The sequence below is a fragment of the Loxodonta africana genome, chromosome 3 (genome assembly GCF_030014295.1).
Source record: "Loxodonta africana isolate mLoxAfr1 chromosome 3, mLoxAfr1.hap2, whole genome shotgun sequence".
Taxonomy (NCBI): domain Eukaryota; kingdom Metazoa; phylum Chordata; class Mammalia; order Proboscidea; family Elephantidae; genus Loxodonta; species Loxodonta africana.
In genome coordinates, this window is record NC_087344.1 from 151,034,079 (window position 1) to 151,106,167 (window position 72,089).

The 72,089-nt window shown below is 43.7% G+C and overlaps 2 non-coding genes and 1 pseudogene across 2 annotated transcripts; 1 reads left to right on the forward strand and 2 right to left on the reverse strand.

Moving 5' to 3' along the window:
* The first annotated feature begins 6,579 nt into the window (after positions 1 to 6,579).
* Positions 6,580 to 10,210, forward strand: LOC100663498 (uncharacterized; annotated as a pseudogene).
* A 16,531-nt stretch (positions 10,211 to 26,741) lies between these two features.
* On the reverse strand, positions 26,742 to 26,814 carry TRNAN-GUU (transfer RNA asparagine (anticodon GUU)). Its single transcript has one exon. It is a non-coding gene; the product is annotated as a tRNA-Asn (tRNA).
* A 16,163-nt stretch (positions 26,815 to 42,977) lies between these two features.
* Positions 42,978 to 43,051, reverse strand: TRNAK-CUU (transfer RNA lysine (anticodon CUU)). Its single transcript has one exon. It is a non-coding gene; the product is annotated as a tRNA-Lys (tRNA).
* Positions 43,052 to 72,089: the final 29,038 nt, after the last annotated feature.

Below are 72,089 nucleotides of genomic sequence, written 5' to 3' on the forward strand. Positions count from 1 at the left end.
TCCCATCCCCCCTCCAGTCAAGAGTTGCCAACACACTCTCCAGTATCCACCTGATTTAATTAGCTCTCTCTTCATCAGCATCTCTCTCCCCCCCGCTGACCAGTCCCTTTCATGTCTGATGAGTTGTCTTCGGTGATGGTTCCTGTCCTGTGCCAACAGAAGGTCTGGGGAGCATGGCCACCGGGATTCTTCTAGTCGTGGTCAGACCATTAGGTATGGTCTTTTTATGAGAATTTGGGGTCTGTATCCCACTGATCTCCTGCTCCCTCAGGGGTTCTTTGTTGTGCTCCCTGACAGGGCAGTCATCGATTGTGGCCGGGCACCAACTAGTTCTTCTGGTCTCAGGATGATGTAGGTCTCTGGTTCATGTGGCCCTTTCTGTCTCTTGGGTTCTTAGTTGTCGTGTGACCTTGGTGTTCTTCCTTTTCCTTTGCTCCAGGTGGGTTGAGACCAATTGATGCATCTTAGATGGCCGCTTGTTAGCATTTAGGACCCCAGACGCCACATTTCAAAGTGGGATGCAGAATGTTTTCATAATGGAATTATTTTGCCAATTGACTTAGAAGTCCCCTCAAACCATGTTCCCCAGACCCCAGCCCCTGGTCCGCTGACCTTTGAAGCATTCATTTTATCCTGGAAACCTCTTTGTTTTTAGTCCAGTCCAATTGGGCTGACCTTCCTTGTATTGAGTGTTGTCTTTCCCCTCACGCAAAGCAGTTCTTATTACCGACTGATCAATAAAAAACCCTCTCCGTCCCTCCCTTCCTCCCCCCCTCGTAACCACAAAAGTATGTGTTCTTCTCAGTTTTTTCTATTTCTCAAGATCTTATAATAGTGGTCTTATACAATATTTGTCCTTTTGCCTCTGACTCATTTCGCTCAGCATAATGCCTTCCAGATTCCTCCATGTTATGAAATGTTTCACACATTCGTCACTGTTCTTTATCGATGCGTAGTATTTCATTGTGTGAATATACCACAATTTATTTACCCATTCATCCGTTGACGGACACCTTGGTTGCTTCCAACATTTTGCTATTGTAAACAGAGCTGCAATAAACATGGGTGTGCATATATCTGTTTGTGTGAAGGCTCTTGTATCTCTGGAGTATATTCCGAGGAGTGGGATTTCTGGGTTGTATGGTAGTTCTATTTCTAACTGTTTAAGATAACGCCAGATGGATTTCCAAAGTGGTTGTACCATTTTACATTCCCACCAGCAGTGTATGAGAGTTCCAATCTCTCCACAGCCTCTCCAACATTTATTATTTTGTGTTTTTTGGATTAATGCCAGTCTAGTTGGTGTGAGATGGAATCTCATGGTAGTTTTAATTTGCATTTCTCTAATGGCTAATGATCGGGAGCATTTTCTCATGTATCTGTTGGCTGCCTGAATATCTTCTTTAGTGAAATGTGTGTTCATATCCTTTGCCCACTTCTTGATTGGGTTGTTTGTCTCTTTGTGGTTGAGTTTTGACAGAATCATGTAGATTTTAGAGATCAGGCGCTGGTCTGAGATGTCATAGCTGAATATTCTTTCCCAGTCTGTAGGTGGTCTTTTTACTCTTTTGGTGAAGTCTTTAGATGAGCATAGGTGTTTGATTTTTAGGAGCTCCCAGTTACTTGGTTTCTCTTCATCATTTTTGGTAATGTTTTGTATTCTGTTTATGCCCTGTATTAGGGCTCCTAGGGTTGTCCCTATTTTTTCTTCCATGATCTTTATCGTTTTAGTCTTTATGTTTAGGTCTTTGATCCACTTGGAGTTAGTTTTTGTGCATGGTGTGAGGTATAGGTCCTGTTTCATTCTTTTGCAAATGGATATCCAGGTACGCCAGCACCATTTGTTAAAAAGACTATCTTTTCCCCAATTTACTGACACTGGTCCTTTGTCAAATATCAGCTGCTCATACGTGGATGGATTTATATCTGGGTTCTCAATTCTGTTCCATTGGTCTATGTGCCTGTTGTTGTACCAGTACCAGGCTCTTTTGACTACTGTAGCTGTATAATAGGTTCTGAAATCAGGTAGAGTGAGGTCTCCCACTTTCTTCTTCTTTTTCAGTAATGCTTTGCTTATCCGGGGCTTCTTTCCCTTCCATATGAAATTGGTGATTTGTTTCTCTATCCCCTTAAAATATGACATTGGAATTTGGATCGGGAGTGCGTTATATGTATAGATGGCTTTTGGTAGAATAGACATTTTTACTATGTTAAGTCTTCCTATCCGAGAGCAAGGTATGTTCTTCCACTTAAGTATGTCCTTTTGAATTTCTTGTAGTAGAGCTTTGTAGTTTTCTTTGTATAGGTCTTTTACATCCTTGGTAAGATTTATTCCTAAGTATTTTATATTCTTGGGGGCTACTGTGAATGGTAGTGATTTGGTTATTTCCTCTTCGGTGTTCTTTTTGTTGATGTAGAGGAATCCAAGTGATTTTTGTATGTTTATTTTATAACCTGAGACTCTGCCAAACTCTTCTATTAGTTTCAGTAGTTTTCTGGAGGATTCCTTAGGGTTTTCTGTGTATAAGATCATGTCATCTGCAAATAGTGATAACTTTACTTCCTCCTTGCCAATCCGGATACCCTTTATTTCTTTGTCTAGCCTAATTGCCCTGGCTAGGACTTCAAGTACGATGTTGAATAAGAGCGGTGATAAAGGGCATCCTTGTCTGGTTCCCGTTCTCAAGGGAAATGCTTTCAGGTTCTCTCCATTTAGAGTGATATTGGCTGTTGGCTTTGCATAGATGCCCTTTATTATGTTGAGGAATTTTCCTTCAATTCCTATTTTGGTAAGAGTTTTTATCATAAATGGGTGTTGAACTTTGTCAAATGCCTTTTCTGCATCAATTGATAAGATCATGTGGGTTTTATCTTTTGTTTTGTTTATGTGATGGATTACATTAATGGTTTTTCTGATATTAAACCAGCCTTGCATACCTGGTATAAATCCCACTTGATCATGGTGAATTATTTTTTTGATGTGTTGTTGGATTCTATTGGCTAGAATTTTGTTGAGGATTTTTGCATCTATGTTCATGAGGGATATAGGTCTATAATTTTCTTTTTTTGTAACGTCTTTACCTGGTTTTGGTATCAGGGAGATGGTAGCTTCATAGAATGAGTTGGGTAGTATTCCGTCTTTTTCTATGCTTTGAAATACCTTCAGTAGTAGTGGTGTTAATTGTTCTCTGAAGGTTTGGTAGAACTCTGCAGTGAAGCCGTCTGGGCCAGGGCTTTTTTTTGTTGGAAGTTTTTTGATTACCGTTTCAATCTCTTTTTTTGTTATGCGTCTATTTAGTTGTTCTACTTCTGAATGTGTTAGTTTAGGTAGGTAGTGTTTTTCCAAGAATTTATCCATTTCTTCTAGGTTTTCAAGTTTTTTAGAGTACAATTTTTCGTAGTAATCTGAAATGATTCTTTTAATTTCATTTGGCTCTGTTGTGATGTGGTCCTTCTCGTTTCTTATTCGGGTTATTTGTTTCCTTTCCTGTTTTTCTTTAGTCAGTCTAGCTAATGGTTTATCAATTTTGTTAATTTTTTCAAAGAACCAGCTTTTGGCTTTGTTAATTCTTTCAATTGTTTTTCTGTTCTCTAATTCATTTAGTTCAGCTCTAATTTTTATTAATTGTTTTCTTCTGGTGCCTGATGGGTTCTTTTGTTGCTCACTTTCTATTTGTTCAAGTTGTCGGGACAGTTCTCTGCTTTTGGCTCTTTCTTCTTTTTGTATGTGTGCATTTATTGATATAAATTGGCCTCTGAGCACTGCTCTTGCTGTATCCCAGAGGTTTTGATAGGAAGTATTTTCATTCTTGTTGCTTTCTAAGAATTTCCTTATTCCCTCCTTGATGTCTTCTATGACCCAGTCTTTTTTCAGGAGGGTATTGTTCAGTTTCCAAGTATTTGATTTCTTTTCCCTAGTTTTTCTGTTATTGATTTCTAGTTTAATTGCCTTGTGGTCTGAGAAGATGCTTTGTAATATTTCGATGTTTTGGACTCTGCAAAGATTTGTTTTATGGCCTAATATGTGGTCTATTCTAGAGAATGTTCCATGTGCACTAGAAAAAAAAGTATATTTTGCAGCAGTTGGGTGGAGAGTTCTGTATAAGTCCATGAGGTCAAGTTGATTGTTTTAAGTAGGTCTTCCGTGTCTCTATTGAGCTTCTTACTGGATGTCCTGTCCTTCTCCGAAAGTGGTGCGTTGAAGTCTCCTACTATAAATGTGGAGGTGTCTATCTCACTTGTCAGTTCTGTTAAAATTTGATTTATGTATCTTGCAGCCCTGTCATTGGGTGCATAAATATTTAATATGGTTATGTCTTCCTGATCAATTGTCCCTTTTATCATTATATAGTGTCCTTCTTTATCCTTTGTGGTGGATTTAAGTCTAAAGTCTATTTTGTCAGAAATTAATATTGCTACACCTCTTCTTTTTTGCTTATTGTTTGCTTGATATATTTTTTTCCATCCTTTGAGTTTTAGTTTGTTTGTGTCTCTAAGTCTAAGGTGTGTCTCTTGTAGGCAGCATATAGATGGATCGTGTTTCTTTATCCAGTCCGTGACTCTCTGTCTCTTTATTGATGCATTTAGTCCATTTACATTCAGCGTAATTATAGACAAATAAGTTTTTAGTGCTGTCATTTTGATGCCTTTTCATGTGGGTTGTTGGCCATTTCATTTTTCCACATAGTTTTTTGTGCTGAGACGTTTTTCTTAGATTGTGAGATCCTCATTTTCATAATGTTTAACTTTCTGTTAGTTGAGTCGTTACATTTTTCTTGGCTTTTTTCTTGAGTTATGGAGTTGATATTCCTTTTTGTGGTTACCTTATTATTTACCCCTAGTTTTCTAAGTAAAAACCTAACTTGTATTGTTCTATATCGCCTTGTATCACTCTCCATCTGGCAGTTCAATGCCTCCTATATTTATTCCCTCTTTTTGATTATTGTGATCTTTTATCTATTGATTTCCATGATTCCCTGTTATGTGTATTATTTTGTTTATTTATTTATTTTTTAGAATTAATCTCAGTTTGTTTGTTTTTGTGCTTTCCCTATTTTAGTTGACATCAGGATGTTCTGTTTTGTGACCTTGTATTGTGCTGGTACCTGATATTATTGGTCATCTGACCAAACAATCTCCTTTAGCATTTCTTGTAGCCTTGGTTTGGTTTTTGCAAATTCTCTAAACTTGTGTTTATCTGTAAATATCTTAATTTCGCCTTCATATTTCAAAGAGAGTCTTGCTGGATATATGATCCTTGGTTGGCAGTTTTTCTCCTTCAGTGCTCTGTATACGTCGTCCCATTCCCTTCTTGCCTGCATGGTTTCTGCTGAGTAGTCTGAACTTATTCTTATTGATTCTCCCTTGAAGGAAACCTTTCTTTTCTCCCTGGCTGCTTTTAAAATTTTCTGTTTATCTTTGGTTTTGGCAAGTTTGATGATAATATGTCTTGGTGTTTTTCTTTTTGGATCAATCTTAAATGGGGTTCGATGAGCATCTTGGATAGATATCCTTTCGTCTTTCATGATGTCAGGGAAGTTTTGTGTCAGGAGTTCTTCAACTATTTTCTCTGTGTTTTCTGTCCCCCCTCCCTGTTCTGGGACTCCAAGCACCCGCAGGTTATCCTTCTTGATAGAGTCCCACATAATTCTTAGGGTTTCTTCATTTTTTTAAATTCTTTTATCTGATTTTTTTTCAGCTATGTTGGTGTCGATTCCCTGGTCCTCCAGATGTCCCAGTCTGCATTCTAATTGCTCGAGTCTGCTCCTCTGAGTTCCTAGTGAGTTGTCTAATTCTGTAATTTTATTGTTAATCTTTTGGATTTCTACATGCTGTCTCTCTATGGATTCTTGCAACTTATTAATTTTTCCACTATGTTCTTGAATAATCTTTTTGAGTTCTTCAACAGTTTTATCAGTGTGTTCCTTGGCTTTTTCTGCAGTTAGCCTAATTTCATTTGTGGCGTCTTTAAGCATTTTGTACATTAGTTTTTTATATTCTGTATCTGATAATTCCAGGATTGTATCTTCATTTGGGAAAGATTTTGATTCTTTTGTTTGGGGGGTTGGAGAAGCTGTCATGGTCTGCTTCTTTATGTGGTTTGATATGGACTGCTGTCTCTGAGCCATCACTGGGAAACTAGTTTTTCCAGAAAATCCGCTAAAAAAAAAATGCAGTCAGATCCCTATCAGAGTTCTCCCTCTGGCTCAGGCTTTTCAGATGTTAATGGAGCCGCCTGGGGAGGGTGGGGGAGGGATCAGAGAGCTAGGAGTGTAGCACCTCAGAATATAGCCAGAGTTGTTTGTGTTACTTGGAATGACTCTTATATCTGAGATTTCCGCGGGGCGCGTCGCCTGTATGTACTGGGTGTGTGGAGATTGCCCCCCGGGGGGGCTGGCCCGCTGGCCTCACGGTCAGATCCTCCGCTGTCAGCCCCACCCCCAAGGTTAAGGCTCCCCTACTGGGACGGTGCACTCCCATCTCCAAAATCCGTCGCTGCCTCCCGGGGGCTCCCCGTCCCTCCAGCAGCGTCGCGCGCCGCTCCCGGTGAACCAGGTGTGACTGCGCGTCCTGCCTGGGATGCCGCTCTCCCCGCTCCAAGACCAGTCACTTCCTCCCGGGGACTTCTCCCTCTGGCACGCCACGCTGCTCGCGCGGACTGGGTGGGCACCTCCCGCGCAAACGACTGGACCCCCCCAGGGTCAATTCAGGGAAATGTAGGTGGTCCTCGCGCTTGTGCCCCATCCGCTTCCCGTCAAACTCCCGGCAGGATGGCTCCCCGGCTGGAACGCTGCTCTCCCTGCGCCAAGAGCAGTCACTGCCTCCCGGGGACTTCTCCCACCGGCTGTGCCGCCATGCCGCCAGCGCCAACCGGCTGGGCTCGCTCCCGGGATGAGTTCGGGGGCTAGGGCTGGGCCCCTTGTCTGTGCCTTCTGCCCCCCTGGGCTCTGCCCCAACTCGGGCTCTGAAGGTCACCTGCCTAGTGCGCTAGCTCCTGGTTCTGAAAACAGTCGCTGTCTCCCCGTATTTGTTCGTTCTCCGTCTCTAAATCTGTGTTTGTTGTTCAGAGTTTGTAGATTGTTATGTATGTGATCCATTCACTTGTTTTTCCGAGTCTTTGTTGCAAGAGGGATCCGCGGTAGCGTCCACCTAGTCCGCCATCTTGCCACCTTTTTTTTTTTTTGCCCACCTACTCATCCAACACTGTGTCCAAAAAAACACCAATATCAAAAAAAATTAAAAAGGAGAATATTGCAGCATCTCTCCTCTTCCTCTCTTAGGCTCAAGTTTATCAATTGTTTCTTTTCCTTCCATGACTCCTCTTAATGTTCAAATGACAATAAGCAAGCACTTCCACTATCGCATACCCAGATGCCATTTAGCAGTAAACAGGGTAATTGCTGGTATCAAGGATGGTCAAGGTTAAGCAGACAAACACCACCATGCAGTAGGTGTTTGGTTGGCTCTGCAGTGGCTTGCTTGGCATGTGGTGTCTGCAAATACATTGTACCCTCCCACCATTGTGAACAGCTGGGCCTGAATTAAAAGGAAAGGCCTGCATTTTAATTTACTTTATGGTAAGACATCTCAGAAAATATCCCACATTGTATGCTCATCTCCTTCCTTTCTCCTCCCTTTCCTCCATTCCTTGCTGTCCTCAGTCTGAGCTGGGGTTGGGGGGAGGTGGAAAGAGCTGGCAGGAGGTGGGGGCGGGGGTGCGGGTGGACCGCCCGCCCACCCCTTCACCGCTATCAAGCCATTGACTTGCAGCCTGTGGCCCACTCAGGCCAGCAGCGCTAGTCAGAAGTACTACACCGCGATCAAGAGCTTGACGGTGCAGGACCCAGGCCATGGCAACCCCGCTTATATTCTGCATAGACCATGGGCGCTACGGGCTGGACTCACTCAAGGCCGAGGCCGGAGGACAGGTGGTGGCCTCACTGCCCAAACACGGAGTTCCTGATCATCTGGGCTGTGATCCTCAAACGGCGTTCTTGGTTCCTCCTAATATCAGTGTATTGCCCTGCTGCAGAGGGGAAATTGTACATTTAAAGAGAAAATACCATGGACTGCTTTCCACGATGCAGTTGCTGTAGTCATCTATAATAATAAAGCCAAAGAGGAGCCAGTCACCATGATTCATCCAGGCACTGGAGATTTTATTGCTGTCATGATTACAGAATTGAGGGATATGGATATTTTGAGTTATCTGGGAAAAAAATCTCTGTACAAATGACAACAGCTGTTGGAGCTCGTATGCCAACAAAGAACTTCAGCTGTAGCTCCCTAGTCTTCATGTCAATATCCTTTACTGTTTTGGTGATTATCTCTTCAGCATGGCTCACACTCTACTTCATTCAGAAGATCAGGTACACAAATGCAAGTGACAGGAACCAGCGTCGTCTAGGAAATGCAGCCCAGAAGGCCATCAGCAAATTGACAACCAGGACAGTAAAAAAGGTGATAAGGAAACATACCCTGACTTTGATCACTGCGCAATCTGCATAGAGAGCTATAAGCAGAATGATATTGTCCTAATTCTCCCCTGCAAGCATGTTTTCCACAAATCCTGCATAGATCCCTGGTTTAGTGAAAACTGTACCTGTCCTGTGTGCAAACTTAATATTTTGAAGGCTCTGGGAATTGTGCCAAATTTGCCATGTATTGATAACAGAACATTTGATATGGAAAGGCTCACCAGAACCCAAGCAGTTAACCAAAAATCAGCTCTTGGTGACGTTGCCAGCAACTGCTCCCTTGGCCTCGAGCCACTTTGAAGTTTGGGGATATCGCCTCTTCCTCAGAATGGGGAACGTACTCCTAGAACAGGCGAAATCCGAGGATCCAAGGTGGCAGCTCTAACTGCTGGGACCCTGCTGCTCCTGACAGGCATCCGGGCAGCATCTTGGGTCATTGTGACTGTTCTACTCAAGAGGAATCAGGAGCAGGTGTATCTGGTGCAGGTCAGCCCAGGGGACTCTCCACTCATGTTGTTTGATCACACAGGAGGGACATGGTGGCTGCTGTGCTCCTCGTGCTCCAATGCCAGGGTGGCCAGGCTCAGCTGTGAGGAAATGGCCTTCCTGAGGGCACTGGCCCACTCGGAGCTAGACGGGCAGATGGTACACTGGACTTCTGCGTTGATGACGGCAGGCTTTCCCATTGCTGGAGCTTGCTAGAGGTCATCTCTGTGTGTGACTGTCCCAGGGGTTATTTTTTGGCTACCATCTGCCAAGACTGTGGCTGCAGGAAACTGCCTGTAGATCGCATTGTGGGATGCCAGGACACCAGCCTGGGAAAGTGGCCATGGCAGGTCAGTCTTCTCTACGATGGGGCACACCTCTGTGGGGGGTCCCTACTGTCCAGAGATGGGGTGTTGACTGCTGCCCACTGCTTCCCTGAGCAGAACCAGGTTCTGTTCAGATGGTGGGTGTTTGCTGGTGCAGTGGCCCAGGCCTCGCCCTATGGCCTGCAGCTGGGAATACAGACAGTGGTCTACCATAGGGGCTGTCTTCCCTTCTGTGATTCCAACAGTGAGGAGAACAGCGATGACACTGCCGTTGTCCACATTTCCAGCCCCCTGCCCCTTACGGAGTACATCTAGCCTGTGTGCCTCCCGGCTGCTGGCCAGGCCCTGGTGGATGGCAAGCTGTGCACCATGACTGGCTGGGGTAACACGCATTTCTATGGGGAGTCGCTGCTCTCTGGTATGAAGGCACCAAAAGGGAGACTCTGACCTGGGGCTGCTCAAATGACTCCTGGGCCCTGGGGTGGAGGGACCCTGAAGGACCTGCGGTGGGCACCAGGAGGGAAAGGGGTTGTGCATGCTCCCATCTCTGGCCAGCCTTGCCTGCATGACCCTGGCCAACAGGCTGGGGTACTCCAGGATGCTTGAGTCCCCATAATCAGCAATAATGTCTGCAACAGCCCAGACTTCTATGGGAATCAGATGAAGCCCAAGATATTCTGTGCTGGCTACCTAGAAGGTAGCACTGATGCCTGCTAGGGTGACAGCAGCAACCCCTTCGTATATGAGGACAGCATCTCTCGGACCCCACGATGGCAGTTGTGTGGCATTGTCAGATGGGGCACTACCTGCACGTTGGCCCAGAAGCCAGGTGTCTACAACAAAGTCAGCTACTTCTGGGAGTAGATCTTCCAGGCCATAAAGAGTCACTCCAAAGACAATGGCATGGTGACCCAGATCTGACCTGAGACTTCCCAAGTGGAAACCACTCATCCCTGGTACCACCCAAGTCACACCCTCCTGATGCATATGTAAATATTTCCCCGCCCTACGTGGACCTGTATGGCTAGGCTAGGCTTAGGCTGGGTTTAGGATAAACCTTTAGGGAACGTATTACATTTTTACATTTCCCATTCTCTATAGTGGCATAAAAGGAGCCATGTAGGTGGAAATGGTTAAGCACCCAGTTCATAACCTGAAGGTTAGCGGTTCCAAACTTACCCAGTGGCTCCATGGGAGAAAGACCTCACCATTTGCTTCCGAAAAGATTACAGCCAAGAAAACTTCTTGGGGCAGTACCTTGGTGATATAGTGGTTAAGGGCTATGGCTGCTAACCAAGAGGTCAGCAGTTCGAATCAGCCAGGCGCTCCTTCCAAACTCTATCGGGAAGTTCTACTCTGTCCTATAGGGTCACTATGAGTCAGAATCAACTCGACGGCAGTCGGTTTGGGTGTTTTTGGTTTTTTTACTCTGTCACATGGAGTCAGTATAAGCTGAAATCCACTCAACGACACCTAACAACAAAACACAATGGCGTAAAGTACTTAAAAAACAAAAACTGTTCAGTGGTTTCTCAAAAAAAAAAAAAAAAGATCATAGAACTACCATATGACCCATCAGTCCCAATTCTAGGTATATACCCAGAAGAAGTGAAAGCAGGAATGCAAACTACAATGTGTAATCCAGCAGGGACTATCCAAGTACAGTTCCACCTTTTGCAGATGAAGAGACAGTGGTGGCAAGAGGGTGAAGATCAGGTAAACCTGCATGACCTGCAAATGACAAACTGGGACCAGAACCCAGGTCTTTGACCTTTTCCAGTGCATCTCAGAGTTTAGGGAAAGGGAGAGTAAAAGCTTCAGTCTGGTTAAAGCCAATGAGCACCAGAGGCTACTGGGTCATCTTGGTAAGGAAAGGAAAAAGGCTTTACAGAAGGGGCTTGCAAGCATTCTTCTAAAGAGATCAGGGAAAAAAGGAATCATCGGAGAGAGAAAAACGGGAATTAGCAGGTAAAGAACGAGGCACACCAATGTTCTTACAGCACTTCACAACAGCCAAAATGTTGCAACAACTGAAATGTCTGTCAGTGTGAATGGATACACAACATGGAATATTACTCAGCCATAAAGAGAAATGAAGTCATGATGCATGCCACAACATGGATGAACCTTGAAAACATTATGACGAGTGAAATAAGTCAGTCTCAAAAGGACAGCTACCATATGATCTCACTTAAACGAAATAATGAGATATGTGCTGTTGGTCGGTGCTGTCGAGTCACTTCCAATCATAGTGACCCTATGTACAACATAACGAAACACCACCTGCTCCTGCGCTATCCTCATAGTCATTGCTATATTCTAGCCCATTGTTGTGGCCACTGTGTCAGTCCATCTCATCAAGGGTCTTCCTCTTTTTCGCTAGCCCTCTGCTTTACAAAACGTGATGTATTTCTCCAGGGACTGGTCCCTCCTGATAACATGTCCAAAGTACGTGAGACGAAGTCTTGTCATCCTCGCTCCTAAGAAGCATTCTGGCAGTATATATTCTAAGACAAATTTGATCATTCTGGCAGTCCATGGAATATTCAATATTCTTCGCCAACACCATAATTCAAAGGCATCAAATTCTTCACTCTTCCTTATTCATTGCCCAGCTTTTGCATGCATGTGAGGCAACTGAAAATACCATGGCTTGGTCAGGTACACTTTAGTCCTCAAAATGATTTCTTTGCTTTTTAATGCTTTAAAGAGGTCTTTTGCAGCAGATTTGCTCAGTAGAATAAGTCCTTTGATTGCCTGACTGCTTCTTTCATGGACATTGATTGTGGATCCAAATAAAATGACATTCTTGACAACTTCAATCTTTTCTCTCTTTGTCATGATGTTGCTTATTGGTCCAGTTGTGAGAATTTTTGTTTTCTTTATGTTCAGATGTAATCTCTACTGAAGGCTGTATCTTTGATCTTCATCAGTAAGTGCTTCAAGTCCTCTTCAATTTCAGCAAGGAAGGTTGTGTCATCTGCATATGACAGGTTGTTAATGAGCCTTCCCCAATCCTGATGCTGCATTCTTCTTCATATAGTCCAGCTTCTCAGTTTATTTACTCAGCATACAGGTTGAATGTGTATGGTGAAAGGATACAACCCTGACACACACCTTTCCTGATTTTAAACCACACAGTATTCCCTTGTTCTGTTCGCATGACTGCCTCTTGATCTATGCACAGAGTCTGCATGACCACAATTACGTGTCCTGGAACTCCCATTCTTCGCAATATTATCCATAATCTTCTATGATCCACACAGTCAAATGCCTTTGCGTAGTCAATAAAACACAGGTAAATATCTTTCTGCTTTCAGCCAAGATCCTCTGATATCAGCAATGATATCCCTTGTTCCACTGACAGACTGACAGATAAGTCGGAAAAGGAAATATGTAGAAACCAAAAATTATTAGTTACCAAGGGTGGAAGGTAGGGGGAAATGGGGAGTTTTTTGCTTAGGAGACATTGAGTTTATGTTAGTGGTGGTGGAATAATTTGGAAAAGAATAGTGAGAATGGCTGCACAAGTGGAAAAATGTAATCAATGCCAATGATATATATGTAGAAATTAGGAAACTGGCATATGTTTAGTTGTGTATATTATCACCACAGCTTAAAAACAATTCTTTTCCCCTAAGAACTCATTTGAAATGTATCAGGTTACAGAGACCACGTAAAAACAAGAAATTAGTAGTTTTTCACTTTTCACTTCAAAATTTTGCTAATCTATTGAAAATATTCCTAGAAATTCCCCTAAGATACAACCTGAATGTGGAAGTAACTTTAGAGAATATTGGCCTCCACGGGGTGAAAATGGATTGGTCCAAGGTTAAAGCCTTGTTCTTTATCTGCTAATTCCCGTTTTTCTCTCTCCGATGATTCCTTTTTTCCCTGATCTCTTTAGAAGAACACTTGCAAGCCCCTTCTGTAAAGCCTTTTTCCTTTCCTTACCAAGATGACCCAGTAGCCTCTGGTGCTCATTGGCTTTAACCAGACTGAAGCTTTTACTCTCCCTTTCCCTAAACTCTGAGATGCACTGGAAAAGGTCAAAGACCTGGGTTCTGGTCCCAGCTTCTCATTTGCAGGGCATTCAGGTTTACCTGATCTTTACCCTCTTGCCTCCACTGTCTCCTCATCTGAAAAAGGTCGAACTGTACTTGGATAGTCCCTGGTGGATTACACATTCTAGGGATCTTCCCTTGGCACCACCCTCCTATTTACAAAGAATAGGGCATGAATTTGGGAGGCAGATTTTCCTGAAAACATTCTTCCCTATAACCAGCTGTTTCTGCAAGTGCATGTTTGAGGCTATGCACATCTCTTCTCAGGAAGTGTGAGAGGGCTTCATTTTCCTCCAGGGTAATACAATAGAGAGTAAACTGGCAGATGAGGAGGGATCTCACCAATCAACAAGCAGAATCTTTGAGCAGGGCTATCACCAGCACCGGGGGTAGGTCCTAAGTATATTTCAGACCACATTTCCTCTCCCCTGCTGTCATCACTAACTCCTTCCAGACTGTGGCTCATCCACTTAACTGCACTCAGTTTGCACCTGGCCTCCATCACCACTTAGTCCTCACTTTAGCCTCACTTAGCTATCAGCAGCACCTGGTAGAAGATTCTTATTTGGTTTTTTTCCTTTCTGTTTCAGGTAACAACTAATGCTGGAACTATGAAAAGAGCTTGTCTAATTTCAACAAAGCATAGTCACAAACTTCAGCTTAATTCTCAAATTGTTGACCAAAACTAATACGACAAAACAAGTGAAAGCCCAAATCTGAAAGCAAGATGAGAATTGGATGTCACTACCACTTAGGATTTTTACTCCAGACAGCTGGTTTCATGGCAGAAACTGCAACCCCTCAGCCTCCTAATGTGATAACTTCCTGAAGGGCACTGATGACTAGTTCCACGGATAATCATGAGAGAACCAGATCCTTTTCCCTCCTCAGCCCCATCCCGTAGATGACAGGAGTTAGCGACAGCTGGAAGAAAATCTTGAGGACTTGGGAATAATAATATCACTCTAGACTATTCGTCAGCTCTTCGGCACATGTCCATTTCCCTTGAAAGATGAGGGTTTTTAAATCTCTGAAAATGAACTATTTTATACACGTTCTGTAGCCTAAAATTTTCTTCGTAGATATCAAAATTATAAAGTTTTCTTTTCCAAGCTAATATAAGAAAATTCCATCATTATAACATCCACTACATTTATATCTCAGAGCAATAGCAACCCAGTGTAGGTACATCACTTCCTTCCAAAGTTAAAATGTTACTAAGCACCTGGTATTACTTAGAAAAACAATACTGCGTCTCACACCTGAGAACAGAGCTAACTCAGCCAACACCATCTATCCTTGTGGTGAGGTGCCTGTAATCAGGGCAGCAGACTCACATGTGTCCAAGATTGGGTTCTCAAAGAAAACAGCGATAGACCCTCTGCCAAAGAGGAATCCTGAGAGCTTGCCGTTCACACATGATAAAGAAAAACCTTCCTGTATAGTTCTAGCAGAAGTTCCATCCTAGAGGTCTCTGCTGAGGTCTCCCAGATGATGCTGGGAGGTTTCAAATAATTTTACTATCCTCTTGTTGTTGTTTGCTTGTTTTTCCCCAGGAAATAAATTTCTCATAAACATTGACTTGTCCTTTGAAATCCAGTGAAAAAGCAGGACATCTTATTCAGAAACTTTGAAACACACAAAGTAGTCTCAAACTTACCAGACTAGAATAGGCTAATTCAAGGAAGAAGGACAAAGGAGACACATCTCCCAAGTCCTGTGTGGCAGGAAGGGATCCCTTCAGAAGAGTTTGTACAGCAGATTAGTGATCTTTGTTAAACTGTAGCAGTGAGTGGTAGTGGGGACTGTCACATCCTCCAGCAAGGAGACCCATAGGAGTCAATTTTAATCCAGGATGCTGACAGCTCTCCACAGCCGACCTTATTTTACAATCATCCTGTCCCTACCCCCAGCAACGATTGGAAAATTTTTAAACCTAATAAAAATTGAAAGAGTAATACGATGATCGCCTCACATTGCTCTACTAAGTTCAGCAATTGATATTCATTTGCCTCTTTCTGTATTGACACACACCCACACAAACATACATATTTCTTTAGTAAATTCAGACAAAAAAAAAAAACTTCTAGATACTTCTCACTATCCTGAGATTAAGGGACAGTATTATATATCACCATAATATAATTCAATTATTAAACTTAAGAATATCAACATTAGTTCAATAAAACCTAACATAATGTCCAGGTAAAAATTTCCTCCATTATTTTACAGACGGACAGATATAAATATATCATGAGAGTGAGAGTGAGAGAGCTAGAGCCAGAAAGCCAGAGTGAGAGCAGATTGAGAGTTGTGGTGATGTTGTTTCTCCAACCTTCAATCAAGGCTCCTAAATGGCACTTGATTGTTACATCTCTTTATTCCTAATTACATTGAACTGTCTCCCTACCCCCTTTGTACTCCTTTGCTGGTGTGTTTTTTGATGATATCAAATTTTTGAAGAGGACAGAACCACTGTCTTGCCCTACATTCTGTTCAAGCTAAACACTTTGGTCAAGAACACTGCATATGTAATGCTGTGTGCTTTGAACAGCATCCCGTCAGGAAGGAAAGAGGGGTCAGTGTGTTCATCACTGTTACTTATCCTTAGCTTTCTCCCTCTGCCACATCTTTCTCCCACAGAGCGCCTGGTGTGTCTGTCCTCTCCACTGTAAAGATACATTTTTTCACTTTGTAATTTTTAGATGGTTTGTGGGATGATACTTAGAGAGTATGTAAATACACTGTATGCGAGCACATGTATATTGTTAGAAGTTTTAAGGTTTGTTGATGATCCCTGCCTGCATCAATTGTTATATTAGCACTTGAACATGGAGACTTCTATGTCTATCTACAGTTTTTAACCAAACATGTTGTAAGGTGCCATCGAGTGGATTTTGACTCATAGTGATCTCACTTGACGGAGTAGAGCTGCCCCATGAGGTTTCCTAGGCTCTAATCTTTACAGGAGCAGATTACCAGGTCTTTCTCCCTGTAGAGACAGGCTTCTTTCCTGCGCAAGAGTAACAGCTCTCTGGGGTAGAAAGCAACCTTGGAGGTCCCTCAAGTAGTTTTTTCAAAGAACTAGGGAAAAAGTAACAACTCATCAAGGCTAGGAAAAAACCTCTCAAGCTGTTTTTTCCGAAGATCCAAGGCAAAAGACCACATAAAGGAACTCATTGCACCACAGATGTATAAAAAAATTGTTGTGCTGGCATATGCACAAAGAAAAGGACTCATTGAGTTGGAAAAATTAATTGAAATACATATACATTTATACAACTATTGAGCTGAAATGAAGAACATTTAAACATATGCCTTCCACTTTTTGCAAACATGGACTAACCAAAACCAAACCCTTTGCCCTGGAGTAGATTCCGACTACTAGCGAACCTTTTATACAACTGTCCCAGAGGGCTTTCAATGCTGTGATCTTTACGGAAGCTGATTTCCACATCTTTCTCCCGCACAACGCCTGGCGGGTTCAAACTTCGGACTTTCGGTTAACAGGCGAGCGTGCTTAACCACTGCGGCAACGGGGCTCCTGAACAACAACAAAAAAAAAAGAGGAATTTTATGAAACACCGGTTTTCAAAACACTGGAAATCAGGCAACAAGGGTGAGCAACCCTTGAAAACCAGGAAACAAACAAGGTGAGCCCTACGATTGCCCCAGCATACTGCCTTTTCTGCCATTGCTCTTCCAGACTGTACCCTATAGAAATACTTGCACAAGTCGCCAAAGATATGTGTACAAGAATGAGGAAAGTGTTCAATAAATAACAGTACAAACAAACAACAGGAAAAGCTCGTTTAATGCTGATGATTTTATTCTTTCAAGCATTTCCGGATTCCCAGGCGCATTCCTAATTTGTTCTGAATGACTCTTCTGGGAGGCTCTGAGATGACAGGAGGGTAAGGGAGGTCTCCGCTTCCCGGGGTGGCCTGCGAACTAACAACCTTTCGGTTAACATTCGAATGCGCTAACAGGTTGGGCCACGGAGCCTTCAGTAGCCAGTGTTTCCGGTGTCGATAAACAGGGATTTCTAACTAACCACGATGTCTGCCGCACAATTGCGCAGGCTCCACAGCCTCGGAAAAACCGGAAGGGTTAGGGCGACGAATCGCGTTGGTCTGCACATTTGAAACCCGTGCTTCGGGTGAGTCCGAAGCTAGAAGGGCCGCCTTGGTCCTCTCCCGCCTCAGAAGCCAGCAACACCCGGAGACCCCTAGTGAGACCTCCGCCTAACCCGGGCGGGGCCCAGAACATGCTGAGCCCCAGGGGGCTTCGGGACGTCCCTTCGCATAGCATCTCCTGCTCCTCCTTCGCCCGCCCGCGCCGCTAGACTCCCCGGGCTCAACTTGGTTGTGGTCGGTGGGGAGGGAAATGGGAAAATAAGGGGGAAAGGGGAACCGTGAAGGGGAGCGAAGGAAAACAGGAAGGCGTGGGTGAGGACAAGAGCTCCAGGGGGCCCTGTGCAGAGACTCAGGAGGCATCCTGGCGAGGAGGGAATGGTCTTTCTGAGGAAGCGGGATGGGAGGCAGGCAAGGGTCGGAACCGAGAGAAGACTTGTGCTAATGAGTTGACTAGAGCTCCCAGATAATTCTGTGGTGCATCCCCTGAGCTTCTCTGAAGACCCTACCTGCTGAGGATTGAGGCTGTTTCCTGGGACCTCCATCTCAAGATTACTGGACTCTGTCTAAGAGGGGAATGCAGTCACCAAAAGATGGTGCAACATCCCAGCACTAGCAACAGTGAAGAGTCATTACCATCCCTAGACCTAGTGGGGCAAGGAGAGAGAGATATTTCTGGAACCTGGATGAAGTCATAGTTGTAGCTAAGCCTGCAGCTGTCACAGAGTGTCCCTGGACCATAGCTGTGGACTTCATGGACGGAACACAACATCTACCAGCCTGCAGGGAATAATTACCCCCCATGTCATATTCTTGCATCCCATTGGCTGTATCCACCAAGAATCAAGTGGGCAAGGGAAATCTTTTATGCAGGGGTCAGCTTCCTGAGACATAAAATGGAGTGGATAATGCTGAGAATGGATCTAGAGGGACAAATGCAGAATACCCAGCACACATGACTTTATCATTCTTAAGATTTTGTTGTGATTAATTTTGTCACTGGCAGAATTTGGGTGTCAAATAGGCTTTTTTTTTTTTTTTTTGAAAGTCTGTATTTCCTGATTTATATGAGAATGAGCTTGCTGTCTTTGGGCCTGTATCACATTTTGACTGGAAAGCTATCTCTCTGTATATACTCATTTTATTCACTCTTTCTTTCACTCAGATCATTATAAACACTGAGATAAATTTTTCCCCCAATCTAAACCAGAGACTACCACCCTGAGAACAGAAGAACTAGATGGTGCCTGGCTTACCACTAATAACTGCCCTAACAGGGAACACAACAGAGAGTCCTGGACAGAGCAGGAGAAAAGAGTGGAGCAGAACTCAAATTCACTTAAAAAGACCAGACTTAATGGTCTGACAAAGACTGGAGGAACCCCTGAAACTACGGCCCCTGGACACTCTGTTAACCCAGAACTAAAATCATTCCCGAAGCCTACTCCTCAGACAAAGATTAGGCAGGACTATAAAACAAAAAATAATACACATGAGGAACGTTCTTCTAGGTTAAATCAGATATACAAGATCAAAGGGGTGGCTCCTGTCCAGAGGCAGGATGAAAAGACAGGAAAGGACAGGACCTGGTTCAATGGACACAGGGAACCTGGGTGGAAAGGGGGAGTGTGCTGTCACATTGTGGGGATTGCAACTGATGTCACAAAACAATATGTGTATAAATTTTTGAATGAGGAATTAACTTGAACTGTAAACTTGCACCTAAAGCACAGTGAAAGTAAATGAATAAATTAGTAAATAAAGGAAAACAGCTAAACAACAAAATTTCCAAAAATCATGGTCAGAACCTTTACAGTTTTGTCAGAGGCTGCCTATTTCATTAAAATAAAGTTATGTTGCCAATGAATGTTTTGAATACCATAAGTGGATTTTCTTTTTCACAAAAAAGTAATAGTCATGTTTCTAGAAATTCAAAACAAAGGTTTTTTTTTTTTTTTTTTTTTTTTTATACCATCTGTTGGCTTCTAGCCCAGAGAAGACTGGAAAAACCATGGAAAGAAAATCCTGTGGAAACTTCTGCATTATGATGCATTAAGAAGTCCCTAAAGACTGCGACTTCCCTGAGCTCTCAGGGAAAGGCAATGATGGTGGGTTAATGGCCTGCCTTGTGGCTTCCGCAGCCTGTGGTCAACTTTGAGTCACAGCAGGTCAATATGGTCTGGTTTGTCTGAGGATTTTAATACATACTTTTAAAGTCGGTCATTTATTTGTTATAAAAGTAATAAAGTCATGCTTGGTGTAAAACAAACAAATCCATACACTACAAAGAAGAAATTAAATTTCCCGTTTCTCAATTCCAATCATAAGAGGTAATTCTCATTAATATTTTGCTATATGGCCTTTTAAAACAATAGTACAGGTGTACAACTTTATCAATTATATGGATGAAGTGGTAATTGGTTGAGATGCTAGTAGATGCTGTTTAACCAAGAGACGCAGGAAACCCTGACTCTTACCCTGACAATAATCTGTCTACCCTGATCAATGGAATAAGGAATGGTACCATTTTTTATAGGGCTTTTCATCCTACTCAGGGAATTCTTATAAACTGAGGGAGAACACGTGTCTTGGCTGAAGTCCTCATGTGTTCTTTCTTTCCTTCTCCTAAACCTAAACTGGGTATTATCTCATTATCTCAGATATACTTGGATGATAGGAGTCAACAAAAGGAGGTGGGAGGGAGAAAGTGAGAGGGGGTGGGGGACTCCTCCCATGCAAGAGTCAGCCTCACCAGTGATATATCATTTGTGAAATAGAGCCTCACCCCTGTGCTTTTGCTCCACACTCCTAAACACTTGTCGAACTTCAATACATAGTCTGTATTTGAAACAATGAGGTTAATATTTGTTCAGTCATTGGGAGCTAGCAGCTTAAGTAGAGAACTGAAAATGTCCTCACCACATCTGCCTTTCTGTATATTCCCTGGATTTTCTGTTGTCAGACAACCATATGCCTATCTCTCTGGGAGAAAAAGATCACAAAAGGACAAAAAAAAAAAAAAAAAAAAAGTCCTACACCCACCTCATGTGACTCTTCCTAAGAACTTGTAACCTGGTTACTATGGCAAGCACTTTAGACATTCAAGGGATGTCTCTTTAATGTTATCACCCAAACCTCTAAAAGAATCAAACTAGGGATTAATTCTAGGTAAAATTATGTGAGAATTCATCCTCTATTTCCTATGACAAGTTTTTGTTAGCTACTTGTCCACCCCAGCTCACCAGACAAGATTTTACAGCCAGCACTACATACCAGCACGGACCAAACAATTCCACAAGCACAACAGAACACCCTCTACTATTAAGTTCCCTGAAAATAAAGTCTCAAGGATGCAATCTCTCCCCTAGTTGCCACAGAAAATAAGAAAAAATCCATTATTTAAAGTTCTAATCTCATGGAAGATTAAACTTAAGAGTCTTCCCTTTCCAAAACACTTAGTAGACAATAGATAAGAGGTAACTTTGGTGAAGGGTAAGACAGAACACAATACTGGGGAAGCCAGCACAACCTGTACAAGGCAAGGTTGTGGAAGCTCCATAGACACATCCAAACTCCCTGAGGGAACGAATTGCTGGGATGAAGGCTGTGGGGACCATGGTCTCAGGGAACATCTAGATCAACTGGCATAACAGAGTTGATAAAGAAAATGTTCTACATTCTACTTTGGTGAGTAGCGTCTGGGGTCTGAAAAGCCTGTGAGGGGCCATCTAGGATGCTCCACTGGTCTCACCCCCTCAGGAGCAAGAAATACTGATGAAAACTAAAGACACAAGACAAAGGTCAGTCCAAAGGACTAATGGACTACATCTACCATGGCCACTACCAGACTGAGTCCAGTACGACTAGATGGTGCCCGGCTACTACCACTGACTGCTTTGACAGGGATGACAAAAAGGGTCCTGGACAGAGCTGGAGAAAAATATAGAATAAAATTCTAACTCAAAAAGAAAGGCCAGAATTGCTGGCCTGATGGAGACTGGAGAAACTCTGAGAGTATAGCCCCTGGACACCCTTTCAGCTCAGTAATGAGGCCACTCCTAAGGTTCACCCTTCAGCCAAAGATTGAACAGGCCCATGGACAAAAACAAGACTAAAGGGGCACACCAGCCCTAGGGCAGGGACTGGAAGGTAGGAGGAAACAGGAAAGTTGGTAATAGGGAAGCCAGGGTTGAGAAGGGAGAATGTTGACATGTCATGGGGCTGTTAACCAATGTCATACAACAGTGTATGTACTGTTTGATGAGAAACTAGTTTATTCTGTAAATCTTCATCTAAAATTAAATAAAGCACAGCAGAGGACCCCTGAGGGAGCAGGAGATCAGTGGGATACAGACCCCAAATTCTCATAAAAAGACCAAACTTAATGGTCTGACTGAGACTGGAGGAATCCCGGTAGCCGTGGTCCCCAGACCTTCTGTTGGCACAGGACAGGAACCATCCCCGAAGACAACTCATCAGACATGAAAGGGACTGGTCAGCGGGTGGGAGAGAGATGCTGATGAAGAGTGAGCTAATTATATCAGGTGGACACTTGAGATTGTGTTGGCAACTCTTGTCTGGAGGGGGGATGGGAGGATAGAGAGAGTGGGAAGCCGGCAAAATTGTCATGAAAGGAGAGACTGAAAGGGCTGACTCAATAGGGGAAGAGCAAGTGGGAGTAGGGAGTGAGATGTATGTAAACTTATATGTGACAGACTGATTGGATTTGTAAACGTTCACTTGAAGCTTAATAAAAGTTAATAAAAAAAAAAGTCTTCCCTTTTCCATTTTTATTTGGCTCAGGACCAGTCATGAAGGTCCCACTATGGACAGTGGGTGAGTTCTGGGTTCTTCAGAAGATGCAACTTGTACTCTCTGTCACAGGATCAAGGGGAACAGGGTTACCTCTGTCCACCCCTCTACAGCCAGGTCAATGCAATCTCAAGTCTCTCCTGGGAACCACTCTTCCAGAATCTCAGGGGTCAGGAGAATACAGAAGAACATCACAGAGCCAGCCTCTCATCCACAAAATTCATAGTGTGTGAAACCAGCAAGCAATAGCATTCTCCAAGTAAAAGTTATAGGCTTCAGCTGCTATTAAAATGCCAGATCCTCTGCTGCCCAGAAAAGAGCATTCTCTCAGAATGTGGGGATATGACTAGGTACAGCCCCTTTGGAGGGCAATTAGACACTAACTAGCAAAATTAGAAATGCACAAATACTTTGATCAGGCAACACCACATCCGGGAATGCATTTGAGAGAAATACTTGCACACCCAATTAAACATATCTGTATAAGCTGTCCTCTGAAGAATTATGACAATAAACATTAGAACCAATGTCATGTCCATCAATTAAGAAATGCTTAAATATACAATGGTCTACCTGTGCTGTGAAAGGATATGCAGTTGTGAAAAGGACAGGGTAGATAACAATGATGATGATGATGCCACTGAAAACAATTTTAACAGCTGATGTCAGTGAGCCTTTATTAAGTGCTAAAATGCTTTATGTGCCTCTCTTAAGATTTAGATTAACCCATGAGGGAAGTACTCCCATTTGCCCCTTTTTATACATGAAGAAACAGAGACACCCAAAAAATTCCATAACTTTTTCCAAGTCCCACCGTGGCCGAACCAAGATTTCCTCACAGATCTTGCAGCTGCACCACACATGTGGGGTTTTCATATTCTCCATTATCAGGACTCTTCAGGTTTCTGGGCTGCACAGTGTAAAACCTCAGCATCAGGAAGTGAGAGAATCCGTGCAGTGGCTCTGGAATAAGTAAACACTGAAGCTGCTTTCTCTGGCTTTTTGGAAATACACTTTTTGCAGAAAAAAAAAAATCCTTCCTTTAGTCACTTTTATGGGACTTGAATCTTTGTGCAGCAATTTTGGCGTCTGATTCAAAGTGAATAGAGATCCAGAGGACTCTGAGAATAAAAGTTGCTAACGGCCTAAAGCTTCTGTTGTTGCTGTTAGGTGCCATCGAGTCGGTTCTGACTCACAGCGACCCTATGCACAACAGAACGTAATACTGCCCGGTGCTGCGCCATCCTTACAATCGTTGTTATGCTTGAGCTCATTGTTGCAGCCACCATGTCAATCCACCTCCTTGAGGGTCTTCCTCTTTTCCGCTGACCCTGTACTCTGCCAAGCATGATGTCCTTCTCCATGGACTGATCCTTCCTGACAACATGTCCAAAGTATGTAAGACACAGTCTCGCCATCCTTGCTTCCAAGGAACATTCTGGTTGTACTTCTTCTAAGATAGGTTTGTTCGTTCTTTCTACAGTCCATGGTATATTCAATATTCTTCGCCAACACCACAATTCAAAGGCGTCAACTCTTCTTCTGTCTTCCTTATTCATTGTCCAGCTTTCACATGCATATGATGCGATTGGAAATACCATGGCTTGGGTCAGGTGCACCTTAGTCTTCAGGGTGACATCTTTGCTCTTCAACACTTTAAAGAGGTCCTTTGCAGCAGATGTACCCAATCAATGCAGCACGTCTTTTGATTTCTTGACTGCTGCTTCCATGGCTGTTGATTGTGGAGCCAAGTAAAATGAAATCCTTGACAACTTCAATCTTTTCTCCGTTTGTCATGATGTTGCTCATTGGTCCAGTTGTGAGGATTTTTGTTTTCTTTATGTTGAGGTGTAATCCATATTGAAGGCTGTGGTCTTTGATTTTTATTAGTAAGTGCTTCAAGTCCTCTTCACTTTCAGCAAGCAAAGTTGTGTCATCTGCATAACGCAGGTTGTTAATGAGTCTTCCTCCAATCTTGATGCCCCGTTCTCCTTCATATAGTCCAGCTTCTCGTATTATTCGTTCAGCATACAGATTAAATAGGTACGGTGAAAGAATACAACCCTGACACACACCTTTCCTGACTTTAAACCAATCAGTATCCCCTTGCTCTGTCCAAACAACTGCCTCTTGATCTATGTAAAGGTTCCTCACGAGCACAATTAAGTGTTCCGGAATTCCCATTTTTTGAAGTGTTATCCATAGTTTGTTATGATCCACACAGTGAAATGCCTTTGCATAATCAAGAAAACACAGGTAAACATCCTTCTGGTATTCTCTGCTTTCAGCCAGGATCCATCTGACATCAGCAGTGATATCCCTGGTTCCACGTCCTCTTCTGACACCGGCCTGAATTTCTGGCAGTTCCCTGTCAATATGCTGCTGCAGCCGTTTGTGAATGATCTTCAGCAGAATTTTGCTTGTGTGTGATATTAATGATATTGTTCTATAATTTCCACATTCGGTTGGATCACTTTTTGGGGGGAATAGGCATAAATATGGATCTTTTCCAATCAGTTGGCCAGGAAGCTGTCTCCCATATTTCTTGGCATAGACGAGTGAGCACCTCCAGCGCTGCATGTGTTTGTTGAAACATCTCAATTGATATTCCGTCAATTCCTGGAGCCTGGTTTTTCGCCAATGCCTTCAGAGCAGCTTGGACTTCTTCCTTCAGTACCATTGGTTCCTGATCATATGCCATCTCTTGAAATGATTGCATATCGACTAATTCTTTTTGGTATAATGACTCCGTGCATTCATTCCATCTTCTTTTGATGCTTCCTGCATCATTTAACATTTTCCCCATTGAATCCTTCACTATTGCAACTCGAGGCTTGAATTTTGTCTTCAATTCTTTCAGCTTGAGAAACGCCAAGTGTGTTCTTCCCTTTTGTTTTTCCATCTCCAGCTCTTTGTACATGTCATTATAATACTTTACCTTGTCTTCTCAAGAGGCGCTTTGAAATCTTCTGTTCAGTTCTTCTACTTCATCAATTCTTCCTTTTCCTTCAGCTGCTCGACACTCGAGCAAGTTTCACAGTCTCCTCTGACATCCACCTTGGTCTTTTCTTTCTTTCTGGTCTTTTCAGTGACCTCTTGCTTTCTTCATAGATGATGTCCTTGATGTCATTCCACAACTTGTCTGGTCTTCGCTCACTAGTGTTCAATGCCTCAAATTTATTCTTGAGATGGTCTCTAAATTCAGGTGGGATATACTCAAGGTCATGTTTTGGCTCTTGTGGACTTGCTCTGATTTTCTTCATTTTCAGCTTGAACTTGCATATGAGCAATTGATGGTCTTTTCCACAGTCGGCCCCTGGCCTTATTCTGACTGATGATGTTGAGCTTTTCCGTCGTCTCTCTCCACAGATGTAGTCAATTTGATTTCTGTGTGTTCCATCTGGCGAGGTCCATGTGTATAGTCACTGTTTATGTTGGTGAAAGAAGGTATTTGGAATGAAGAAGTCGTTGGACTTGCAAAATTCTATCATTCGATCTCCGGCATTTTTTTGTATCACCAAGGCCATATTTTCCAACTACTAATCCTTCTTCTTTGTTTCCAACTTTCCCATTCCAATCGCCAGTAATTATCAATGCATCTTGATTGCATGTTTGATCAATTTCAGACTGCAGCAGCTGATAAAAATTTTCTGTTTCTTCGTCCTTGGTCCTAGTGATTGGTGTGTAAATTTGAATAACAGTGGTATTAACTCGTCTTCCTTGTAGGCGTATGGATATTATCCTATCACTGACAGCGTTGTACTTCAGGATAGATCTTGAAATGTTCTTTTTGACAATGAATGCAACACCATTTCTCTTCAAGTTGTCATTCCCAGCATACTAGACTATATGATTGTCCAATTCAAAATGGCCAATACCAGTCCATTTCAGTTCACTAATGCCTAGGATATCAATGTTTATGAGTTCCATCTCATTTTTGATGATTTCCAATTTTCCTAGATTCATACTTCGTACATTCCAGGTTCCGATTATTAATGGATGTTTGCAGCTCTTTCTTCTCTTTTTGAGTCATGCCACATCAGCAAATGAAGGTCCCGAAAGCTTTACTCCATCCACATCATTAAGGTCAACTGTACTTTGGAGGAGGCAGCTCTTCCTCAGTCAACTTTTGAGTGCCTTCCAACCTGGGGGTTCATCTTCCAGCACTATATCAGACAATGTTCTGCTGCTATTCATAAGGTTTTCACTGGCTAATGTTTTTCAGAAGTAGACTGCCGGGTCCTTCTTCCTAGTCTGTCTTAGTCTGGAAGCTCAGCTGCAACCTGTCCTCCATGGGTGACCCTGCTGGTACCTGAATACTGGTGGTGTAGCTTCCAGCATCACAGCAACACAAAAGTCTGTCACTTTGTCGTACTGTGGGGGCTTGTGTGTTGCTGTGAAGCTGCTATTAAGCAACTACAAAGAGCTTAAAGTAAAGCATAACGTCCCTGGGTGGGTTCGAACCACCAATTTTTGGTTAACAGCCAAATGTGCTGACCAATTGCACCACAGACACACAGAGCCCTCTTTTTCCAAATTTACTATCTGATGTCAAGAATTGTCCGTTAAGCTCAGGCTGAGGACATCTTAACATTGTTCTGGCCTCTTCAACCGCGCGCTCCAGAGACTGGTAGTATAAGGGACACTTAGGCCGAGAGTCCTGCCTTTGGACACATTTGGGCGTTGACATCCAGCCCGAGTGAGCTGGGGGACTCCAATACACGCACCCTCTCGCAGTGGGAGACGCACAGTGGCTGCTCACCACCAGCAAGGGAGGACGCACCACAAACCACCGCCCTACAGGGCTCCGCGTTCTGAGGCCTCTGAGATCTGCCCCAGCCTCCCTGCCCGGGGTCCACGCCCCAACCGCCCACCCCCGCCCCCTCTTTGCGCTCTGGGACTTTCCGAGGACGAGGACGTTGAGAAAGTAACTAACCAAGTGAAGTGTGAAGTGCATTATTGTCATGGGCAACCGTAGGAGGTACTGGTAAGGAATTAGGATGGGCAGAGCGTCAGAGTAAGGTTCATACCAGCTGAACTTGAGTAAAGCTGATTGTTCACTAACAGTAGGGTAATGTACAGCTGTTACTTTAATTCCATATGGAGCTGCAAAACCAGTATAGCTTTGTAGGCCTTTGTGTGCTACTTGCAAACTTGTATTCTCTCTCTTTTTGGATCGATAATAAACTTAACTAAAGTTGTGTTTATTAATAAGTGTGTTTCTTTTGCTGTAGTATTTCTCCCAGAGCCTTCAGAAAAGAAGTGAAGAGCGTACAGCTCCGACCACGCAGTAAGGAAGGGGAGGCAGATAAACAGTAGGTGCACTTGGAGCCCCTGGAACTTTGTCTTGTGCCTAAAGAACTGGGAGAAAAGTACCCACGATGGTCGTGGAAAGCTTGCACATTCCAGTAACAGGACCAAGAGGGTGGATCCGTGGTAAGTCTCGGTAGGACCTTATGGGGTAGGTTGGAATAGACCCTTAGATCCTGGTCGTCCTTTCTTTCCATGAACGCCTGGAGTTCCGCCTGGAGGAAAAGAGCACAGGCGGAGGCCATTCTCAGAGGACCAAGGGAGGGCGGAGTCGCTCCCGCAGTCAGATGCCCCTTCTGCGCAGCAGTTTCAATCCACTGCCTGGCTCCCTTCTTGTGCTCTGAAGCAAGACGTTCAGGGAGCTGGAACAGTGACTTAGTCCCTACCGGTCCTGGAACCGAGGAAATCCATTAAACTCCCTGCTAACCTCACTTTCGTCATCGGCAACTCGCCCAGGTATCTTACGTTTCCGCAACTGATCTCAGGCTGCTAGCTAGGGAGAAGAGAAGCTCACAGCTTTTCATCATCCTGCTTCTTCAGTCTGCACGGTGCAGGGCTTCTAATTTCAAGGTCTTCAGTACCGCCCAGCTTCCAGTCAGTGTCTTTTATTTCGATCAGGGTATGGCTGCTCCTGGGGACATGCAAATCCCTGGGGTGGCCATGAGGGGTCAGGTGGTCCTTCCTCTTGGAACTGTACTGCTGGGAACTACTGCTTTTTCTGTTTGGCCAGTAAAGAAGAATGATGTCTGAGAGTTTACATTTCCCTGAGAGTGACCAAATTTAAGATTTCTTATTTTGGACTACCCCAATTCTGGGGTCTTGGGTCTACCGTGCTTCCTATGTTTGGAGGGTTGGTGCTATTTCACTCTCCTTTTTTTTTTTTATCAGACTTGGAAGGCTCACAAAGTTAACTAGATTTGACAGTTGCCTCTTTTTGTCATTCTAAGTGTTCTGTTCTACACATTAAAAGCCATTATTCCAAGAAAGATGTACAGGCTTCAACAGGCCCCCAAAATGGGTCCCTATAGAAGAAAGGTTAGCTTGTATGGGAGAGAAGATGCAGTGGGACCAGACCTCTGCCTCCATCCTGCCTAGACAGTGATGGAGAACATTATCCAGAGGGAGGTTCAGAGGGAAGAGGGACAGGATTGTGAGAATGAAGAGAAAAGTGAAGAAGACCCCACCTATTCAATGTGTCTATTCGCTGTATCTATTCACTGGCCCCAGTAAAGGCAGCTTGTCTCTCTGGGCCTCTCTTCCCCACCTTTGCCCCTCATGGTGGCCTCTCATCCCTCCACCTGCCTCCCCATTCTGGGAATGTTATCATTTTCTACTGCACCTGCCCAGCCTAGGCCCAGTCCTCTCTAACAGGACCAGTGTTGGTGCTTTACAGGTCTCCTTTTGCTAATCCTCTCTCTTGTGGTCCTAGGAGAGTTAGAAGTATTGAATTATCCCCAGAGGACAGGGTATTCAGCCTAGGTATTTTGAGACCATCATGCTGAAAGTAAACCCAGCAGTCCCAGGTCATTTTTTATTGTACTCATTAATAAGAAAATCCCTGGTCCAGGTCATTTGTAAATGCGGAAAATGATGCTCAAATTATTTTGAAATCAGTAACACATGTGATTAAACCCTCATTTGCAAAGGCACTGACAAGAATCCATGTGGAAAAGCCACTGTTTTAAAGGTGGTCTGCTGAAGCCTGTGCACCGCTCTGTTCACCTGTAGCTATGACATAGTAACTCCTCCCAAATTAGTCTTCTTCCTTTAAATAACCATAAAAAAGACCAAATATATGAGGCTCCAGTTTACAGACGTTGGACAGAAGCAGTGCAAGAGTGTGATCACTGAGAGAGGGTTTGGGAGAATTCCTGATGGTGGTACAGCAAGCTGAAATCCCAGCAGAGCATGGTGTTCACATGAGGAGGCAGAGACCAGAGTAAGGAAAGATTAGAGCACTAGAAGGGAGAAAACCATTTAGAGGTGAATTTTCAGAATTCCATATGGGGGTCCTCCGCAGGCTATTTGCTGAGTGCTGGGCTGCTCATGTGCAGGAAAATACTACTCAGGCTCGCCAGAGGACAGATGCTACAGGATGGAGAACAGAACAGAGGTCCTAGAGATCAGTACCAGGTAATGTTGGAATTCAAGCTTTGTTAACTCTTCACCACTGAGCATCCAGCTGAGACTCTCTCCAGAAAACTGTACTTGAAGAGCACAACCCATACCCTAATATAAGGTTTACTTATATGACAGGCCCTAACAAAGTGCAAACCAACCCCTGAGAAGAGCTGCAGAGGAGTCACAGTTTGGAGGTGGAGTTCCAACAAGGTGAGGGTTTTGGTAAACACCTTGAACTTTCCACAGATTCATCTTAAAGCCTAAATCCAGTCTTATACAAATGTAAGGTAATCAGCCAGTAATCAAAATGCTTGTTGTTGTTGTCGTGTGCCATCAAATCAATTCCAACTCATAGTGACCCTATATGACAGAATAGAAATGCCCATAAGGTATCCTAGAACAAAAATTGATACTCTGGAGAAAGATATCAGAACACACTACAATGTATCATTCAAAGTGTCTAATAATTAAAAAATACTATACATTCAAAGAAACATGTGACTCATATTCAAAGCAAAAATAAGTCAATAGAAACCAACTCTCAGCTCAAAAATGTCCCAGATGTTAGATTTAGCAGACTTCAAAGCAGCTATTGCACACACGCACACAGAAAACATGATTTCAGTGAGTGATCTAATAGATAATGGAGGTGTGAAAACCATCAAAAGAAACCAAATGGAAATTCTAGGACTGCTCAAAGGGCTCATAAAGTGGCCTAGCAGCGGTGATAGAAATTATGCATGGGCTCAGTGACATGGGCTTCCACTCACCAAGGCTAATCTGGCTACAGCCACTACTAAGTGCCCAAAACCAACAGTGGAAAACAACTCTGAGTCCCTGATATGACACCAGTCCCCAACAGAGGTGGGACTATCAGCCAGCCACATGATGGCAGGTAGAGGACATAAGACCCATGATGGTTACTATTATGTGTCAACTTGATTAGGTTATGATTCTCAGTAGTTTGGCTATGCTGGACTTACTACTTTTTCATAATGTAATATAGTGTATTTACTTCCATGATGTGATCTCATGTGATTGGCCAATCAGTTGTAAGAGTTTTCTGAGGGATGTGGCCTGTATCCACTATATATGGATGTTCCAGCAAAACTTACTCACCTCCCCCCAAATTGGCTGATAACAGGAGGTGGTCTTTCTAGGTTGGCCAGCCCCCAAATGAGTTGCTTTATTAGCATAAACCTTCAGGTGTGGTCTGGAGGCCTATAGTGAACAAACCTGTTGTCCATTCCGACTCACAGCGACCCTATAGGACACAGTAGAACTGTCCCATAGAGTTTCCAAGGAGTGCCTGCTGGATCCAAATTGCTGACCTTTTGGTTAGCAGCCTTAGCACTTCACCACTACACCACCAGGGCTTCGTAGTAAACAAAGGAATCTCAACTACTTAGCAAATTCCAAGAGTTTAGAGTTATCTCAAGGAGCCCTGGTGGGACAGTGGCTAAGTGCTGGGCTGCTAACCCAAAGGTCAGTGGTTTCAATCCACTAGCACTCTACTAGAGAAAGTTGTGTCAATCTGCTTCCCTAAGGACTTACATCCTCGGAAAATCTATTAGGCAGGTCTGCCCTGTACTACATAAATGTATGTATGAGTTAGAATTGACTTGAAAGCAACAGTTTGCTGTTTTGTTTTGGTTTTGGGTTTAGAGTTATCTCTTAGAAACCAAGGACAAAGATAAAATTCCTTGCATAAAGTTAAATTCTTTACACTACATTTTAGAAAACATCTAAAAAAACAATGCATGACATATTGAGAAATTGCAATGTGATGGATGTGGCCAAGCTCTTAGAAAACAGACTGTGGCTGTATAAGTGTCGGACCTCTGTCTTTACAGCCTCAAGAGCATGTGATCAATTTTGAGTCACAGCAGATGAGGTTAGTCTGGTTTGTCTAAGTGTGTAAATGTTAAGCATTATTAATTGTTTTATTGTAAATCTGACAAATAAATGCTTGTTTTAAGAAAACTTACCAAGAAAAGAAGTGTATAAAGAAGAAAATGAAAGTTATCCTGTCTCGTGAACCCACTTCCAGATAAACCACTGCTGACACACCTTTCTATACTCTACATAGGAAGCTGTGGTGGCTTTGGAGTGTAATGGGAGCTGTTTGCCCAAGGGACACACAAAGTCCCAAGTTCTGCCCTGACAATCATCTGCCCTCCCTGGGCAATGAGAAATGGGTGAAGGCAGAGAAAAGGAAATAACACTATTGTTTGCAGAAATTTCACCTTGGGACAGGAAACTCTGGAAAATGAGGCAGAGTTTGTGGTTTATGATGGAGACTTAAAGAGCTGTGCTATTGCCCTAAACCCAACGAATTTTACCTCATTTCCTGAGATGTGAATGATTTTTTGCGATCCATCCAGCTGAAAGTGACCCTATATTACAGAGTAGAACTGCTCCCATAAGGTTTCCAAGGAGCGATTGTTGAATTCAAACTTCCAGCCTTTTCAGTTACCAGCCAAATTCTTATGCACTGGGCCACCAGGGCTCTGAATGAAATGATGGAAGTCAATAAAAGGAGAGAGGCAGAGAGAAAGCAAGCCCACTCACACAGGTCAACCGTACTCAAGTCCTGTCTGACAGAGGACTGCCTTGAGATTAGTCTGTGGAAACTATGGATGCTAAATTAGTATTTACACACCTCTGTTGAGATCCTTGGAAACTCTATGGGCAGTTCTACTCTGTCCTATAAGGTGCTGTGACTCGGAATCGACTCGATGGCACTGGGTCTGGGTTATTGAGATGAGTTGTAATCAACTTGATGGCAACGGGCTTGCTGTTTTTGGTTTTTATTGAGATAGTCATATGTATCAGTTGGAATCAACTTGACAGTAGTGTTATCGGGTCTGGGTTTTCACTGCGATACTCATAGGTACGAGTCAAAATCCACTGGACCGCAATGGAAATCAGGCCTGGTGTTGGGATGCAGTCATCAACTTCTGAGGGGGTTCCATGGTGTAATGGTGAGCACTCTGGACTCTGAATACAGACGGTTTAAATAAAGTTTTTTTTTTTTTTAACTCTTTAGTGAATGAAACTCGTTACCCCCGTTTCTGTGTCTCCCTCCTGATGGTCATTTAGGAGCCAGAAAGGTTTCAGACTGGAAGGGAAGAAACAGGAGGGGAGCCCCGGGCTCCGCAGAGCACTGAGCTGCTCCAGATCCTCCTCTTGCTCCCCGCGGCCTTTTAGGCCTTGCAGCCTGTCCCTTCGTCCTCCTCTTTCCTCCTCAGAAACTGAGATTCCAGAAACCCTCAGAAAATAGCTGAGGAAGGAGAAGAGACAGGAAAAAACAAAGGGGAGAATAGGAAAAAAAAAATGAGAAAGTAGGGAGGGGAAGGCAGAGGAACTGGGCGTTCACAGCAGCAGTTTCAGTTGCTGGGTATGGACCACCACGCTCCTCACTCAGGAGCGATCCCATCCCTTCCTGACCCACCCGAAAACCCAAACCCGGTTCCACCGATAAACCTCAAAGTAGCTTGCCTGGCATTTGTTCTTGCAAAGTTTCCTTTCACAGTGTGGAGGGGTGAGGTGGATTAAATCGGTTGGCAACTGAATGGACGTCAAGTGAAGCGCCCTGTTGGCTCCCTTGGTGTTGACTAGCAGTTGATGCAGGCACCAACTCAGATGCACTCCTTTTTTCACCTTGCAGGCTGTCTGCAGGGGGTAGACTGGAAAATCAAGGTGTAACAATGTTTCTTTAAAGAGAGAAATAGCCAGATAATTGGTTATATGGGTTGAAAGTGGTTTTCTCTGGAGAACAGGAAATGTAGAAAGGGATCAGGGGACTACAGTTTTTCATAACAAACTTTTGGGCGTATATTACTTTGATAAAAATACATACTAAAAAAAGGTCATCGAAGAAGAGGAAGACCCTCAACAGGACAGATTAACACAGTGGCTACAACAATGGGCACAAGCATAATGATTGTGAAGATGGCACAGAACCGGGCAGTATTTCATTCTGTTTTAAATAGGGTTGCTAGGAGTCAGAACCGACTCAGTGGCACCTAACAACAGCAACAATGAAAAGAAAAATAATTTCGTTGTTACGTAGAATGTTTTTAAAGTTCGTCCTTTGTATTTGAATTGAAATTTTGATGTAGTCATACGTATCACTCTTTAAAGGTTCTGGGGTTTGTGTCATCTGTAGAAATTGTTAGAGGGCAAGGCTTCCCAGCTCAGGACTAAGCCCTGCATGACCAGGAATGACCAGGAGAGGTTCAGAAGTTCCACACGAGCAAAGGTTTATTAGGAACAGAAAGAAAGTAAAAGGCTCCCAAAGGAGAGAGGGAGAGGGATTTCTATGTAGCTATGAAGAAAGGATTCCCTGGGGCTTATAAAAGTTTTTTGGGGGAGGGGAGAAGGCATTATCTTTATTCATTAGATGGGTTGAGATTTCCAGGAGAAGGGGAGGGATTATGAAAATCAAATGCACAGGAAGTTAGAATTCAAGATGGACTTCCTCACAGAGGTTGCTGGAACCAAGATGGAGTCTGTCACAGAGGCTGCCAGGAAATCGAACAGGACTTATTTGAATCTCTATTTTTTATTTCTCTCCTCATGAAGCTCATGCTTTCCTCCATTTTTCTGAACCTATACAGTGTGTTTATAATAGCTGTTTTAATATCTTGTCTACTGATTCTGTCATCTGTTATTTCTGTTAATTGATTTTTCTCATGCTTATGGATCATGTTTTCCTACATCAGGGTTACTAAAAAGTTGTTCTTCATATACTCCTTTAAATATTTTAGGACTTTGCTCTGGGATGCCGTGAAGTGACTTGCAAACAATTTCATTCTTTCCAGGCTTGCTTTTAAGCTTTGTTGGGGCAAGTTCAGAACATTCTAGGCTAATGTGGACAGGGTATTGAGGCATTACCCTTCTGAAGACTCTCCTTCCTGCCACATGTGTTAGATGCTCTTTCCATTCAGCCTGGTGGAAACACACACTGTTACTGCCTTAGTCTGAGCTCTGTCATATACTTCCTGTGGTACAGTGCCTCCAAAGAGCTATTTCACATATTTTGTCTTGTCTTCTAGTGGTTTAAGGTAGAACAGTAAATACCATTTTCTCTAACACCAACATGGCTCAAAGCAGAAACCTGTACACTTTTCTTATATTTCACAATTAAGGGGGAAAAAAAACCTACCTTCGACGTTATTTCCTATCTTCCATACCTAATATGCAAAGTGTGGTGGCATAGTGCTGAAGTGCTAAGTCTCCTCACAAAACACGTCCACAGTTCAAATCCACCAGGCACTCCCTGGAAACTTTATGTGCCACTTCTGTTCTGTCCTATAGGGTCCCATTTCTTCTCAATCAATGCCCTCACTTTAACTTCAGACACCATTCAAAGTTGGGAATTCATTGGCATTGTAATTCAGCCACTCTTACAATAAGATTCTGTGTTAGATTTTTGGCAATATCAGCTCTGTTACTACAAGAAATAAGGCTTTCTTTCAGGAAGCAAGTTGCAACTTTGAGGTGTTTTATATGGCGCCTGAACTGTAACTCTGAAGCCCTGAGCTCCTCTCTCTTATCACTTTGTCTAATGAAAGGAGGACCAACCAACCAGCTTCCGTACTTCTCATTCTGACAAAACTGTGGAAAATTTTGAAATGTGTGATCACCCAGAGGCTCGCTTCTCACCAATACATGATCTCTTTCTGTTGATATTTGGCATATTAAAATTGCCACCTCATGCCATGGATTAGCAGCAACCTCTTTACTACTGGAGGTAGAGTCATCAGCACTTTTAGGACTAGTCAGACTTGAGAACCAGTTTAGAAAACTCATCCTTATGATTCTGTTCCCCTGGAGTCACTCTCAGCACCAAATGTCTTAGGCCGGATACTCAAGAGAAGCAAAACCAGCGAAGCATGTGTATGGGGGTGTGTGTGTGAGTGTATGCATACATAACTCTGTGTGTGGGTATATATATCTATATATGGGTATAAAGAGAGAAGTTTATCTCCAGGAAATTGCTCACACGGTTGTACGGGATAGCAAGTCCCAAGTCCATGGGTCAGACATCAGGCTGGAGGCTTCTCCCATCTCATGTACCTGCAGGGGCTCATGAACCCAAGACTGGCAGGTAAGGTGGCAGGCTGCTAGCTAAAGTCCCAAGAACTGGACTGCAGACGATGACCAGCTAGATGCAGGATCCAGAGCAAGCAAGCAAGATTTGGCAAAACATCTATACATATATTGGATGCAGGCCACACCTCTGAAGAAAATCCCCTTACCACTGATTGGCTTATCATGTCAGATCACATCATGCAGGACGACTACATCACTATATAACTGCCAGATTACATCATTACATGAATGCCAAACCATTGAGAATCACGGCCCAGCCAAGTTGACACACAACCTTAACCACCACACATTACCAACCCAGTGATTGCCTTAAGAATTTTCCCAATTGGTAACTAAAACGACCTATAAATAATTTTATCTACTCCTCTAAAAATGTTAAGTCCTGTTTCAATAAACATTAATCTACTGTTCCTTCCTAAAAAAAATTTTTATCTCATGATAGTCAAAGTCAAATAGATGTTCACATTCTAAACTTGCCTCACTCTAGTTTCACTGATGATCAACCCTGATGACAACCCTTCTAAAATATTTTTTCCTTATGAAAATGAACTAATAACACACCTAAGTACTTATACTATTATGGTGTAAATTCCAAATATTCTGCTATAAAATAATATTTACTAAGAGGTCATCCTACTCAGATAACTTTGGTGGGAATATGCCATTTAGGTAAAACCCTAAGAGAATTGATTTTTGACTGTATAAACAGGTTCTTCCTTGAGGGGATCTACCTCTCTTTCATTCAAAGAGCTCTGTGCTTGTGAATTTGTTGAAAGTCTGTGACTGTCTCTTGCTGTGATTCAAGTCAGACTATATTCACCAGACTTAGTGTGTTTCTGCTTATGCAAATCAAGTAAGACTTTAATAGGTTGCCCATCTATTGCATTTCTAGAGACATCGACCAAGGAGTTAATGCCAAAGAGCTTTGAGGGACAGACCATTCTGATTACTGCTTCAGCTCTGTACTCGATGTAGTAACTGAGGTCACCTTGCCCTTTAAGGTTAAATGTTGTGATTTGACCCTTCCAATCCCATCTTCCCATTATCCCCATAAATTTCAATGATCCCAGTTCCATGGTAGCAGTTCCCACTGTCTTTCATAAAATGACCACCACAGAGTTCTTTGAGGATGTGAAAACAGTTCTGTAGGATCTATTTCTCACAGCCTTGTTGAAGGTAGTGTCTTCTGACCTATCCAGGGGATAAAAGTAGGGGCGAATGAGCATGTCTGTGGAGTGTACAATTAATTTTTACTCAAAGGATTTGGACTTTTTCCCTGGTTTCTGAGAGAGAATCTCTAAACACCTGAGATTTTCCCAGTGATTGGAGTCTTTGTAATTCCTGGAGAGGCTCCAGGTCACACCTGAGACTTTATGCTCAAGGAGCAAGAGGGACCTCTTTGAGAGGATAAAGAGGAGAAGTCCCCAAGAGGCTGGTTTAGAGGGGTATTGCCAAAGGAAAGGAGTAATCAAAGGATCCTGAGATATCTGCAAGTTACTTTGAAATGGGGTAGAAAATACATACATATGGAGAGATGGACAAAGCTAATGTGGAAAATGTTCATTGGTAAATGTGTGAAGCATAAAGTCACTACTCTTTCAACTTTATGTTTGCAATTGTTTTGAAAAAGGAGATTTGGAGCTCTTGTCACAGGTTCTACTTTGTTCTCTAGAGATGAACATTCTGAGAGCGAAAGGTTAGGTTTCTAAGATGAGGACCACAGGAGCAGTGAAGGTTCCTGGTGGCCAAGGGCAAGGTACAGCTGTTTGGAGCCCGAAGCCGCTGAACAGTTGCTCATCGCCTCTCACCTCTCCAAGCTCATCGCCTCTCACCTCTCCAAGCCTGGGCAATTCGGGGACTCTTCTGCATCAAACAGGTGGAGGAGAGAGGGCGCAAAACAGCATTCCCTGACCGGGAATCGAACCCTGGCCGCGGCGGTGAAACCGCCGAATGCTAGCCACTGGACCATCAGGGACCTGCCAAAGCTGGTGTAATCCCCCGCCTCCAGATAGTACATCTCTTCTCACCAAACTCGGGAAGCCAGGACGCCTACCCTCTGCTCCTGCGATCGCCCCGCAAGGCCCTTTCCTCATGTGTTCTCGAAAACGCCAGTCAGCCTGCAGCACGCCGAGGGCTGTCAGGTCTCCGCAAGTTTCGGAGTGAACTGGCTCTTCCTCGCCGCCGCACTTCAGACCTGACATAGAGGTGCGCCTTTGCGCGGCGGCAGCGTGTGAAGAGCCGGTGGCTGGGGTCCAGCGGAGGGCACGAGCCTGCAGGGAGGAGGTGCCCAGGGTGGGAAGAAGGCCGAGCATGAGCGCCCAAGAACTCCAACATCAAAAAGGGTTCAGATGGATACAGAAACGGAGACAGCCTGCACGAATAACTCTTTGAACCAGGACCCCGGGACCCCTTATTGAACTCCGGATTTGTCCCCGAAATTCTGCTGCCTCTGCCTTTTTCCCATCTTTGTTGATGGCAACTCCACCCTTCCATATGCTCAGGCAAAAAGTGCGAGCTTGGCGCAGATCTTTTCCTCACACTCCACGTCTAATTATTAGGGAATTTTCGTGTTCTCCATGTTAGTACAGCGCTTGAGAGCTCAGGCTGCTATGTAGAGTCCGTAGTTGGAATCCACCAGCCGCTCTTTGGAAACCCTTTGGGGCTGTTCTACCGTGCTCGCTATGAGTCGGAATAGACTCGACCACAGTAGACCTTTTGGTTTTTTGTCCGTCAAATGTGGACTTTGGTCTATACAGTTCCTCCCTTTCCTGAGCTATGAATTTAGACGAAGGACTCTCCTGATAAAGGCGGAAGATCAGTTTAAGGCGTGGCCCTCCGCTTGCTCAGACCTTAGGGTTCGAGACCCTTAATTGCAAAGCCTGGGGTTGGGCTGCCTTTGCCCCTTTTATTTGGCTCTGTCCCTCAAAATCAGCCTGTTCCTGGCCTGTCTTGGGAAGTTGGGGACATGCCTGAGACCCCTTGCTCGACTGGCCTCTCCAGGTCAAGAAACCAACTCCCTTCGGGTTCTGTCTGCAGAGAAGCTTCAAAAGCGCTTTTTTTCCGTTTCTTGAACTGGGCCCTGCCCAGGTGTGCGATATGCGGGGGCGCACGCCGTGAGTTTGTGGTTCTCCAGTAGCCCTCTCTTCTCTGCCCCTGTAAAGAATCCAATGCAGGTCTTCAAGGCAGGCTTGGCCTGTGTTGCTTGTTAGATATTTTCAAAGAGCCAAGTGCCCTAAGACACATGTCTCAGCCTTTGCTAAAGTACAGCTAAAACATGAAGGTGTGATTAAAGTAGTGGACTGAAACTGAGTGGCACAGAACAAGAGACTGCACAAGTGTCAGAGAGGGGACAGAGGGGAGGAGCTGAGGCAAAAGGGCTTCTGAGGAAAGAGTGCAGGTCAGGCCCCAGGGAAAGTGCAGGGTAGGGCCTGGAGGGAGGGTTCTGGTGTTCCTGGGTGGACCTGATGTGTGGATCATTTTGCCTGTGTGCCTGTGTGATAAAATAGATAACAAAACATTTGCTATTTCAACCACTTTATGTGCACAATTCAGTGACAGTAATTACGTTCACCATGTTGTGGAACCATCACCACTGTCCGTTTCCAGACTTTTTCCACATCCTAAAAAATTCAGTGCCCCTTAAGCAATCTTTCCTGCCTTTTCCCTCCCACCCGCCCCTGGTAACCACTAATAAACTTTGTTCTCTACCCATTTGCTATTTTAGAGATTGCAAGTAAGAGGGATCATATAATATTTGTCCTTTTGTATCTGGCTTCTTTCATACAGCATAATTTTTCTAGGTTCTTCCATGTCTTAACATATCACAACTTCCTGTTTATGGCTGAATAATATTCCATTGTATGGATATGCCACATTATGTTCATCCATTCATCTGCTGATGGACACTTGGTTTGTTTATACCTTTTGGGTAATGTGAATAATGCTACAGTGAACACTGGTGTACAAATATCTGTTTGCATTCTTGTTTTCAATTTTGGGGGGTATATTTTTTTTTTATGCCTAGTAGTGGAGGTGTTGGGTCATCTGGGAATTCTATGGTTAACTCTTGAGGAACTGCCAAACGGATTTCCAGAGGCTGTACCATTTTACAATCCCTTCAGCAATGGGTGCGGGTTCCAATTTTCCACATCTTCAGCAATGCTTGTTTTCCGGTTTTCTGCCAAACGGTTGAGCGCTCGGCTATTAACTGAAAGGTGTGTGTTTGGAACCCACGCAGAGGCGCTTCGTTGCCATCCAGTTGATTCAGACTCATAGCGACCCTACAGGACAGAGTAGAACTGCCCCATAGGGTTTCCAAGGCTGTGATCTTTACAGAAGCAAGCTGCCACATCTTTCTCCCGCACAGCGGCTCCTGGATTCGAATTGCTGACCTTTCAGTTAGCAGTCAAGCGCTTTAACCACGGCAGCACCAAATTACAGCCTTGAAACCCTATGGGGTAGTTCTGCAGTGCACTCTTGTGGTCGCCATGAGTCCTAACCAACTCCATGGCAACTACCAGCAAGCGGGGGGATGAATAACATTGCACATCTTTTCATGGAAGCAGCGCCATTAAAGGGGCCACCGAGGCGCTGGTCCGAAGCCCCGGGGTGAGAGCCTTCACAGCTCCTGGGCTGTGGGGAGCTGGAGAGCCCGAGAGGAGCTTTGTTCTGAAAATGGAAACTCTAATGAGCTGCGGGATCTCGAAGCTCTCGGGGCAGGGCCCTCCTCCAAGTCCTAGCTTAACAGATAGGCGCAGAAAACTACATTGTGTCCTAACTGAAGCCGCAGACCCCTTTGCCTGAGGGATTGTTGGTGCTTTTCCCGAGGACTTTCTCCAGCACTTTGCTGCTGGCAGTCGAATTTCAAATGTAGTTGAATATCCTGTGCTGGAAGCCAAAGTACTAGAAAACTGCAGGTTGTACAATTTTCATGGACAAATTCTTAGGTTAGCTCACTCGCCTGGTTCCCGTAGTCCAGTGCTTATCAACTTTGCCTTATGCCCGAAAGGTCCCTGTTTAGAAACCGGGCGGAAACAGGTTTCTTTTGCGGATAGACAAGTGTTCGCCAATAGCCTTGTAAGGGGAAGAAGGAAAAAAAAAAAAAAAAAAAACATTGCAAGAAGACTTCCAATTACTCAGCATCTTGAGCCAGACCTCATTTCTCTGCTCTAAATCAGATTTCAGACCAGGACACAATTCTCATCTGGTTCTTGGGAGGCGGGGCACCAAACGAGACATGCTTTATGTTAGTTTTAGTTCCTGAGAGTTCTAAAGGTTCCCTTTGTTCTCTTCTATCACCTGAACCTTCTCCACCGCCTGACACTGAAAAAGAAAAGGGCCTCAGGAAGCACCGAGGGACCCCTTCAGGCAAAGGAGACTGAGCCTCCCGATATTCCCTGGCTTAGGGTTCCTCGCCTATCCTCGAAACAAGGACAGTGGGGCTCCACACGTTTGCTTTAAGTTCTCACACCAAAAGCAAACGAAAGTGGCAGGAACAAGAGAAAGAGAAAGAGATAACAAAGAGGCATTAAAGCTAAGCCTTGAGAGAAATGACCAATCAAGGCAAATGCAGTGAGCCTTGGTTCGCTTGGTGCTTACTGAGGCCCTTTCCAGGACTTTGCTGCTGGCAGTGGAATTTCGAACTGGGATTGAATTTCGTCCACTGAAAGCCACAAAAGTTAAAGAAGAGCAGCATAGAGTTTTCCTGGGTGTTTCTGTAGTGCAGTGGTTATTATGTTCGCCTCACACGCGAAAGGTCCCCGGTTCGAAAGCGGGCGGAAACAGTTGCTCTTTACTCCTCAAAGCGGATTGCTACTGTTTCTCACTGCTTTAGATCTAGAATCAGACTCGAGTCCCAGAAATTCCCAGAGGGAAATGCACAAACTGTGATGACCCATAGGAAGGTGCAATACAACCAGAAGTACTGCAAGATTTATGCCACTTTATATGAACCTAAATCCTAGGGTGTATCTATGGAAATGGATCCTAAGGGGGTAGAAGCAGGGCGGAGGGAACATAATGTTGGATATGGCCAGATTTACTTATTGACATAGATGCACTAGATAGAAATTCTGGAGCCACTGTGTTTTGAGCAGCTGCCAGCGATTCTAAATTGTTCACTTGAAGCAGTTGACTGAAAACTTCCACCCAAAGGTGGCCTACGGTAAATGAACTTGAAATGCCAGAGCGTCTTTGATGCATTTATTGTAGAGGAAAACACCGAAAGCCTTGGGAGGATTAGAAAGCTACAGGAAATTTATCACGTAAGACATGTTCATTCACCCACATCAACAGCCCCAGGTATGGTCAGGAAGACATTACCTTTAACAAGTATGTGAGAAATACATTTAAGGGACCTGTCCTTGCATATTCAAAGCATTCTGTGGTGGCGATTTTATGAAGGATAGTGGGAACCACTGCCATTGACCTGGGATTTCTCAAATTAATGGGAGTCTTAGTGAGGGTTGCTAAAGAAACAGAACGAGGGATTATAAATAGATAGCTAGATAACTAATGGTGATTACAACTTTATTTGTAATTATAAAAGCATAGAACCAACTTAATTAGTAAAGTATATGGCGAGAGTTAAATAATGCTAAAACCAAACCCGTTGCTGTCGAGTCGATTCGGACTCATAGCGAACCTATAGGACACAAAACTGCCCCACAGGGTTTCCAAGGGGCGCCTGGTGGATTCAAACTGCTGACCTTTTGGTTAGCAGCCGTAGCACTTAACCACTACACCAACCCAAACCAAAAACCCAGGGCAGTCAAGTTGATAGCGACCCTATAGGGCAGAGTAGAGCTGCCCCATAGTTTCCAAGGAGCACCTGGCGGATTCGAACTGCCGACCCTTTTCTTAGCAGCCGTAGCACTCAACCACGACGCCACCAAGGATCCCAACACTACTCCACCGGGGCTTAAATAAATAACACTACAAATAAATAATATGGGGAAAAAAAAACTCTTAGTCAAAAACAACTCCCATGATTCTTTCAGTCATTTCCGAGTTCTCAGTTGCCAAGCAAAGAGGATAGAAGGGTGACTACCATTTCTCTCTGCCTTTCCCTAGTAAGATTTATGGAGCAGAAACGCTGGGAATATCTTAACACGTGCAAAACCTGGGGACCGTCCCTGGGTGGGCTCGAACCACCAACCTTTCGGTTAAGAGACGAACGCGCTAACCGATTGCGCCACAGAGACCGCAGGTAACCCCACTTGTTTGTACAAGGAGTGAACGCCTTTGAACCACTGGACGGTGCCAGCGGCTTTCTGCAGTAAGACCCGCACAAACCCTCGGAAAATCCGGCAGGTTGGGGTGACAAATGGTGTTGTTGATCGCGTTAAAATCAGTGCGTTGGGTGAGTCTGAAGCTAGGAGGGCAGCCGAATGGCCTTCGCCCCTCCTTGCTCCTCCTCCGCCTCAGATGCCTGCAACCCCCGGAGACCCCGGGTCTGCAACCCCTGCCACTGCTGCTCCCCCTTCGCCCGCCCGCCCGCACCATAAGTGCGGAAAGGGGAGCGGTGAAGAGGGGCGAAGGAAAGCAGGGAGGCGTGGGCGAGAACAAGACTTCCAGGAGGCAGGTGCAAAGACTCCGGCCAGGTGCTGGGGAGGAGAGAAAGGTTTCTATCCTGTAGCACAATGGGGAGGGAGGAGCTGAGAGATGGCAAGAAGTGAGAGAAAAGCAGAGCACCTGTGGCTGTTCAAGAACAAAACAGTGTGAATGTTTTCATGTCAAAAAAGTTTAAAGACCAGTGAGCGCTGACAGGTTTGTGGTGCGCCGTGATCGTATAGTGGTTAGTACTCTGCGTTGTGGCCGCAGCAACCTCGGTTCGAATCTGAGTCACGGCAGTGTCTGGCGCTAATTTTGTCACTCACTGGCGCGCTTCGTTTGGTTTGCAGTTCATTCCCGCACGGGCATCGCTCCCCATCTGCGCCTAGAACTAGAAGGCAGCGGGCCTTACAGCTAGAGGTCAGAAGGACAGGAACCCCGACAGCGTGCATACCTGCAGCCAGGTCTAAGGGAAACCTTGAGTGCGCCCCACATCCGGGCAAAATGTGAAATGCCTCTCACTCAGCCTAACAAGTACCTTCCACTGTTGAGATGATGTGGTCATAACCGTTTTCCTAGTAAAGGTATTTCAAATACCAGCTGGGCTTTTGTACACGAAACCAGAATAAGCTTTTAATGCGTTTACAGTAAAATCCAAACCTCCTGCCATAGTCCGTTTGCGGGCCATGTCCCTCACCGCTTGTCTCTCCGTTTTTATGCTAACAGTACATTATTGAAGTGTATGAGTATCACTTATTAATGAAGATCAAAGACCACAGCTTCAGTATGGATTGCACCTCAACATAAAGAAAACAAAAATCCTCACAACTGGACCAATGAGCAACATCATGATAAACAGTGAAATGATTGAAGTTGTCAAGGATTTGATTTTACTTGGCTCCACAATCAACAGCCATAGAAATAGCAGTCAAGAAATCAAAAGACGCGCTGCATTGATTGGGTATATCTGCAGCAAAGGACCTCTTTAAAGTGTTGAAGAGCAAAGATGTCACCTTGAAGACTAAGGTGTGCCTGACCCAAGCCATGGTATTTTCAATCGCATCATATGCATGTGACAGCTGGACAATGCATAAGGAAGACCAACGAAGAATTGATGCCTTTGAATTGTGGTGTTGGCGAAGCATATTGAATATACCACGGACTGCCAGAAGAACGAATAACTCTGTCTTGGAAAAAGTACAACCGGAATGCTCCTAAGAAGCAAGGATGGGGTGACTGCATCTTACATACTTTGGACATGTTATCAGGAGGGATCAGTCTCTCGAGAAGGACATCATGCTTGGCAAAGTACAGGGTCAGCAGAAAAGAGGAAGACCCTAAACAAGGTGGATTCACACACTGGCTGCAACAACGGGCTCAAGCATACCGATTGTAAGGATGGTGCAGGACCGGGCAGTGTATCCTTCTGTTGTGCATAGGGTCAGTACGAGTCAGAGCCGACTCGACAGCACCTAACAACAATAATACAGGAATCTTTAGTGAACAATTACTGAATTTTGACAAATGTAATCAAGTTACAGAAAGTTTCCATCATCCCACCAAGGTCCAAGGAGCTCCTTTCTGGGTAATCCCCATCCCCTACCCACCTCTCGGTTTAATTAATCACTCTTCTGAGGTCTCTCACTAGAGATTAGTTTTGCCTGTTCTTGAAACGCACATGAATGAACGCACATTTTTTGTGTCTGACTCTATTTCTTTTTTTCCACACAACATTATGTTTTCAGGATATGTCTATGTTGTTCGTCTATCACTTCTTCATTGTAGTATTGTTGATGTTATTCCAATGTGTGAGTAAACCACAGTCGATGGACATTTGGGCTATTTCCAGTTTCGGCTATTGTGAAAACGCTCCTATGAGTATGCTCGCCTGAGTCTTTGTGTGGACACGTGTATCTATTTCCCTTAAAGTACTGGAATTGCTGGATCAAAGAATAGGTGCCAGTTTAACCTTGATAGAAGCTGCCGAACTGTCCCCTAGGATGGTTTCTCACCAGCAAAGCCAGTTGCAGTTGTTCCACATCCTTGTCAGCACTTGGTGTTCTCTGCCTTTTAAATGCACCGTTCTGGTGGGTTTGTAAGGGTAACTTTTCATGGTTTAAATTTGTGTTTTCCAATGAGTAATGTATTTTTTTTTAATGACATGGGTCTTGTTTTCCTAAGCCTTTTGGCCATTTAGAAATCCTCCTTTGTGGAGAAAGTTTATTCAATATTTTGCACACTGTTATTGGAGTTGACTTTTTATTGCTGATCTCTAAAAGTTCTGTATACAAGATCTGAGTCATTTTGCAGATAATCGTGTTGTAAATATTTTCTCCCAGTCTGTGGCTTGCCTTTTCACTTTCTTAGGTGGTTTTTCATGAACAGAAGCTTTTAATTTCAATGAAATCTAATGTATCTTAAAAAAATTTTTTTTCCTTATGTTTAAGGCCTATTGTGTTCTCTAAGAAAAATCTTTTTACCCCAGGATGGTGAATGTATTCTCCCCAATTTTCTTCTAGGGACTTTACCATTGTTGTTGTAATTTTTGAATCTCTGACATCTCAGATTCCTCTCCTGATCACAATAAGCTTGCCTTGGCCTCACAGGAATCTTCTCTATATTGCAAAACATTCACAATAGTTACCCGCTTTGCTCTCTGACAGCTACAGGAGCCATGCGTCCCTCCATCTCCCCCTTATTACCCCTCCATCTCTGACATTCTCTCTCTCCTTTTCTGTAGCTGAGAAACCCCAAAAAAACTGAAACAGAATTGGAGAGGCCTAGTCTAATCTGTGTTCAAGAACGCAGGCTCTGGGTTAGGAATCTGATTCAGCCCTTGTATGGCCTGGATAGGTGTGTTAAACTTCATGTGCCTCAGCATTTTCATCCTTTGAAAGTTAAGTTTTAACAAAGAAAAAGCAAAAACAAACAAATGAACAAAAACCACTGGTTGGGAAAATCGTGCCCTTTCTTCCAGCAGTCGCTGTCCTTGGTGCAGTGCTTACCATGTTGCATTCACACCCAGAGTTCAAGTGTTCTCACTCTGGGAAAGGTGAGGACTTGCCTGCTCACTGGAAACCAGGACGAGGTGCTCGGCCTTGTTCTGCTTTGGTTCAAACTGGAGACAGGGATACAACTGGACTAGATCACCTGTCCCCCCGCCCTCAGCTACCGAGGGCTCAGTTCCAGAGGACTCTGACTTCACTGTAGCTTTAGATCAGGAAATTTCATAACATGTTTTTTTCCCTTTCCTTCCTTCTTTGATCTGTCTCCTGCACCTCTTCCCCTGCCCACCCAGAGGAAAGGATTCACTGCTATTCTATCCTGGTGTCCCTTTGATGTTCTTTTGGACAGGATGAAGGGGCCAGTTGTCCTTCCCCTGCAGGAGCAGAAAGAGCTGCCAGCCCCAGGGGAACCACAGCTCACCCAGTGCGCCCTTTCACATCACACGTGTGTGCTTGGCAGGGTTCAGAATACAGCTCAGCCTTAAGCGTCTCTGCAGGTTGAACCAGAAGGGTGTGGGGGTACCAGATCGCCAAGGCAAGATAACTGGGAGCTCCTAAAAATCAAACACCTATGCTCATACAAAGACTTCACCAAAAGAGTAAAATGATTACCTACAGACTGGGAAAAAGTTTTCAGCTGTGACATTTCTGATGTCTAAAATCTTCATGATACTGGGAAAACTCAACTACAAAAAGACAAATAACCCAAGGAAAAAATGGGCAAAAGATATGAACAGGCATCACTAAAGAAGACATTCAGGTAGCTAACAGATACATGAAGAAATGCTCAGGATCATTAGCCAGTAGAGAAATGCAAATCAAAACTACAGTGAGATCCCATCGCACTCCAACTAGGCTGACATTCATCCAAAATACACAAAATAATAAATGTTGGAGAGTTTGTGGAGAGACTGGAACGCTTATACACTGCTGGAGAGAATGGAAAACGGTACAACCACTTTGGAAATCAATTTGTCGCTTCCTTAAAAAACGAGAAATAGAACGACCATAGGATCCAACAATCCCACTCCTTGGAATATATTCTAGAGAAATAAAACCTTTCCACGAACAGATATATGCACACCCATGTTCACTGCAGCACTGGAAGCAACCAAGGTGCCCAACAATGGATGAATGGATAAATAAATTACGGTATATTTACACAGTGGAATACTACGCATCGACAAAGAAATGGATCTGTGAAACATTTCATAACATGGACGAATCTGGAAGCCATTTTGCTGAGTGACGTTAGTCAGTTGCAAGAGGATAAATATTGTATAAGACCAGTATTATAAGAACAGAGAAAAATATTCTTTGATGCTTACTAGAGGAGGAGGGAGGGAGGGAGGGAGGGAGGGAGGGAGAGGGGTATTCACTAATTAGATAGTAGATAAGAACTACTTTAGGTGAAGGGAAAGACAACACACAATACAGGTGAGGTCAGCACAACTGGACTAAACCAAAAGCAAAGAAGTTTCCTGAATAAACTGAATGCTTCTAAGGCCAGCGTAGCAGGGGTAGGAGTTTGGAAACCATGGTTTCCGGGGACATCTAAGTCAATTGGCGTAATAAAGTCTTTTAAGAAAACATTCTGCATCCTACTTTGGAGAGCAGCTTCTGGGGTCTTAAACGCTAGCAAGCAGCCTTCTGAGATTCATCAATTGGTTTCAACCCACCTGGACCAAAGGAGAATGAAGAATACCAAGGACACAAGGTAGTTATGAGCCCAAGAGACAGAAAGAGCTGCACAAGCCAGAGACTACATCAGCCTGAGACCAGAAGAACTAGGTGGTGCCTGGCTTCAACAGATGACTGCCCTGACAGGGAACACAACAGAGAGACCCTGAGGGACTAGGAGAGCAGTGGGATGCAGACCCTAAATTCTTGTAAAAAGACCAGACTTAATGGTCTGACTGAGACTAGAAGGACCCCAGAGTTCATGGTCCCCAGACCTTCTGTTAGCCCAAGACAGGAACCATTCCTGACGAAAACTCTTCAGACAGGGATTGGACTGGACAATGGGTTGGAGAGGGATGCTGCTGAGGAGTGAGCTTCTTGGATCAGGTGGACACTTGAGACTATGTTGGCATCTCCTGCCTGGAGGGGAGATGAGAGGGTGGAGGGGTTACAAGCTGGCGAAATGGACACTAAAAGAGAGAGTGGGGGGAGAGAGTGGAATGTCTCACTAGGGGGAGAATAACTGGGAGTGTGTAGCAAGGTGTATATGGGTTTATGTGTGAGATACTGACTTGATTTGTAAACTTTGACTTAAACCACAATAAAAATTATTTTTAAAAAAAGGTAAATTCTGGTTTCGTGTTAAAAAGCCAGGCTTGTATTTGAAATACCTTTACCAGGAAAACGGTTATGACCACATCATCTCAACAGTGGAAGGTGCTTCTAAGGCTGAGTGAGAGGCATTTCACCTTTTGCCCGGATATGGGGCGCACGCAAGGTTTCCCTTAGACCAGGCTCCAGGTATGCTCACTGTTAGGGTTCCTGTCCTTCTGACCGCTAGCTGGAAGGCTTGCTGCCTTCTAGCCGCAGATGGGGAGCGATGCAGTGCGGGAATGAAATGCAAACCAAGCCGTAAGAAGCGCGCCTATACGTGACAAAACATGTGCCAGATACTGCCATGACTCGGATTCGAACCGAGGGTGCTGCGGCCACATTGCAGAGTACTCACCAGTATACGATCACGGCGCACCACAAACCTACCAGCGCTCGCTGGTCTTCTTAAACTGTACTGAGAGAAAAACATTCACAATGTTTTGTCGTTTTGTTCTTGAACAGCCACAGGTTCTCCGCTCTTCTCCCATTTCCTGCCCTCTCTCAGCTCCTCCTTCCCCGTTGTGCTACACCTTAAAAACCATTCTCTCTTCCCCAGAACCTCGCCTGAGTCTCTGCACAGGCCTCCTGAAGGTCTGGTTATCCTCTACGCCTCCCAGCTTTCCTTCGCTCTTCTTCACCAACCCCCTTTCCCCGTTTATTTTCCGCGCTCCCGCCACACCGACCGCAACCGAGGAGAGCAGGGGACGTCCAGGGCGCGAAGGCGGAGCAGCCGTGCCGTGGATCCCACTGGGCTCAGGCGGGGGTTGCAGACCCGGGGGTCTCCGGGGGTCGCTGGCATCTGAGGCGGACGAGGAGCAAGGAGGGGCGAAGGCCATTCGGCTGCCCTCCTAGCTTCAGACTCACCCAAACGCCCTGGTTTCAACGCGAAGAACAACAGGATTTGTCGCCCCAACGTGTCGCGTTTTCCGAGGTTTTGCGCAATTGGCTCCGCAGAAAGCGTCTGGCACCGCCTAGCGCTTCACAGGCGTTCACTTCTTGTTGAAAAGGAAACATTTATCTGTGTTCTCTGTGGCGAAATCGATTAGCGCGTTTGGCTGTTAACAGAAAGTTTGGTGGTTGAGCCCACCCAGGGACGCGCCTCAAATTTTATAAGTGTTAAGATGTCCCCAGAGCTTCTGCTCCTTACATCTTACTATATAAAGGCAGAGAGCAACTTAGTTAGCCTTCTATTCTCTTTGCTTGAAAACTGAGAGCTCAGTAATGATTGAAAGAGGAATCATCGGAGTTGCTTTTTGTTTTGTTTTTTACAAAGAATGTAATCAATATCATTCAATGGTACGTGTAAAATGGTCGAGCTGGTTATGTTTTGCTGTGTATATTCTCAACAACAAAATAAATAAAATTATATAAAAAATTGGAATTCGAAATTTAAAACACATTTTTGTTAGCATAAAAGTGAAATATTAGGTAAAAATCTAACTAAAATATGTAGCAGATCTATATGAGGAAAACTACAAAACTTTGGTGAAACATATAAAAGGAAATCTAAATAAATGGAGAGTTATACCATGTTTATCCATAGGAAGACTTAATATTATTAAGCTGACAATTTTTCCCAGCTTGATCTACAGATTCGATACAATTCCAATCAAAATCCCAGCAAATTATTTTTTTAATAATTTTTATTGTGCTTTAAGTGAAAGTTTACAAATCAAGTCAGCCTGTCACGTATAAGCTTATATACACCTTACTCCATACTCCCACTTACTCTCCCCTTAATGAGTCAGCCGGCTCCCTCCTTCCAGCCTCTCCTTTTGTGCCGGTTTTGCCAGTTTCTAACCCTCTCTACCCTCCCATCTCCTCTCCAAAAAGGAGATGCCAAGACAGTCTCAAGCGTCCACCTAATACAAGTAGCTCACTCTTCATCAGCATCTCTCTCCAACCCATTGCCCAGTCCCTTCCACGTCTGCTGTTGTCTTCTGGAATGGTTCCTGTCCTGGGCCAACAGAAGGTTTGGGGACCATGACCACTGGGATTCTTCTAGTCTCAGTCAGACCATTAAGTCTGGTCTTTTTATGAGAATTTGGGGTCTGTATCCCACTGATCTCCTGCTCCCTCAGGGGTTCTCTGTTGTGCTTCCTGTCAGGGCAGTCACCAGTTGTGGCCGGGCACCATCTAGTTCTTCTGGTCTCAGGATGATGTAAGTCTCTGGTTCATGTGGCCCTTTCTGTCTCTTGGGCTCATAGTTATCATGTGACCTTAGTGTCCTTCATTCTCCTTTCATCCAGGTGGGTTGAGACCAATTGATGCATCTTAGATGGCCGCTTGTTAGCATTTAAGGCCCCAGACGCCACACTTCCAACTGGGGTGCAGAATGTTTTCATAACAAAATTATTTTTGCCAGTTGACTTAGAAGTCCCCTTAAGCCATAGTCCCCAAACCCCCGCCCTAGCTCCGCTGACCTTTGAAGCATTTAGTTTATCCCAGAAACTTCTTTGCTTTTGGTCCAGTCCAGTTGAGCTGACCTTCCATGTATTGAGTATTGTCCTTCCCTTCACCTAGTAGTTATCTACTAACTAATCAGTAAATAACCCTCTCCCACCCTCCCTCCCCTCCCCATAACCACAAAAGAATGTGTTCTTCTCAGTTTATACTATTTCTCAAGATCTTGTAATAGTGGTCTTATACAATATTTGTCCTTTTGCCTCTGACTAATTTCGCTCAGCATAATGCCTTCCAGGTTCCTCCATGTTATGAAATGTTTCAGAGATTCGTCACTGTTCTTTATCGATGTGTAGTATTCCATGGTGTGAATATACCATAATTTATTTAACCATTCATCCGTCGATGGACACCTTGGTTGCTTCCAGCTTTTTGCTATTGTAAACAGAGCTGCAATAAACATGGGTGTGCATATATCTGTTCGTGTAAAGGCTCTTATTTCTCTAGGGTATATTCCAAGGAGTGGGATTTTTGGGTTGTATGGTAGTTCTATTTCTAACTTTTTAAGAAAATGCCAGATAGATTTCCAAAGTGGTTGTACCATTTTATATTCCCACCAGCAGTGTATAAGAGTTCAAATCTGTCTGCAGCCTTGCCAACATTTATTATTTTGTGTTTTTTGGATTAATGCCAGCCCTGTTGCAGTGAGATGGAATCTCATGGTAGTTTTAATTTGCATTCTCTAATGGTTAATGATCGAGAGCATTTTCTCATGTATCTGTTAACTGCCTGAATATCTTCTTTAGAGAAGTGTGTGTTCGTATCCTTTGCCCACTTCTTGATTGGGTTGTTTGTCTTTTTGTGGTTGAGTTCTGACAGAATCATATAGATTTTAGAGATCAGGCGCTGTTCAGAGATGTCATAGCTGAAAATTTTTTCCCAATGTGTAGGTGGTCTTTTTACTCTTTTGGTGAAGTCTTTAGATGAGCATAGGTGTTTGATTTTTAGGAGCTCCCAGTTATCTGGTTTCTCTTCATCATTTTTGGTAATGTTTTGTATTCTGTTTATGCCTTGTATTAGGGCTCCTAACGTTGTCCCTATTTTTTCTTCCATGATCTTTATCGTTTTAGTCTTTATGTTTAGGTCTTTGATCCACTTGGAGTTAGTTTTTGTGCATGGTGTGAGGTATGGGTCCTGTTTCATTTTTTTGGAAATGGATATCCAGTTATGCCAGCACCATTTGTTGTTAAAAAGACTATCTTTTCCCCAATTAACTGACACTGGGCCCTTGTCAAATATCAGCTGCTCATATGTGCATGGATTTATATCCGGGTTCTCAATTCTGTTCCATTGGTCTATGTGCCCATTGTTGTACCAGTACCAGGCTGTTTTGACTATTGTGGCTGTATAATCTGTTCTAAAATCAGGTAGAGTGAGGCCTCCCACTTTCTTCTTCTTTTTCAGTAATGCTTTGCTTATCCGGGGCTTCTTTTCCTTCCATATGAAGTTGGTGATTTGTTTCTCCATCACATTAAAAAATGTCATTGGAATTTGGATCAGAAGTGCATTGTATGCATAGGTGACTTTTGGTAGAATAGACATTTTTACTATGTTAAGTCTTTCTGTCCATGATCAAGTATGTTTTTCCACTTATGTAGGTCCTTTTTAGTTTCTTGCACTAGTACTTTGTAGTTTTCTTTGTATAGGTCTTTTACATCTTTGGTAAGATTTATTCCTAAGTATTTTATCTTCTTGGGGGCTAATGTGAATGGTACTGATTTGGTGATTTCCTCTTCGATATTGTTTTTGTTGATGTAGAGGAATCCAAGTGATTTTTGTATGTTTATCTTATAACCTGAGACTCTGGCAAACTCTTCTATTAGTTTCAGTAGTTTTCTGGAGGATTCCTTGGGGTTTTCTGTGTATAAGATCATGTCATCTGCAAATAGAGATAATTTTACTTCTTCCTTGCCAGTCTGGATGCTCTTTATTTCTGTGTCTAGCCTAATTGCTCTGGCTGGGACCTCTAGCACAATGTTGAATAAGAGCTGTGATAAAGGGCATCCTTGTCTGGTTCCCGTTCTCAAGGGGAATGCTTTCAGGCTCTCTCCATTTAGAGTGATGTTGGCTGTTGGCTTTGTATCCAAAAAGATGCCCTTTATTATGTTGAGGAATTTTCCTTCAATTCCTATTTTGCTGAGAGTTTTTATCATGAATGTGTGTCAAATGCCTTTTCTGCATCAATTGATAAGATCATGTGGGTTTTGTCTTTTGTTTTATTTATATGGTGGATTACATTAATGGTTTTTCTAATATTAAACCAGCCTTACATAAAAAAAAATCTGGTATAAATCCCACTTGGTCGTGGTGGATTATTTTTTGATATGTTGTTGAATTCTATTGGCTAGAATTTTGTTGAGGATTTTTGCATCTATATTCATGAGGCATATAGGTCTGTAATTTTCTTTTTTGTGCTGTCTTTACCTGGTTTTGGTATCAGGGATATGGTGGCTTCATAGAATGATTTAGGTAGTATTCCATCATTTTCTATGCTTTGAAATATCTTTAGTAGTAGTGGTGTTAACTCTTCTCTGAAAGTTTGGTAGAGCTCTGCAGTGAAGCTCTCTGGGCCAGGGCTTTTTTTGTTGGGAGTTTTTTGATTACCTTTTCAATCTCTTTTTTTGTTATGGGTCTATTTAGTTGTTCTACTTCTGATTGTGTTAGTTTAGGTAGGTAGTCTTTTTCTAGGAATTCATCCATTTCTTCTAAGTTCGCAAATTTGTTAAGAGTACAATTTTTCTTGATAATCTGATATGATTCTTTTAATTTCAGTTGGGTCTGTTGTGATGTGGCACATCTCGTTTCTTATTCGGATTATTTGTTTCCTTTCCTGTACTTCTTTAGTTAGTCTGGCCAATGGTTTATCAATTTTGTTAATTTTTTCAAAGAACCAGCTTTTGGCTTTGTTAATTCTTTCAATTGTTTTTCTGTTCTCTAATTCATTTAGTTCAGCTCTAATTTTTATTATTTGTTTTCTTCTGGTGCCTGATGGATTCTTTTGTTGCTCGCTTTCTATTTGTTCAAGTTGTCGGGACAGTTCTCTGATTTTGGCTCTTTCTTCTTTATGTATGTGTTGCATTTATCGATATAAATTGACCTCTGAGCACTGCTTTTGCTGTGTCCCAGAGGTTTTGATAGGAAGTGTTTTCATTCTCCTTGCATTCTATGAATTTCTTTATTCCCTTTTTTAATGTTCTCTATATCCCAGCCTTTTTTGAGTAGGGTATTGTTCAGTTTCCAAGTATTTGATTTCTTTTCCCTGATTTTTCTGTTATTGATTTCCACTTTTACGGCCTTGTGGTTTGAGAAGATGCTTTGTAATATTTCAGTGTTTTCGATTCTGCAAAGATTTGTTTTATGACCTAATATGTGGTCTATTCTAGAGAATGTTCCATGTGCGCTAGAAAAAAAAGTATACTTTGCAGCTGTTGGGTGGAGTGTTCTGTATAAGTCTATGAGGTCAAGTTGATTAATTGTAGCAATTAGGACTTTCCTGTCTCTATTGAGCTTCTTACTGGAAGTCCTATCCTTCTCCGAATGTGGTGTGTTGAAGTCTCCTAATATAATTGTGGAGGTGTCTATCTCACTATTCAGTTCCGTTAAAGTTTGTTTTATGTATCTTGCAGCCCTGTCATTGGGTGAATAAATATTTAATATGATTATATCTTCCTGGTCAATTGTCCCTTTAATCATTATGTAGTGTCCTTCTTTATCCTTTATAACTTTAAAGTCTGTTTTGTCAGAAATGAATATTGCCACTCCTGCTCTTTTTTGCTTGTAGTTTGCTTGATATATTTTTCCATCCTTTGAGTTTTAGTTTGTTTGTGTCTCTAAGATGTGTCTCTTATAGGCATCATATAGACGGATCGTGTTTCTTTATCCAGTCTGAGACTCTCTGTCTCTGTATTGGTGCAGTTAGTCCATTTACATTCAGCGTAATTATACACATGTGTTTAGTGCTGTCACTTTGATGTCTTTTTATGTGTGTTGTTGACAATTTCATTTTTCCACTTACTTTTTTGTGCTAAGATGTTTTTCTTTGTAAATTGTGTGTTGCTCATTTTCATAGTAGTTGAATTTATGTTTGCTGAGTCGTTATGTTTTTCTTGGTTTTTATTTTGAGTTATGGAATTGTTATATCTCTTTGCGGTTACCTTAATATTTACCCGTATTGTTCTAAGTAAAAACCTAACTTGTATCATCCTGTTTCACCGTGTTTTCCTCTCCATATGGCAGTTCTATGCCTCCTGTATTTAGTCCCTCTTTTTGATTATTGTGATCTTTTACATATTGACTTCAATGATTCCCTGTTTGGGGCATTTTTTTCTTTTTAAAAATTAATCTTAATTTGTTTTGTGATTTCCCTATTTGAGTTGATATCAGGATGTTCTGTTCTGTGACCTTGTGTTGTGCTGGTATCTGATATTATTGATTCTCTGACCAATTTCCTTTAGTATTTCTTGTAGCTTTGGTTTGGTTTTTGCAAATTCTCTAAGCTTGTGTTTATCTGTAAATGTTTTAATTTCACCTTCATATTTCAGAGAGAGTTTTGCTGGATATATGATCCTTGGCTGGCAGTTTTTCTCCTTCAGTGCTCTATATATGTCATCCCATTGCCTTCCTGACTGCATGGTTTCTGCTGAGTAGTCTGAACTTATTCTTATTGATTCTCCTTTGTAGGAGACCTTTCTTTTATCCCTGGCTGCTTTTAAAATTTTCTCTTTATCTTTGGTTTTGGCAAGTTTAATGATAATATGTCTTGGTGATCTTTTTGGATCAATCTTATATGGGGTTCGATGAGCATCTTGGATAGATATCCTTTCTTCTTTCATGATGTCAGGGAAGTTTTCTGCCAACAGATCTTCAACTATTCTCTCTGTATTTTCTGTTATCCCTCCCTGTTCCGGAACTCCAATCACATGCAAGTTATTCTTGATAGAGTCCCACATGATTCTTAGGGTTCCTTCATTTTTTTTAGTTCTTTTATCTGATTTTTTCCAGCTATATTGGTGTCAATTTCCTTATCCTCTAGGTCCCCCACTCTGCATTCCAATTGCTTGATTCTGCTCCTCTGACTTCCTATCGAGTTGTCTAATTCTGTAATTTTACTGTTAATCTTTTGGATTTCTGAATGCTGTCTCTCTATGGATTCTTGCAGCTTATTAATTTCTCTACTATGTTCTTCAAAAATCTTTTTGATTTCTTCAACTGCTTTATCAGTGTATTCCTTGGCTTTTTCTGTAGATTGCCTTATTTCATTTGTGAGGTCATCCCTGATGTCTTGAAGCATTCTGTAAATTAGTTTTTTATATTCTGCATCAGGTAATTCCAAGATTGTATCTTCATTTGGGAAGGATTTTGATTCTTTAATTTGGGGAGTTTTAGAAGCAATCATGGCCTGCTTCTTTATGTGGTTTGATATCGACTGCTGTCTCCATGCCATCTATAAGATATTGTAGTGATTTATTTTATATTTGCTCACTGAGTCGTATCTTGTTTTGTTTTCTTTCAATATATGTAGATGGGCTACTAGATTGGCTGTCTTGATTGTTGTAGCCTTTGAATCAATTATATCCTATTACCAGCTGGTTTGGCCTGTTACCACAAATATAAGCCTGAGAGTCCATTCACTATTCTTCAGTAGAATCTGATTTTGTGTCACCAAGTGTATGGTGCAGACTGTCCTATCCACCTAGAGGAGTAGTGGTGCTAGTTGTGTGCACCAGATTCTAGTAGCAGCAGGGAGTCACACTCCACGGGGGGCAGGATGCTGACATACTTCCCCCAAGTGCCAGTGAGGTAGGTGTGTCTCTATTCCTAAAGCACTTTGGTGGGTGGGCTCTGCTGTTGTACCTTAGGCACCCAGTGCATGTACCTCTACAGATTGGTAGGTATCACCATCCTCAGACAGCTAAGGCACAAGGCTAGGTGGCCTGGGGGGAGCTTCAGTCCTCAGTTCCCTGTTGTGGGTCAGTGAGGGGTCTGTTTAATATGAAGAGATATCAGACCTGGGAAACTTGTCTTTCCAGTAATCTGCTAAAACAATTACAGTCAGATCACTATCAGAATTGCCTTTGCATTATAATAGCCACCTTGTTCCCTGTAGGGATGAAACCCAAGACTGTGGATCTCATATGCTTGGCTGGAGCTGGTTCTGTATTTTTAGTCCAATTTTGGGAAGTCAGGGAAGGATTTTTGGTCCCTGGAGTTTTTGTAGCTGTTTTTCTCAGGCCAGGAGAATGGGTTAGGAAAAGACAAAAGAAAAAACAAAACAAAAACCGCAGAGCACTTCACTCTCTGGCTCAGGAAATTCCAATGTTAACGAAGCCCCCTGGGAAGGAGAGGGGTGGGATCAGATAGATAGGAGAGAGTAGCACCCCGGAATATAGACAAAGTTACTTATCTTGTTTGGTGATGACTGTTTTATCTGAGATTCCCGAGGGGTGTGTAGCCTGTACACGTTGCCTGGGTCCAGATTGTCCCCGAGGTTCAGGCCTTTGCTTGTGGTGTCTCAGAAGCTGTTGTCAGTTCGTCCGCTTCCAGTCCAAAGCCCAGCGCCAAGGTTTCCCTGCTGGGACTCCACACTCCAGGCTTCCAATACCAGTCACTGCCTCCCGGTGACTTCTCCTTCTGTCAGCCGCGTCCCTGCACTGCCTGAGTGCACTGGGTGGGCTTCCCCCGAGGTCACGTCTGGGGGCTAGGGCTGCACCCCGTGTTTGTCCCCTCTCAAGATGCGGTGCTCAGCTCCCCTTTGCCCAGTCCAAAGCCCGGTGCCAAGGTTTTCTGACTGGGACGCTGGCTCCAGGCTCTGAAAACAGTCGTTGCTTCCCCATAGTTGCTTGTTCTCAGTCTCTGTCACTCAGGTCAGCATTTTAGATCTGTGTTTGATGGTCAGGGTTCATAGATTGTCATGTGTGTGATCGACTCACTTGTTTTTCCGAGTCTTTGTTGCAAGAGGGATCCGAGGTAGCTTCTACCTAGTCAGCCATCTTGGCCCCGCCTCCCCTGCAGTTCCTTTTGACTAACAAGTTTTTTTTTTTTTTCCCACTTCGTTTACTTGTACTATTATTTGTTCCAACCCTGGTGCGGTAGTGGCTAAGTGCTACAGCTGATAACCAAAAGGTCAGCAGTTTGAATCCACCAGGCGCTCTTTGGAAACCCTGTGTGGCAGTTCTACTGTGTCCTACATGGTCGCAATGAGTCCGAATCGACTCGACAGCAACAGGTTTGGTTTTGGTATTATTTATTTAACCCTTTCCATATACTTTGGAAATTAAGTTGGGTCTATGGTTTTATGAATACAAAAAAAAGTTGTAATCACCATTAGCTATCTACCTATCTATTTATACTCACTCGTTCTGTGTCTTTTAGCAACCCTGACTAAGACACTCTCATTAATTTCAGAAATCCCAGGAAATGGCAGTGGTTCCCACCGTCCTTCATAAAATCGCCACCACAGAATGCTTTGAGGTTGCAAGGACAGTTCCCATAAGTATATTTCTCACAGACTTTTTGAAGGTTATGTCTTCCTGATAATACCTGGGGCTATAGATGTGGGCGAATGAACATGTCTTACATGATAAATTTACTGTAGCTTTCTAATCCAGCTAAGGCTTTAGATATTTTGCACTACAAGAAATGTATCAAAGACATTGTGGCAATTAGAGTTCATTTCCTGTAGGCCACCTTTGGGTGCAAGTTTTCAGTGAACTGGTTCAAGTGAACAATGTAGAATTGCTGACAGCTGCTCAAACTAATACAGTGGCTTCAGAATTTCTACCTAGTGCACCTGTATCAATAAGTAAACCTAGCCGTACCCAACACTATATTCCTTCCACCCTGCTTCTACTCCCTTAGGATCCATTTCCATAGATGAACCCTAGGATTTAGGTTCATATAGAGTGGCAAAAATCTTGCAGTGCTTCTGGCGGTATTGCACCTTCCTATGGATCATCACAGTTTGTACATTTCCCTCTGGGACTTTCCAGGACTCGTGTCTGATTCTAGATCTAAAGCAATGGGGAAAAGTAGCAATGGGCTCTGAGGAGTAAAAAAAGCAACTGTTTTTGCCGGGTTTCCAACCAGAGACCTTTCGCGTGTGAGGCCAACGTGGTCACCACTACACTACCGAAACCATGAGGTTCACGTAACTTAAGGAACATCTGTGAAAACTTTATGGTGGCCTTCTTGAACTTTTGTGACTTTCAGTGTACCAAATTCAATCCCATTTCGAAATTCAATTGCCAGCAGCAAGTCCTGGAAAGGGCCTCGTTAAGCACCAAGCGAACCAAGGCTCACTGCTTTTGCCTTGACTGGTCATTTCTCTCAAGACTTCGCTTTAACGCCTCGTTGTTATCTCTTTCTCTTGTTCATGTCATTTTAGTTTGCTTTTGATGTGAGATCTCAAATCCAGTGTGTGGGGCTCCACGGTCCTTGTTTAGAGGGTAGGCAAGGAACCCTAAGCCAGGGCATATTGGGATTCTCAGTCTGCTTTGCCTGAAGGGTTCGCTCGGTGCTTCCTGAGGCCGTTTTCTTCTTCGGTGTCAGCCTGTGGAGAAGGTTCAGGTGATAGAAGAGAACAAAGAGAACCTTTACAACTCTCTGGAACTAAAACTAACATAAAGCATGTCCTGTTTGGTGCCCCGCCTCCCAAGAAATAGGTGAGAATTGTGTCCTGGTTCCCATCTGACTTAGCGCAGAGAAATGAGGTCTGGCTTAAGACAGTAATGAAGTCCGCCTGTCATTTTTTTTTTTTTTTTTTTTTCTCCTTAAAGGCTATTGGCAAAGGCTTAACCCTTTAGGAAAAGAAAACTGTTTTAGCTTGCCTTCTAAACAGGGACCCTTCCCGCTTGAGCCGAACGTGATAACTACTACGCAATGGAAACCATGTGACTGTGCTAGCCTAAGAATTTGTCCAAAAAAATCTTAAGCCCTGCAGTCTCCAAGTACTTTGGCTTGGAGCATATGAAATTCAACTACATTTGTAATTCAACTGCCTGCAACAAAGTCCTGGAGAAAGCCCTCAGGGAAAACACCAACAATCCCTTCAGGCAAAGGAGTCTGTGGCTTCCCTTAGGCCTTAAAGTAGTTTTCTGCGCCTATCTCGGAAGCTAGGGCTTCGGGAGGGGGGGTGGTGTGGGGTGCTCCGCCGGGCTTCAGGAACCCTAAGTTCGCTAGAGTTTCCATTTTCAGACCTAAGCTCCTCTCGGGCTCTCCAGCTTCCCACAGCCCAGGAGCTGTGAAGGCTCTCACCCTGGGGCTTTGGACCAGCACCTCGGTGGCACCTTTAAGGGCGCTGGTGTTCCAGACAAATGATCCGTGATTCCATGAAAAGATGTTCAATGTCATTACTCCTTATTCATCCCCCCACTTGGTGTTAGTTGCCATGGAGTCGATTAGGACTCATGACCATCTCATAAGTGCAGTGCAGAACTAACTGCTCCATAGGGTTCTGAAGGCTGTGACTTGGTGGTGTACTGGCTAAAGCGCTCAGCTGCGAACTGAAAGTCAGCAGTTTGAATCCACCAGCCCCTGTGTGGGAGAAAGATGTGGTGGCCTGCTTCTGTAAAGATCACAGCCTCGGAAAGCCTATGAGGCAGCTCTGCTCTGTCCTGTAGGGTCGCTATGAGTCAGAATTGACTAGATGGCAACGCCTTGGAGTTTTGGATCTTTCAGGAGCAGATCACCAGACTTGCCTTCCGAGGCGCCTCTGCGTGGGTTCCAACCACAAACCTTTCATTTAGTATTTGAGTGCTCAAACTTTTAGCACAAAACCGGAAAACAAGCATTGCTGAGGATGTAGGAAATTGGAACCCTCACCCATTGCTCCTGGGACTGTAAAATGGTACAGCCTCTGTGGCAATCCATTTGATGGTTCCTCAAAAAAGTTAACCATAGAATTCCCAAATGACCCAACACCTCCATTACTAGGTATATACCCCCAAAGAATTGAAAGCAGAAATGCAAACAGATCCTTGTACACCAATGCTCACTGCAGCATTATTCACAAGAGTCAAAAGGTGTTAACAATCCAAGAGTCTGTCAACAGAGGAGTGGATAAACAAAATGTGGTATATCCATACAATGGAATATTATTCAGCCGTAAAGGGAAAGGAAATTCTGATAAATGTTAAGACGTGGATGAACCTAGAAAAATTATGCTGAATGAAATAAGCCAGACGAAAAAGGACAAATATTATATGATCCCACCTACTTGGAATTTCTACAACAGCAAATGCATAGAGGCCAAAGTTTACTAATGGTTAGCAGGGGCAGGTGGGAGGGAAAAGGGAGGAATGACTGCTTATGCGGCACTGGATTTCTGTTGGGGTGATGAAAAACTTCGGAAACGGATAGTGGTGATGGTTCCACAACATGGTGAACCTAAGCACTGTCACTGAAGGTTGAAATGGCAAGTGTTTTGTTTCCTATTTTATCACACACACTGAAAATGATAAACACTTCCTGTCCACCCAGGAACAGTAGAACCCTCCCTGCAGGCCCTACCGTGCACTCTCCCTGGGGCCTGACCTGCGCTGTTTCCTGTGAAGCCCTTTTGCCTCAGCACCTCTCCACTGTGCGACTGGATTTCAGTCCACTACTTTAATCACGCCTTCATGTTTTAGCTGTACCTTCCCAAAAGCTGAAACATGTGTCTTAGGACAATTGGCTCTTTGAAAATATCGAACAACCAACACAGGCCAAGCCAGCCTTGAAGGCCTGCACTGGATTCTTTTGGACACCAGACCAAGAAGCCCAGCATAAACCGCAGGACCTAGGGGAAGCTCCTGCAGAATTCACAATCCCTTTTTTTTTTTTAACTTCTCCCTCCTCACTCTTCGAGATTTTTGGAAGGGCAGTTTTATTTCAGTACTGAAAACTTATCTTTGTTTGCCTTTTTTATTTTTCTGCTCAACAGATCATGGAGTGCAAAAGTTAACGGAGGCGGTTTGCGCAGGTTTTTCACCTTCGCCTCAGGACAACCGCCAATAGGCAAAGAGTTTCTGTAGCTCACAGGCTTTAATGTTATTCTCCTTAGGATTTCCTTTGGAAAAGAAGATTAAAAAAAAAAAAAGTTTGGGGGCAAGAATGTGCCCTTTTCTCCTGCAGTTGCTGCTCTAGGTGCTGAGGTTACCGCGCTGCCTTCACACCCAAAGTTCAAGTGCTCCCCCACCCTGGGGAGGGCGCAGATTCCTTTCTTACTGGAAACCAGGACTCTGTGCTGGACTTTGTTTTTTGGCTCAAAGTGGAGACGGGGACACAACTGGACTACGTTAGGCTCTTCAGGGACCTAGGACCCCATTCCAGATGAGGCTGCCTTCCAGGTACCTTTAGATCAGGAAATTTCATAAGGTGCATTTCCCCTTCCCTCCTGGATCAATCTCCCGCCTCCCCGCCCACCCAGAGGAGAGGGTTCACCGCCTTTCTGTCGGGTCACGACCCTTTTTGGATCCCTCCTGAGTTGGACAGAGGGGGTGGTTGACCTTCCCTTACACAGGGGGAGAGAAGAGAAGGCTACTGGAGAACCACAAACTCAGCGCGTGCGCCCCTGCGTACCGCACACCTGGGGCGCGCGCACTTCAAGACAGGGAAAAAAGCTCCTTCCGAAGCTTCTCTGCAGGAGGAACACGAAGGGGGTTGGTTTCCCAACCTGGAGAGAGGAGAGGAGCAGAGGGTTCCCAGACATGTCCGCAACTCTCCAGAGAGAGACAGGCTGATTTTGAGGGACAGAGCCCAAGAAAAGGGGCAAATGCAGCCGAATCCTACGCCCTGAAATTAAGGGTCTGGAACCCTAAGGTCTGAGCGAGCCGAGGGCTACGCCTTAAATTGACCTCCCGCCTTTATCAGGAAAGTCGTCAGTGCAAATTCAGAGCTCAGGAAAGGGAGGGACTGCGTAGAGCAACGTCCACACTTGACGGACAAAAACCTAAAGATCCGTTGCGGTCTAGTCTATCACGACTCATAGCGAGCACAGCAGAACAGCCCCATAGGGTTTCCACGGAGCCGCTGGTGGATTCGAGCTACCGACTCTTCACCTTTGTACCACCAAGAAGAACACGTAAATCCCTGAGTAATTAGATGTGGGGTCTGAGGAAAAGACCGCCGCCAAGAAAAACTCTCAGTTTTTTGCCTGAGCATAGGGAAGGATGGAGTGGCCATTGGCAAAGATGGGGAAATGGCAGGGGCAGAGGACTTTAGGGGGAAAATCCGGAGTTCAATTTGGGGTCCCGGGGCCCTGGTTCCAAGAGTTATTCATCCAGGCTGCCTCCGTTTCTGCATCCGTCTGAGAGCCCTTTTTGATAGTGGAGCTCTCGGCGGCTCGTGCTCGGCCCCCTTCCCACCCTGGGCGCCTTCTCCCTGCAGGCTTGTTCCCTGCGGTGGACCCGGCCGCCGCCTCTCCGCACGCTGCCGCGCACAAAGGCGCATCTCTAGGTCAGGTCTGAAGTGCGGCAGGGCAGAGCCACCTGGCTCCAAAACTTGGGAAGACCTGACAGCGCTTGGCCTGTGGCAGGCTGTCTCGCGTTTTGAAGAAGGCGAGGAGGAAAGGGCCTGGGGGAGGATCGCTGAAAGAGAGGGCAGCATGTAGGAAGGTAGGAGTCCAGGTTTCCCCGAGTTGGGTGCAAAGACATGTACGGTTTGGAGTCCGGAGATGACAGGTCCCCGTTAGGTCCCTGGTGGTCTAATGGCTAGGATTCAGTGCTTTGACTGCTGCGGCCCGGGTTTGATTCCCGGTCAGGGAAAGCTGTGGTCCTGGTCTTTCAGAATGCTCATATCAAGAGAACAAAGTAGAACCTGGGACAAGAGCTCCCAATCTTCCTTTTCAAAAGAATTAGAAACATAAAAAAGTTGGAAGAGTAATGCCCTTATATATTCTTCATGTCCATTTACCAATGAACATTTTCCACATTTCCTTTGTCCATCCCTCCATATATATGTATTTGCTACCCCATTTCAGAGTAACTTGCTGATATCTCAAGATCCTTTGGGTACTCCTTTCCTTTGGCAATATCCCTCTAAACCAGCTCCTTAGGGACTTTTCCTGTTTGTACTCTCAATGAGGCCCCCCTTGCCCCTTCAGCATAAACTCTCAGGTGTGACCTGGAAAAAAAAAATTATTTGTTTATTTATTTATTTATTTATTTATTTTTACTCCAGAAATTACAAAGACTCCAGTCACTGGGAAAATCTTAGGTGTTTACAGATTCAGGAAAAAACTCCAAATTCTTTGAGTAAAAATTAATTGTACACTCCACAGACATGCTCATTTGCCCCTACTTTTATCCCCTGGAAAGGTCCAGAAGACATTACCTTCAACAAGGCTGTGAGAAATAGATCCTACAGAGCTATCTTCACATCCTCAAAGAACTCTGTGGTGGCTATTTCATGAAGGATAGTGGCAACTGCTACCATGGAACTGGGATCATTGAAATGAATGGGGATGATGGGAAGATGGGATTGGAAGGGTCAAGTCACAACATTTAAGCCTAAAAAACAAGGTGACCTTATTTCCTACACTGAATACAGAGCTGAAGCAGCAATCAGAATGGTCTGTCCATCAAACTTCTTTGGCACGAACCCCTTCGTCAGTGTCTCTAGAAATGCAGTAGATGGACGATCTACTAAAGTCTTACTTGATTTGTATAAGCAGAAACACTCTAGGTCTGGTGAACATAGTCTGACTTGAATCACAGCAATAGACAGTCTCATAAAAAAAAGTCTCATATCCTCAACAAATTCACAAGCACAGAGCTCTTCGAATGAAAAAGAGGTAGATCCCCTCAAGGAAGAACCTGTTTATACAGTCAGAAAGAAATTGTCTCAGGCCTTTAGCCAAATGGTGTTCTCCCACCAAAGTTACCTGAGTAAAATGACCTCTTAGTAAGTATCATTTAATACCAGAATATTTGGAATTTACACCATAATAGTATAAACCCTTAGGTGTGTTATTAGCTCATTTTCATAATCAAAAAATATTTCAGAAGGATTGTCATCAGGGTTATCATCACTGAAACCAGAACGAGGCAAATTTAGAATGTGAACATCTATTTGACTTCGACTGTCATGAGATTTACATTTCCTAGGAAGCAAAAGTAGAGTAGATAAATGTATATTTAAACAGGACTTTTAAGAGGAGTAGATAAAATTATTTACAGGCTGTTTTAGCTATCAGTTTGGAAACTTATTAAGGTAATCACTGGGCTTGTAACGTGTGGTGGTTAACATTGTGTGTCAGCTTGGCTGGGCCATGATTCTGGCCTGTTTGGCAGTTATATAGTGATGTAGTCATCCTGCATGATGTGCTCTGATATGATCAGCCAATCAGTTGTAAGGGGATTTTCCTCGGGGGTGTAGCTTGCATCCAATATATGTATAGAAGTTTTGGCAAAGCTTACTCGATTGCTCTGGATCCTGCATCCAACTGGTTATCATCTGACCTCCAGTTCTTTGCACTTTAGCCAGCAGGCTCCTTCCTTTCCTGCCGAACTTGGGTTCCTCTGCCCCTTCAGGTACGTGAGTTGGGAGAAGTCTCCAACCTGATATCTGACCCATGGACTTGGGACTTGCTAGCTCTACAACCATGTGAGCAATATACTTCAGATAAAGCGCTCTCTCTCTACACATATACATAGTTATATGTACATACATACACACACACACAAACACACAGACACAGACATCCATGCACACGCTCCACTAGTTTTGCTTCTCTTGAGAACCTGGCCGAAGACGTTTGGTGCTGAGAGTGGTTAAAGAGAAACAGAATCATAAGGATGAGTTTTCTCAATTGGTTCTCAAGTTTGACTAGTCCTAGAAGTGCTGACGACTCTACCTCCAGTAGTAGAAAGAGTGCTGCTAATCCATGGCAAGAAGTGGCAATTTTAATATGCCAAGTATCATCAGATGTAGATCAAGTATTGGTGAGAAGCAAGGCTCTGGGTGATCACATGTTTGAAAATTTTCCACGATTTTGTCGGGAAGTAAAGAAGCTGGTTGGTTGGTCCTACTTTCATTGGACAAAGATGTGAGAGAGATGAGCTCAGGGCTTCAGAGTCACAGCTCAAGTGCCTTATGAAGTACCTCAAAGTTGCAACATGTGCCCTGAAAGAAAGCCTTATTTCTTGTAGTAAGAGAGCTGATATTGCTGAAAATATAAGGCAGAGTCTTATTGTAAGAGTGGCTGAATAAGAATTTAATTAACTTCCTAACCTAAAATGGTGTCTCAAGTTAAAGCGAGGACATTGATTGAGGAGAAATGGGACCCCGAAACTTGGAATGGGAACATATGGGCAGATAATCAGGGAGCTGGGGACACTGAGGCTCTAAATTCTGTTGAATCATTGCTGCCAGGAGAATCAACACTCTTACACCCATCTGAAGAGATTACTCCATCCTCTTCTGCTAAGCCACCAAAACAAATATAACAAACAAACAAACGAAACCCATTTCCGGCTAATAGGAGGTGATTCCGACTCATAGTGACCCCATACAACAGAATAGAACTACCCCATAGGGTTTTCAAGGAGCTTCTGGTAGATTTGAACTACCGGCCTTTTGGTTAGCAGCCGTCTCTTAACCACTATGGCACCAGGGTTTTGGCGAAGCCACTACCCTCCAGTAAAACCGTTATACCTTCCACCCCCATTTGATGAGATTAGCTGAACCGTGTCTGAAGAGTCTTTGAGATATCACCTGAGGCGGTAGCTGGTCTTTGCCTGAGGCATCACCTTAGGTAGATGTCTTTCAAGACTTTCTGAATATTCCCACGACTCACCCCCACTACCCATTTTTGTTCTAGGTCTATAACTAGACTTAAGTCCCAAAAGGTGAAGTACAAAGTGTGAACAAGGAGGAGGCACGCCACACTCCAAAGGAACTGCTTGACTTTCCTAATATGTACAAACAGAAACCTGGGGAATATGTGTGAGAATGGCTATTAAGGGTGTGGGATAATGGTGCAAGGAACATAAACATGGATCAGTCTCAGTTTACCAATATGGGCCCACTAAGCACAGATTCTTCATTCAGTATTTCTGCTCAAGAGGTTAGGAAAAGATCTAATAGTTTATTTGGTTGGGTCGATGAAGTACAGCTTACATGGTGACTTAGAGTAAATCAAGTTGAAGTACAAGACTTGCCTTGGTATACTGTAGAAGAAGGTATTCAAAGACTTAGAAAAATTGGTACATTAGAGTGTATTTATCAGGTTAGACCCACATTAGCACACATGGAGTGCCAAAGGACACACCATTTACCACAACAGCGAGAAACAAATTTGCTAAGGGGGGTCACAGCATTCTTGAAGACTGTTGTGAATGCCCTTTTATGTGAGTAAGGCTTGACAGTGAGAACTGCCCTAACTGAATTAAAACACCTAACTACAATGGGGCTGATTGGCCCAGTGGTGTTAGGGGCCAAGTGGCAGCACTCAATTGACAAAGACAAGGTGGGAGTGGTTAGCAGTTACCACAATGGACAGCAGAGTCAAAGCAGTAATCAGAATAGTGTGACTTGTATGGAATTATGGTTTTGGCTAATGAGTCAAGTGTCCTAGGGGTGAAATACGCAAAAAATGTACTAAATGTTTACTTGATCTCTACAAGCAGAAGAATTCCAGGTCAAGTGAATGGTAATCTACCTTGAATCACCAGAATAGAGAGTTGCAGCCTCTCAATCAATTCCCAGCCTAGAGCTAGTTTACTGACCCACAACCGCTTGAATGAAGGGGAAGCCAGGTCCCCTTGAGGAAAGACCCCCTACACTGCCAAAAATTTATGCTGTGAAATTTCTCCCAGCCTCCCCCAAAGTGATCTACAGGCTTTTATGAGAGTGACTGTTCATTGGGGAAAGGAAATAATCAGAATTTTCTGGCATTACTGGATACAGGTTAGAAACACGCACTAATTTCAGAACACCGAAAACATCACTGGAGCCCAACAGTCAGAGTAGAGGCATAGGAAAGTAAAAAGATTCTTATTGCACTCTTAGCTCAGATTCATTTCACAGTGGGTCTGGTGTGTCCCCAAACCCATCCTGTAGTGATTTCCCTAGTTGCAAAATACATAATCAGAATAGATTTACTCAGCAACCCCCAGAACCTCCACACTGGATATGTGACAAGAGGAATAGGGGCTATCAGGGTACAAAAAGCCAAGATGAAGCCATTAGAACTGCCTCTATCTAGGAAAATAGTAAACCAGAAGCAATACCACATTCTTGGAGGAATTGCAGAGAGTACTGCCACCATCAAGGGCTTTGAAGAATGCAGGGCTAGTGATTCCCACCACATCCCCATTCTACTCACCTATTGGGCCTGTGCAGAAAACAGATGGATCTTGCTGAATGGCAGCGGATTACTGTAAACTTAATCAAGTGGTGACTCTAGTTGTAGCTGCCGTTCCAGATGTGGTTTCATTGCTTGAGCAAATTAATATATCTCCTGGTACCTGGTATCCAGCTATTGGTCTGACCAATGTTGTTTTCCTATTTTCAGTTTTGAAGAAACATCACAAACAGCTTTTCCTCAGCTGGAAAGGCAAGCAATACACCTCTACTGTCCTACCTCAGTGATATATCAGCTCTCCAGCCCTATGTCTTAATTTAGACCTGAGGGACATTGATTGCATTTCCATTCCTCAGGCCATCATACTGGTCCATTGCATTGCATTGATGACCCTATGCTGATTGGACATAGTAAAGACGAGTTGCCAAAGACTCTGGACTTATTGGTAAAACACTTGCGTGCTAGGAGTTGGGAAATAAGTCCCACAAAAATTCAGGCTCCTTCCACCTCAGTGAAATTTCTAGGAGTTCAGTGGTGTGGGGCAGTGGTGTGGCCCATGCAGGAAGAACTGTCCTTGTCAGTAAAAAAAAAAAAAAAAAAGTAGTCCCCGGTTATCTCCTGGCGTTCATTGGTCTGTGAGAGACCCTCACATGTTGTCTACCTGCCAAGCCTGACCCTCTCTACACGTCTCTTCTCTTTTATAAAACAGCACTCAGAAAGGATTAGGATTAGGACCCACCCTTCTCTGGTATTACTTAACTGATACTCTCTTCAAAGAGCAGGAGAAAGATGTAGCAGTTGGCTTCTGCTCTGTCTTATAGGGCCGCTGTGAGTCAAAATTGAGTCCACCCACAGTGGATTTATCTTCAACGAAAAATTCTATTACCCGCAAAAAGGTCACATTCACAGGTACAGGAGTTAGGAGTGTGATCTTTCCCTTGGGGGGACACAATTCAATCCCTAACACTAGAGGGAGAGAGAATTCTATGGCTGATGCTATTTTTTTTTTCATTAATTTTTATTGTGCCTTAAGTGAAAGTTTACAAATCAAGTCAGTCTCTCACATAAAAACCTATATACACCTTGCTACATATTCCCAGTTACTCTCCCCCAATAAGACAGCCCGCTCCCTCCTTCCACTCTCTCTTCATGACCATTTTTGATGATCTTCTTAATGTTGGTAAAAATATCCTGTGTTTTCACAGCCAGAAGTTCCTGAAACAACTTCTAGTTGACAAGAAAGCATTTCTTCCCCGGCTGTGAGTGCCCCTGTCGGTTTTATCTGATTTTTCAGAAAATATATTGATGTCAAGAGTTTTATGTTTGATGTCACTAATTCTGGCCTCCGTTTCCTCAATTCTGCTCCTCAGATTTTCTATTGAGTTTTCTAATTCCAAAATTTTGTTAATGTTCTGAATTTCTGATTGCTTTCTCTCTATGGATTTTTGTAGCCTGTTAAATTTGTCGTTATGCTCTTCAATAACCTTCTTAATTTCCTCGAGCTCATTATCTGTAGGATCCTTGGTTTGTTCTGCATTTTGCCTGCTCTCCTTTCTGATCTCTTGAAGAGTTCTCTATATTAATCTTTTGTATTCTACCTCTGGTAATTTCAGGAATATATCTTTGTCCAGAAGATTCCTTGATTCTTTGTTTTGGGAGCTTGTAGATGTGAACATGTTCTCCTTCTTTATGTGATTTGATTTAGGCTATTGTTTCTGAGTCATCTATAAGTTATTGTCTTAATTTATTTTATGTTAGCTTACTGTGTCTTATCTTCTTGCTTTGTTTTGTTTTGATATGCCCAAAGAGGCTGCTCAAGTGAGCTAGCTTGATTATTGGTGCCTTTGAAGCTCTAAGATCCTGTCACCAGATGACTAGAGCTGTTACCGGGTGCATAAGCCTAGGAGTCCATTCACTTTTTTTCTTGTATGGTTTCAGCTGAGGTGTCCAAGTAGTTGTTGCAGGCTCTCGCCTACAGTCTTAGAGGAGCAGGGGTGATTGGTGTAGGCACAGATATCTGGTTGCAGCAGGGAGTCACACTCTGAGCAAGGCAGGGGCTGACAACTGTCCCCTGAGTGTCTGTGAGGAAGGGGAGTCCCTGTGCCCTAGAGTTCACAGGTGGGTGGGGTCTGCAGCTGGACAATGGGGACCCAGTGCTTTTGGCTGTAAGGATTAGCAGGCAGCACTTATCCTTGGGCCCCTGTTGTCGGTTGGTAGGTGCTGTAGATAGAACCACCAATCCTCGGGCCCCTGATATGGGTAGGTGAGGACCCTGCTTAATAGGCAGAGCAGTGTTGTATGTCAAAATTCAGCCTCTCTGCCCCACAGCTGAAACCGATGAAGTCAGACCTCAGGCACGTACACTGTTGCACTATGCCAACGAGGGCCTAAGCTGCTGAAATGGGCCCACACAGGTCCACCCAGTGGGGAAAGGCATTCAAAGCTCATAGATAGCTTGTGCCTGGATAGGAGCTGCTTCTGCCCTGAGTTCCCAGGTTAGGGGAACTGGCAGATCGTTTTTCCTCCATTTGTGAATTTGTTCTTTCTCCAAGGCCAGGAGAATGGCTCATGGTGCACAGCAAGACCTATCTCAGGCCCAGGGAAATTGGCCACCACTGAAGCTGGCTCAAGGGCTGGGGTAGTGGGGGGAGGGAACAGATAAATGGGAGAGGCTTCTTTCAAAAGGGGTGCTTTTTTTTTTAATTTTTATGGTTTTTTAAGTTAAAATTTACCAATTCAATTTAGTCTCTCATGCAAAAATTTAAAGACACCTTCTTATATCCTCCTAGTTGGTCTCCCTGTAATGAGACAGCACACTCCTACTTTCTACGCTCTATTTTCTTGTCCATTTGGCCAGCCTTTGAACCCCTCTGCCCTCTTATCTCCCATCCGGACAGGAGCTGCGCACATAGTCTCATGTGTCTACTTGATCCAAGAAGCTCACTCCTGACCAATATCATGGTCTATGCTATAATCCAATCCAATCCCTGTCTGAACAGTTGGCTTTGGGAATGGTTCCTGTCTTGGGCTAACAGAAGGTCTGGAGACCATGACCCTCGGGGTCCCTCTAGTCTCAGTCAGGCCTTTAAGTCTGGCCTTTTTACATGAATTAGAGGTGTAAATGCAACTGCTCTCCTGCCCCTTCACGGGTTCTCTTCTCTGTTCCCTGTCAGGGCAGTCATGGGGTATAACCAGGCACTGTCTAGTTCTTCTGGTGTCAGGCTGATGGAGTCTCTGGTTTATGTGGCCCAGTCTGTTTGTAGGGCTCATAATTACCTTGTGTGTTTGGTGTTCTTCATTCTCCTTTGCCCTAGGTTGGTTGAGACCAATTGATGCATCTTTGATGGCCCTGTGCTAGCATTTAAGACCCCAGATGCCACTCTCCAAAGTGGGATGCAGAATGTTTTCTGAATAGATTTTATTATGCCGATTGACCTAGATGTCCTCTGAAGTCATCGTCCCCAAACCCCCTCCCCTGCTAAGCTGGCCTTCGAAGCATTCACTTTATTCAGGAAACTTCTTTGCTGTTGGTTTAATCTTGTTGTGCTAACCTCTCCTGTATCGTGTAGTATCTTTTCTTTCATTTAAAATAGTTCTTGTCTACGA